The sequence below is a fragment of the Solanum pennellii genome, chromosome 2, assembly GCF_001406875.1.
Source record: "Solanum pennellii chromosome 2, SPENNV200".
Taxonomy (NCBI): domain Eukaryota; kingdom Viridiplantae; phylum Streptophyta; class Magnoliopsida; order Solanales; family Solanaceae; genus Solanum; species Solanum pennellii.
The window spans coordinates 41,302,411-41,371,993 of NC_028638.1; the positions used below are offsets into that span (position 1 = coordinate 41,302,411).

Consider the following 69,583-nt stretch of genomic DNA (forward strand, 5'->3'; position numbering starts at 1 on the left):
AAAATGTTTTATTAAATTTTAATTAATTTAAGTTTTTAACTTTACTATTTTCCCAAGCTCAACACTTTAGCCAAGTATAACAATCTTAAATTCAAGTCCATCAAAATCTATTTTAGTCTTTACCTACCGTACTTCACATAAAATAGTCACACTTTCTCTTAAATGAAACACTTTGTTCGTTTAGTGATAACTCTAATATTGTTTAATTACTTCACTAAACTGACATTAATTTTTCCGTAGGTTGTTCATGTACTTGGTGTTTGTGTTCATCGAGATATGTACATTCTCACAAGAATTATTACTTTCAAACTGAAAAAACCAGAAAAACTAAACCAAATCAACAATACACAAATCGATGGTCACTTTTTTCGTCTGATTTGATTTGATTTTAGAAATTTAAAAAACGACTAAATTAGTTTAATTTTGATTTTAATCCGCTCAAATCAAACTACAAACACCCATATATATAACGAAAGGGAGTTACACGAATAATATGCACTCCTCACTTCTAATTTGCTAGTTCGGGTAAGAAATCAAAAAGAGGTGGAGCTCCTGGAAGGGGTAATATATATATTTTACTACCATATAGATAACTTTAAAAATAAGTACTTCTTCTATTCTTTATTGACGTATCTTTCATAAGGTATTTTATGTATTAATAGTTTTTAATTTGAATTTATTTATCTTATTTTCTTTTGATTTTGTATATTTGAAAGTAAAAAAAACTATAAAAGTAAAATATAATATTATCTTTAATCAGATAAAAGTAAAAAAATAAATTTTAAAAAATCATCCATTCAAATAACAAATGACCATGCCGGAAGTTCGGAATAATAATGAGAAGTTGTAGGTGGGTGCGCGTGTGTGGTGGTGGCGCGGGGGTTTAACCAGGCGAATTCGATCTTATGCATGTGTTGAACGGAAATACATGAACTTTTCGGAGAGCTCCAAATCAAGATATTTTTTTTAAAAGATCTTATCATTAAAATAGAAAAAAATTCGCATCTTAAACATATTTAGTATAAGTACATATTCAGTTTATATTATATTTTGTATATTTTATTTTTAATCTAATGAATCGATCATTTAGCACTAAAAGTATCATAACTCAATAATACATTTAATTATGTTATCCCTGTAATTAGAATCTCGTCTAATCATAATATATCTCGTTTACCAACTAAACGATTCATAAAAGGTTTAATTTATATGCACTATATTGACAAATTTATATGTTCTATATCATCCAAAAAAAATATTTACAGATAATTTTTTTAAAAAAATATTTATAGTAAACTAACTATATAAAATATCTCTCAGTGAATATTTTGTCATAAGACAAAAGAAAAGGACAACACAAACGAAGGATCTAGAAATCCTAGTGTTCATTATTAGAGTATTTTCCACATTCAAATACCTAACCACGGCATTTAGCTGTCATCAATTAATTGGTTGAATAGACTTACAATCTAAACATCCTCAATTCTGACATGTTTCGTCTCCTTATTGCCTACTAATCATTATATTATATTGGATGTATCTAGTATAGTTTTTACGAATTTTATCACGTTTAATTTGTCCAAATAATTATTATCTTTCCAAAAAAAAAAAAAATCCTAAAATACGTACAGTAACCACATTCTCTCTCCGTCTAACAAAATAATTGTTCACTATATTATTTTGGAATATTCAATTAAATTTGTCTACTTTATAAAATCAATGGATAATTTTGCACTCAATTTATAATTTACCCTTATCACTACTTATAGTTCTTTATTATATTTTTCAAGACATTGTATTTATATAATAAAATTATATTTTTATATATATAATTTCTTAAAGACATATGTCAATAGTGAACAACTATTGTTGGACAGAAGGAGTAACACCCTACATTCACAGGTGAAATTTTAAAAGGGTGATATATACACCTACCACCTTGTTCCTATTTTGTGAAGATAATTTTGAGTACTTAATATTAATGATTAGGGATTACATCAGTATCAACTTCAAACCTACTCCACTTACTGCAAGTTTTAAATGGGATCTCATTTAAAGTTGCATGAGTATATCTTATTCCCTACCTCAAAATCCAGAGCAATAAACAGGCATTATCAGAGTATGCCGCTTGAAGTAGTGCAAGAGACAACAAGAAAATTCATTTGAATCCCAGCTGCAATGCACGATTCTTTATATTTTTTCACCCAAATTGGAGTTTATATATCCACAGCAAAGTCCATCCGTCTGCATTCTGTCACTGTTTTTGAAGATCATCAAAGCTAGTCCCCAGCTTTGAGTCCATCCATTCATGTAATTTCATCTCCAATAAGTATAGTGTCCAACATACAATATCGACTTATGAACATGTTCATAGTGCATAATAGCATATACTCGGACTAGAGAATCAGACTGAATACAGTACATCAAAACTGTTATTTACAAAGAATGATTAACATCACATAGATGGCCAACACAATGATGCACTTGGAATAACAATTTTCTCTTTATACACTTAAATGCACCAGGATCTATGTGAACAGAAAAGGGGGAAAGGGGGGCAAAAAAACAAAGACGCTAATACACAGTTGGGGGAATCAAGGAGAATGACAATGAAGAGAAGAACACATTGGTCTTTGATGGATCTTACAGAAACGCCACCATATTGTACAGAGCAAACGTACATATCCTTTCCATTTGGTTCACTTGATTTAAACTACCCTATCTATAAGCTCCATCTGAAAACACACACAAGCAAATCACACATTAAGCATAGTCCCAAACTGCCAATATTTTCACCACTTGCTAAATAATTAAAATTCAAGGCAAAATCATCAGTACAGTAACACCAAATAATTTCTAGTACCAACAGTCATTCTAGACACTATAGATAGATAATATCAACTCCACTGACCTTATTGAGCAGTCTAGTTGGCACTTGGCCCAGTATGATTACACTTGAGAAAGATGCTCAATCTACCCACAGCTTTTAAATGAAGATTCATCCAAAATCTCTGCAATTAAGTGTCTTTTCAGAAAATAATACTCCATAATAGAGGTAGAAATAGTGTAAGGGGAAAGTTCAGGTGGGGGCAGGGGGTGATAGAAGAGAGAGACCTATCATTTCAGTGTTGGAGCAAAAGGAGCCGGACACGGAGATACAGAGTGATCAGGTAATTGATTAATGAAGTTCACCGTAGTTTCCAGGCAAGCATTTAGAATTTTCTTTTCCAACCTGACAAGCTGTGTGGCAACTCGTTTTTTTGGATCCAGATCAGCGTCAGCCAACTATGAGAAGTAAACTGATATCAGATTCATGCTGACGAGCTTAGATCAAAGTTCAACTTCTAAAAGCTTTAGGAGATTACCAAACTTTCATCTTCACTTAGAGTGGTCGGATAACCAGCCAGTCTTGCCTTAAAATAGTCACTTAGCTGGTCAAGAACTGCTCTTTCCACACAAGGACTCATCTGCATTGAAAAAAAAAACAGATGTAAGAGTTACACCTAATGTTAAGATGTAACAGGATAACAGCCACATTAAAGTCGTTTGAGACTTAAAGTGAATAGTTGAGACGATTAGAATCTTTTTCCTTCTGCTTTTATACTTGCTTTACCCAGAGTATGGTCTTCTGCAATTACTTGCCAGACACCATCAAATAAATTTTTTGTACAACTGGAGAGAAGATAAGCATAAAATAGGACACCAAGCTTCTCTAAGTAGCCAAACTCCTGATTTGAAAAGAACCAAGTCCTCCATGCTACATGAAATGACACACTACTGAATTACATCAACCACTAGACGAAATGTAAAAGAAATCAACACTTGGCGGGAAATAATAAATGATTATCAATTGCCATGTGAAAGCAGACGGTAGCATGCATCCTTTTTATGATTTCAATCTGTTCAAATTGAAATTAAATTGCCTGGATTATTGCTAAATATATCACGCCATTATAAAGACGTGGGCGCCTATATTTCCAACAAGAGAAGAAAGTAGTCTACAAGAATCTCTCTTTTTCTTAAGTCCATGCAATTTCAACTTTATATAACCATGATCAAGAAGTTTACAGCAGCCAGAAGATTTTACCGGACATATTGGACCTTGAGATGATAAGACAGTTTCCATTTCCGAAGGATCTGAAACATATCCCAATCTCAAATAGGGAAGCATCTCCAACACAGCCTCTCTTTCTTTTCCCACACATACCTGTTGTAGTATAAGAGCTTTTGTAACTCTTCAAATTAAAAACAAAGCACTGACGAAATTCCTCAAAACTAATTCTACCTGGAAAGCTTGCACTGATAGTTTACCATTCCTTTGAGCAGCCAGTCTCTTGTCTTGGTATTGAGGATCCTCTGTATTTAATGCTGCCTGAATTTAATTGAAGGCAATTATTCCAAACTGAAGAACTAATGCAATTGTGTGAAGATTGGTTTAAATATTACCTCCACCATTAGACGGTCGTATGAATTTTCTTCATCAACAAACCCATAGTTAATGAGTAATTTTGAATTAGGTTGTGGTCCACACCTACAAAAATGCAGTAACATATTGCTAAAGATCTCTTGAAAAACAGAAGGCATAGGACAATAGATTTGGTTATGTCTAAATCAAAGTCCATCTACCCATCCAATTTTGTAATTCTTTTTCGATAAGGTAAGCAAACCACCCATCCAAAGTTGTAACTAGTTGCTAGTCTCTGATAGAGGTGAAAATTCCAAAAAAAAAAAAAGAGTATAGAATTAGTTTTTTATATTTCCACAAAACCGGAGTGCAATCCAACATTTGAAACACAACCATATAGTAAGTGAAGTGTTCTGAGTTGAAGAAAAATTTAAATACTAACAAAACATGTAGATGGCAGATTACATACCACACGACAATTGGATCTCCTGCGCTATAAGAGCGATCAACGACCAGTTGCACTGCACCATCAACTGCAGCTAGCATTGCTTTGCAGTTGCTACAATAGGATAATAATGGTGGCCCCAATGGGACTAGTGCAAACCTCCGTGCAAGACTAACTTTCTGGTGTTGGTAAGGGCATCAATTGGCTTAGTCATTCTTACACATAGAAATATAAACAAAATGCCATCATCAGGGTGACGAACCTGCAAATGTACAACACATGATTGTACCGCAACAAAAGCTTGCTTGAAGATCTCAAAAGGAAATGCTTCAGTGGGTATATCATATGGGTATTGCTGCACAAGAAAGAATGTTGCTAACATCAGAATCAATCAGATAATTGACCAAGATGAGTGCAATGAAGCACCAACGAAAAAATTCAGAACAGAACAAATTAGAAACCTGAAACAGCGATCCAGCCATAAACCAGACTGTATCAAGCTCATTGTACTCTCTCTTGATTCCTTCAGCCCTCTCCAGAACATCAGCCTAAATTTTCAACAAAATTAATAATGAAGATATTTCTGATATTTATCAACAGATGGAAACTTAAAATACCTTAGTAGGACTCCCTGTCAGATAATCAAGTTCAGCATCTGACCACAGAAGAGGGGATTCCACAGCTAGCTGACCCCTTGCCCGCTGGCGATCAAGTTCTCTTATATAAGGGTACCAAAACGATTTCTTTCCTTGTTTCTTCTCATACATGAGATAAAGCGCTAAGCAGGCTAGTTCAGACAATTTGTTTGTTGTCAAGAGTTCCGCTGTGAAACAAACTTTTCTAATCAACTTTTTATTTTGCCAGCACGAAGACAACTATACATCTTGTATTGAAACACCCATAATTTCCAACAAAGCATTATTGGCCACATTACTTGCATAAAGTGATTAAAAATTAGACTCTTCAATTGCTTCTATGAATTGCACAATCAGGGTGGAAGTATTCCTCTCTCTAACTAAAGGGAGTCAGCAATCCACACAGCTTTCAGTTTACTAACTCTGTCCCAAAAAGAATGATGTTGAGGAGTACGGGAGTCAATGCATCTAATTTTATGGGGATTTAGTCATTGATTACGTGATTTATTTTCTAACATAAAATTGACAAGCAACATAACAATTAATTCATAGTTATCAAATGGATAGTGTACTTGCAAAAACCAAGAAAGCACATTACCAATGGTCTCATTTCCCAGAACTCTCTCAAGCGTTACCACCAAAGAATTCGGAACAGCAAAAGCAATATCACCAGCCTGCAAAAGTACAAGTTGACCTCACCTTATCAACAAACAAAAAAAACACAAGTTGACCCAAAACCAAGAAAAAACCATTAACCGGATGCGAAATGGACCTGAAGATCCTCACTGGCAGCAACGTAGTGAATAGGCAGATGTTTAGCATCATGCGAAGGCCTATCCTTAATAACAACTTTACAAGGAGGCAATCCATTTTCGTGCATCCATGATTTCAAGTCCCCATACTCATCCTCTTTCTTACTAGCAACTTCAAGAGATTTACGCCCTTCCTTAACCGGACCATTATCAACAAGTGTATCTGAGCTGGAAGCAGAACACATCTTCCACAAACGACGAGCATTTGCATATTTGGGGGAAATAGAAACCCTAGAAAACAGTGCGAGTGGCCGATGAGTGAAAGAAGGAAACGGAGCTGAAATGCATTTAGCCATTGGTGAATAAACCAAGTCCATGAGTAGAAAGGAAGAGAAATTAGGGTTAGAAAAATTGAAAATCGAAATTGATGAAGAATTTTAGGGTTTTATTGTTTATGAAATGGTGAAGATGAGAGCTATCACTGTCGAGCTTCTTTAGCCTCTATTAGGTAGAGTTGCAGATATTTTTTTTATGGCGGATGGATAATTTTGTTGATTAACAAACTTTTTTGTTGGAGGGAAACGTGGATAATCTAGAATTCCGGATTAGTTATATAATATAATAAAATTTAAATAAGTATTTTATTTAGTGATTTGTTAGGTGAGATTCAGTTATTCATTTTATTATTTCGTATAAAATTATATACAAATAATCTCTGGGCAAATTATAGAAATCATATAATTTTAAGGTAAAATTATAATTCTTTTCTTAAAAGTTTATGAATATAAAAATCCTTCAAAACGGATACAATAACATAAGCGATCATATATTAATCTAATGCGCGAGATATATTAATCGTTAAGTAAGATACATTACATTTTGTATATTATACACTAATTTGATACGCGAGATACACTAATCTGATGCATAAGATACACTAATTTGATGCGCGAGATACACTTTATACACAATACAGTAATATGATGCGCGAGATACACTAATATAATGCGCGAAAATAAGGGATTTCAAAAATTTATAAAACTTATAGGGGGATAATGGTAATAAGTAAACTAAAAGGTTAAATTTCCGTAATTTATCCATTATCTTATACATAATACTAACTAAATATCAAATATAATATTATTTATACATAATCTAATATATATATATATATATATATATTAGATTAATCTACTATCAAAGATCCCTATTATTCTTGCCAATGATAAAATATAAAAAATGCGAAAGGCATTCAGTGTACTAAATTTTTGGTATGCACTAAATTTGAAAAAAAACAGGACAATGCATTAAATTTCTGCTACATGCGAATTTCAGAAGAATGATGGAAAATATTAAGTAATGAATTTTTGCATCTATTGCTTAAACATTTAAGTTTCCTCAAATTAAAGCACATAAAGAATTTGAGATATCGCAAGTATCTTTTTAATATATAGTTGTTTTGGATCTACAATTACTCTTACGATACTCATAATTGATATTATTCTTTTACTCCTATTAAATTGAAGATCTTCAGTAGATTTTTTTAGTTCAGTTAATTTTTAAAGTAATAATTTTGGAGGATAAACAAATCGAAGTAAATTATGTTTGACATGTATATGATCGACATTAAGTTTTAAGATATAAAGACTATATGTATCAATTCTTGACCTTCTTTCTAGTACCATCTATTACACCAACTCATTTTTCCTTATAAAGTGATTGTGTTCTAAGCTTGCTATTAGTAATTATAATGATTATTAGTCAAAAAGGGTTATAATGGTCCCATAAACTAGCACTAATTTTAAAAATCAGCCAGATCAAACTTTATCCTTACTTTAAGTACCCCTTTACTTGATAAAAAATACAATTAATAAACATAATTCGATTAAGTCTCCTAAACCATAAGCAGGAAAATGGCCAACTAGTTAATCGAAATCATCGAATACCTAATCTCATTTGCATTTTTTCATTGAATCTAAACAAAAAGAAATTAATAAATTATGTAAAAAATAGAGAAACTTGTACATTTATAATGTTTATTTGTAGGTATACTCTTTACGTCACAAATATAAAACTAGTAGTTCATGGATGAGTACTAACTTCTTACAAATTTTCAAGAAAAAGATGATTTATTTATCTTTCAATTGTCTTCCAACTTACTAAACATATTAATTTTTTTTTGTGTTTTACGAGACTTTTCAAGAAATATAGAGACCAAATCAAATAGTTAACAAATGTAATTTCAAATTTAATTTCGAAAGCGATATCCTAATTTTGGTTACCAAACCGCTTTATGTATTTTAATTTCTTTGTAAGTTAGCTTTGTCTTTTGGGAAACAAATGTATTTGAAACTTTTGTATTAGATTCCAATTGCAATTTGCAAATAGAAAGCTAAAATTACACATATTGCAATTTACAATACTATATATTATTATTATTATATGTAGAAATTGCAATAATTGAGTCAAACGACAAGCTTTAAACTATTGATGTGTTGTATCTTATATTATAAAAAATAATAGGAACAAGAAAAAAAAAGTACAAGCATGGGGTGGCATTTGTTGGATTTTTTTTTAAAAAATAACTGAGGTTTTAACCCAATTTTTTTTGGAAATGATAATAAAATAAGCGTTATCATAAAAAATCTTCAGTTTTCTGAAGGAAAAAGCTCTATAACTTTTAGAGTCATATCTTTCAAAATTATGTTGTGTATTGTTCAATATCTAAAAGTTAATTGTACAAGTTTAAATTTTTTTTCTCATAACATATGTTGATTAAAAAAATTATAAACATATTCTCTAAATAAGAAATTAAAGAATTAGAGAAAATATAAATTTCATAGGTGACATATCCTTCAACATATCATATCTTTATCTATACGACGTTATTCAATAACAGATTGGAGGATTATCCAACTATTTTCTCAATAATATTTTTCACTTGTGTATCAAAAAAAAGAAAAGAAATCAACTAAAAGTTTTAACTCACTTCCTTTTTTTCAAAAAAAAAAAATCCTTTTTAACAAACGTTAAATGCTTAGATTCGAAGAGATTATTTGAACTTGCCAATAAAATATAATCATATCTAAAAATAATCTCTAAAATTATGTGTAGTTTTATTCATTGGTTTTCCTCTCATGTTTGGAGATCATATTTGAGCCTGATTAAATTCAGATCGCGTACTGTAAGATCTATTAAAAATAATACTTTCAATAAAATTTAATATATCTAAATTTAAAATATCTAATTAAAAATAAAACAATTTCATCACCGCAAACAAATAATCATTAGAACAGATTTGTGAGGAATCCCCAGGCATGTGAAACTCGAAAAGAGAGACAAACAGAAATCTAGTAAATTACAAGACTAGAGTCCAAATAACCAACTTATAATTTAAGGAAAATTTTGAATAATAATGGAAACTAATAATATTCTTTTCATTTTACTCAAAAAAAGGGAACAATAATTAGTTGAGAATAAGTAGTGACTTTTTTAATTTAATTTTTAATTGACTAATAGTGACTTGTTTGGTCAAACTTTTTAAATTGGAAAAGTTTTTTTCTCCAAAAATGCCTATAAAAAAGAAAAAGCACAATGACAAATGACTTAACAAAATTAAAATCGTGGCGTATCTGATTAATTGAAATTTCTCTTCTTTTAATTAGAATTTTCAAATGTAAATTTTCAAAAATAAAATGGTTATATATTAAAAACATTATTCTCAAAAGTAATTTACACAATACATAATATAATTTTAACCAAATACTAATATAATCAAATAAATTAGTGTTTGAAACCATCGACATGAACAAGGCATCCATAAAAGTTAATCTCAAAAGAAGTGATGAAATTATGCATCACCCACTAATCATTATCCTTAAACTAAAAAAATATGATGCTGATGATAAAGGCACCAATTATTATGGGAGCTAGTTTAATTAATTTTTCTTTTTTGAAAAGCATTAACCTAATCAGCATGGAAAGTGAAAGTAGTTTACTTTTTTTTTTAAATAATTTTTATTTATTTACATTATATTAAAAATAGATATTTATTTTATTTTTATAATTTAAAAATAATTTATTATTTTATATCTATTTTACTTTTATTATTAAATATTACAATTATTTTTAGTTCATCCCCCAATATAAAATAATTAATAGGAATATTATAATAAAATTGTCATTCTTACAAATATATTAAATTAAATATAAACGAGTAAATATGAATCAAGTAAATATTTTAGCTTTGTTTCTAAATAAATATATATACTTAAAACTTAATTTAGTATTGGCAATTGACATTAGATTTTGAACTGCTGCTTTTTCTTATGAGATGTAGATTTGAAATACTAAAGTATATAATACACCTTTTTCTTTCAATTTGCCTGCATTATTTACTAGCATTTTCATATCAAAAGATTATCTCATATTTAAATTTTACTTTTAGCATAAAAATGATTTGTTCTACATTCCGAGCAAAAATACATTGTTTTATATATGGGTTTTTTGAGGTTTTATTAATATTATTTATTGATATGTTAAAGAAAAAAGGAAAAATGCACAAGTATTTTTGGACTATGATCGAAATTTCACTGACACATCTTAATTAAACTAAGGTTCTATTATCACTTAAACTTTTTTTTTTTTGTAATTTTGTGCACTTCTATGACTTATGTGGCATCGAAATATCTTTTCACGCGTCTGAATTGCATGCAGTTACGAAGTGTTTCACGTAAGACAAAAGGGGCATAAAATTACAAAAAAATAAATTCAGGGAATAATAAAATCTTGGTTTAATTAAAGTATGTCGCTGAAATTTTGATCATAATTAGAAAGATATTTGCGATTTTCCAAAAAGAAACTTAAAATTTTGCGTTCAACAAATCTATTTGGTTGAAAAGAAGGAAGAAGTACAATTTTATATGATATTTGAATTCATCAAATTCAGACATTTATCAAAACTATCGTCTCTATTTAATAATAGAAACTCTTAATAGTAGTAATAATACTTTAAATTCATGTACATCTCATTCTTCTAAACTTCATTTATGAAACTCACTAGGTACATTATTATTGTTTTTGTTTGGAATGAAATTTGAAATTTGATTTGTTATTTAAACCAATTAGATTTATTTGTAGCAGCAAATCCAGCAGAGTATACGACATTTAAACCAACTACCCTTCTGATAATATAATATAATACTAGTACTATAGTAACAGTTCTCCAACCTAATTTTTTTTATTTCAAGCATGAAGTTTGTGTCTGTTCAATTATATACATACCTAAAAGAATAATCAACATTATGAGAAAATCATGATGTTTCAAGATTAAAGTTAATAGAAATTATTTGTAGATAGAAAGAAAATTATAATAATTAATCGTTTCAATATTTAAAAAGATATATGCTTTTTTTTTAATTAATTGAACACATCATAAATTAGACTCGAAAGAATATATAATTGAAGCATAATACATAAAAATACATTTAAATCGAGGTTGCAAGTATATTTATATATCTCAATTTGCTTTCATATGTCTCATGAATATACAATCTGATGCTGATGTAACACGTAAAAATATATTTAAATATTCATATTTGAATCGAAGTGTTGATGTCAAATCTAAAATCTTAATTTATATATTATGTTCGAAATATGATCGATATGATATAAATTGAAATAAAGTGGGTAATATCAATATCTTAAGATTTCTCTTAGCCATCGTTCGACTTATTTCCAGTTTTGCACTAAATAAAAATCTTATATCATGTCTGAAGACAGATTGCTTCGCTGAATGAGACAGAGATTGATATTCGCTTCTATAAGACTTGATCAACTCTTTGTAGGAGTCTTCCTTTATGAAGGGGCACATAATAATATCTTGTAATCCTGTCTATAGCGAATCTCACGAAGAGTAAAGGTGGCCTGGATCGAAATTAGTGTTTTTTTATCCGCTATAACTTTTGACATAATAAATCGGCTTTGATGGGCAATGCCAAGGCCAAAAACAAAGCTTGTAATTAAAACTGTCACATGGGGGTAAACTATGTTTTGAGGACTGTGTAAGTGAAAAATATTGATAAGAGCCCATCTTTCTTCTGCAGACTGCAAGAACCGAACCCCCAACGGAAAGGTCACCATTAATGGCGGAAACCTCATGAAACCCGCGACAGACAACTTATCTTCTTCTCATTCAATGCATGTAGCATTAAATTCTTTCTTCTGTCGGGTACTTTTATAGCAACTCAACTTCTCCATTTTTCTCCATTATATATACTACTCTACTCCACTTTTTTGCTTCTTTTAATTCCACCTCTTTACCCGTACAAGACCCATTTATTAGTGCTTCATTATACACTTCTCTGTTCTTTTTGTTTCTTTCTCTTGACCCCCAGAGTGGGTTTTTGTTCTATTTGTTTTCTCTTCTTCCAAAATATTTCTGCCACGAAAAAAGCAAAACATTCCTCCGTCAATGTGCAGTTCAGTTTGTTTCTTTGTTTTTTCTTGATGGGTCTTTGTCAAGATTTGCGTTTGGTTCAGAAAATTTAGTTTAATTTTCATCCAAAAATATTCTATCCATTTGGAGTTTTCCGCAGATTTAGACAAAAAAAAATATGCTTGAGGTCTGCAAAAATTGAACTGATTGGAAGCTTAAATTGCTCCCTTCAGCTTATTCATAAATTTCTGTAGAGTTTTAAGAGGACTGTGTTAAATGGGGTGCCTAAAGATATTTGTCATAGTTCTATTCATGTGGGCTTTATTGATCCCAAATACTCATCAATTAGGGTCCTATGAAACTCAAATTCTTCTTCAGTTACGGAGGCACTTGGAATATCCAGTGCAGTTGGATGTTTTGGAGAATTACAATGGGGATTTTTGCAGTTTGGGTTCAACACTGAATATGAGCATTATTTGCGAGAATAACTCTGTTACTGAGCTCAAAATCAAGGGAGATAAGCTTGTAAAGGTCAATGAATTCCATGGAGTTGCAGTTCCAAACAATACCTTATCTGAACGTTTCTCCATTGATTCATTTGTTACCACTTTGACAAGGTTAAGTAGTTTAAAAGTTCTCACTTTGGTTTCTTTGGGCATCTGGGGACCTCTCCCTGTTAAAATTCATCGGCTGTCTTCGCTAGAAGTTCTGGATATGAGTTCGAATTTTCTTTTTGGTAAGATTCCATCTGAGATGTCTACAATGGTGAAGCTTCATACTTTGACATTTGATGGCAATTTTTTCAATGAGAGTGTCCCTGAGTGGTTGGATTTGTTACCTAATATCACTATTTTAAGCATGAAGAATAATAGGTTGAAGGGTAAATTTCCTCATTCAATTTCTAAAATCACAAGCCTTACTGATATTGTTCTGTCACATAATGCACTTTCTGGTGAATTACCTGATTTAAGTGCTTTGTCGAATTTGAATTTGTTGGATTTAAGAGAAAATCATTTGGATTCTGAACTGCCACTGTTGCCACAAGGATTGACCACTATTCTTCTTAGTAGTAATGCTTTCTCTGGTGAGGTCCCAGAAGAATTTGGCAAACTGAATCAACTACAACACCTTGATCTGTCAAATAATGCTCTTACCGGAACGCCGCCTGCTGATTTGTTCTCTTTGCCAAGTATTAGTTACTTGAATTTAGCGTTTAACGTTCTGAGTGGTTCACTTCCTGAACATCTCAACTGTGGGAGTGAACTTGGTTTTGTTGATATTTCTGATAATAGACTGCTTGGTATGCTTCCTTCTTGCTTGAATGCCAGTTCGGATAAGCGAATTGTAAAGGTTAGTGGAAACTGCTTGTTGGATATACAATATCAGCACTCTGAATCCTACTGCAAACAAGCTAGTTTGGCAAAGAAACAAACCACTGGAAAAGAGATAGCAATATTGGTAGGTGTTGTTGGGGGAACTGTTATACTTGTTGTGTTTTTGGCAGTTGTTATTCTCATCTTTTGTAGAAGACAACATGCACGTCACTGTATGGATCGGTACATGTTCCCCAAAGTTGTGCAAGATAATGCACAGCCCAATATTTCTGCTGAGCTCCTGGCAAATGCTAGTAAGTTGTAGTTTGACTTCATTTTCAGTGTCAACTCTAAATTTTTTCCAGGATTTGATTAGAGTATCTTTAACTTATTTTACCTCAGGAATCATTTCTCAAACAGCAGCACTAGGATCACAAGGTGCCCCATCATATCGGGTGTTCTCCATGGAAGAGTTGGGGGAAGCGACAGAAATTTTTGATAAATCAGCATTACTCGGTGAAGGCTCCATTGGAAAAGTACTGCTCTGAAACTATTTATGACTCCCAAATAATTGTAGGAATAGGTCTTAGTGTATTGTTTCCTCGCATATATCCATTCAAATTTATTTTATGTTTTGTCGGAAGAATTAAAGTTGTTGCTTAGTTAGTTTTGTCCATATGATGCCATATTATTCCAGAGGTCTTGATCTTCGTTATTGATTGAAGCAAATCATATTAGTTTTGTAGGTAGGTTTCATTGAATAACTCATATCAAACGATTAAACAGATGCACAAGTTGTCAACATAAGCAGTTGATTAAACAGTTTTTTGCCTTTATGATTGATTGTATAGGTTCATGAATGCTATATGCATCTTGACTGTGCAATTTAATACCATATAATGGTGGTCACAGTTAGAAGTAATCTGCATTTTGATTTGGTATCTGCGAACTTTGCAAATTAATATCAATAAAGCCAGTGCGCTTGATTCACTTATTTAAAATGCATATGCAGTGAGTTGATATCTCTTCAAGCCTTCTGTCCCAGGATTTTTTCTTTCTTGGGATCGAAGTTGAACAATTTAACTTAGCTTAACACCCTTCTATGTCATTCTTTCCATCTCAGATTTACAAGGGAAAATTAGAGAATGGAACCTATGTTGCTGTAAGGGAATTAACTATTCATAGACGATGCACTAGTTGGAATTTCAAACTTCGAATGGATTTGCTGTCAAAGTTTCGCCATCCCCATTTAGTTAGCCTTCTGGGTCACTGCATTGATGATGGGGTGCAAGATGACTCAACAGTCCACCGACTTTTTCTGGTTTATGAATTTATTCCTTGTGGAAACTTCCGTGCTCGTCTTTCAGGTCAGTGGTGTAAATATTTTAGTACCAACAATTCCACAGATATATACTTGATTGTGCTCGGCTGTTTGTGCTGGTCGCTAATTTATAGACAACGGTTTAGTATATCAGTTTTGGTGCATCTGTCTTTTTTTTAATATTGTGCGGGGAAGGGGGTTAAGACATGAATTTGTTGTGTCTTGTTTATTCGCTGGTAAGTACAAATACAAAGTATTGTTATCTTCTGAATAGTTTCTTTCCTTCTGTTTTTCTAAGCTTGCGATCTGAAATTTTACAACAAAGTGAAAGACAATTACTGTAGTTTGATGAAGCAATCTGTGTTAGCATTTCATTGATTTGTCGAGATATACTTGATCGCATGTTCTTTGCATGGTCTGTTGACTGACACTTGCACTGCGAAATGTTTTGACCATCTTTTCCTTGTTAAATCATCATTTTCACTTGCAGAAACTACTCCAGGAAAGGTCCTTAACTGGTCAGACAGGTTGGCGGTTCTGATTGGTGTTGCCAAGGCTGTGCACTTTCTCCACACGGGTGTAATCCCTCCTTCATTCGGCAATAGCTTGAAGACAGATAGTATATTGCTTGATGAGCATCAGATTGCAAAACTTAGTGATTATGGAATGTCAATCCTTACGGAAGAAAGTGAAAAAGTTGAGGTATGTTGAATGATATTCATATGATGAAGGATAGGGGTAAGGTTTGCGTACACCCCACCCTCCCCCGACCGTTATTACACTGGGTTGTTGATGTTTTAGGGTAATATCTGATACTGATGATATCCCTTTTCAGGCAAAAGGAGATGGCCACAGCACCTGGTATGTAAATCTTTCCCCAAATAGAGTCACGCAGCAGTTTGTTTGCAACTTCTATTCCTAGACCAACTCTGATAGTTTTTCTGACTATGGCATCCTTTAGAGATGGATAAAATGCAATGACAGTTCAAGACTGTTGAGCAGATACATATTCTCAATATTAGTATTTTGTACATTTCTTCTCATGCAGGAACACGAGGAAGAAAGAGGACGATGTGTATAACTTTGGTTTCATATTATTGGAGTCGCTGGTGGGTCCTTTTTTAAGTGGAAAAGGAGAAACATTTTTGCTCAACGAAATGGTATGGAACTAATTTTGATTTTTGATATGCAACTCCTTTCTCATTGGCAGTAGCAGAGAATGCTCTTCAGCATTGTTTCTACTGTGGATCACAAACTTTCGTCCCGTTTGTAGTTTTAAGGAGTTTTGAAATGAATGTCTGTGACACATTTACTATGACTTTGAAGGTAAGACGTAAAATCTATTTTTTTTTCCAATGACAGACATCCTTTGGTAGCCAAGATGGTAGGCGTAAAATTGTGGATCCAGCTGTGCTAACCACTAGCTCCCAAGAGTCTCTGTCAATTGTTATATCAATCACCAACAAATGCATATCTCCTGAGTCACAGAGTCGCCCCTCGTTTGAGGATGTCCTCTGGAACCTACAATATGCAGCTCAAGTCCAGGCTACAGCCGATACAGATCAAAGATCTGATGCAACTTCATTGTCATGAGGTATTCAAGTAATTCAACTGCACCTCATCAGCAATACTTTCTCATGCCGCTGTCTCAATTGGGTTCCGGTTGAATGCATGATGTTTGTGAAGCACAAGATGGTTGCGAACCTCAGCCTCATGTTCAATCTTCTAGTCCTCGTTATCATTTTCTTTTGTATAAAAATGTAAATTTGTCGATTCTTTGGACTTCAGAATTTAGAAGTAGGTGATGCTGCAAAACAGAGACCTAGTCTTCACATGAATTTGTATTACCCTCCTTCCAAAAGGATAGAAATGAAAGTGACAGAAAAGCTTAGTAGCTGTGCAACCTCAAAAATTGCCCTTCATGCTTATGCGTATTAGAAAATCAAAGAGACTAGAGTCCCTCAAAATCCTCATAAACCCTATAACATACTTTTCAACAATGAAATTTGAAGTATTTTTGTAATGAATATAGCAACTTATTTTATCTTGCATGTCATTTTCATGTAGGTAAAGTTTACTTTTTTAAAAAAATTGAACAATTAGTAATCGAATTACAACAAGTTCGACAAGACAAGACGAGTCGTTAGATAGTAATCGCTCTCCACCTCTAACTCTAATGTTGTGGGTTGGAGTCTGAAATAATTTATTCCGTCTATTTCAAAAAGAAATATCCTATTTTCTTTTTAGTCTGTTTAAAAAAGAATGACCCTTCACTTTTTTTGGCAATAATTTAACTTTAACTTTTCACATGACATGTTTAGGACCACAAAATTAAAGATCATTTTGATATTTTCAACATGACTTTAATTTAGAATAATAAGATTAAAAAGTTTTCTTTCTTTTTTTAAACTCCGTTTCAAATTAAGTTAGGCTTACTTTTTTTTGAAACAGAGGGAGTATTTGAGTCTCTTTTTGGAATTGAGGGCTTGTGTGCATTTTTTCCTTCTTTTCTCGGTCACAGCTCCCTCCCACTGTTTTCTCCACTTATAAATAGTTCTGGCTTTAATTTTACAGAGCATAACACTGTCTGCAATATATCTTCCTTCCTCACGCCGTGTTTCTAATAGAATGGCGGAACTAAGAAACTTTCCGAGTCTAAGCATTTTAAGTTTAATGGCATTACTCATCTTAGCAGTGGAGCCATACGAGTCATTAGGCTCTAGCAGGAAATCTGTTCATTCTGGCTTCAAAACCGATTATAATGGCGTGGGTAGTGGAATGTGCGCCTCTGCCGTCACTGTTCATGGTTATAAATGCCAGGAATTTGAGGTAAATTAACAATCGTTCAATTTTTCTCCCTCTATTTTACCGATCGAGCTGGTTGAATCAGAAAGCCATATCCTAATCTACTATCCGTATAATTTATGTGTTTCTGTTTTCTCAGGTAACAACTGATGATGGATACATACTTAGCGTACAAAGAATACCAGAAGGCCGTGTAGGAGGAGATGGTGGGCCGAAGATGAACAGGCAGCCAGTACTGTTGCAGCACGGCGTTCTTGTGGTAAGCATCTCTGGGCTTTAGCTCTAACTGTTTCACGCGTGACTATAAAATCCAGTCCTTTTCCCCTCTCTAATTGGGGAAATGGGGAAAAGATTATAATGTGTAGAATCAAACTCTCACTATGAGAAATCATGACTTATCAATTATAAAATTTAGTCATTTTCGACTGAATATAATATTTGATCAACTCAACATAAAGTTATACTCACTTTGTTTAAAAAAAAAATTTCCCTATTTCCTTTTTAATTTATTTAAAAAATAATGATTTTATTCTTTTTTTTTTGGCAACCTTTAACTTTTCACATGACATGTTTAAAACCACAAGATTAAAGGACAGTTTGATACATTTGACATAACTTTAATTTAGAATCATAAAATTAAAAAGTCCTTTTTTTTCTTAAATTCCGTTCCAAGTCAAACTAGGTCATCCTTTTCAAAACGAAGAAAATATTTTAGTATAAAAACAAAAATTTAAATAGCTAAATAAAATAATTGATAGTTGATATATGGAAACTTACAAATTTCAATAGTTTTAAATCATTAACTCTTAATAATTGCTTAGGTTGCCTCATGTCTAGAAGTTGAGAGAGAATTTTAAATTGAACGCATTATATTTTTAATCGTTAGTAGGTCTGGTTCGTATACACTATTCGTTGCATCCGCCCTCGCTTATGTCTGGAAATAGTCAAGGTAATTATACTTCCTTTATTCGGATTTACAAAAAATGTTATGAAAATTTTAATACCACAAATTTATTAAAAAAAATATATAGCCATAAATTTTATGTAATATTTTTAATCATAATTTATATTTTGTTTTTTGTCTACTCAAACTAATCCTCTTTTTTTAATTACTTATTCATTTTTGAATTAACATATTTATTAAGAAAATCATAATTGGCATTGATTTTGTCATTTTACCGTATTAAACATGAAGTAAATAAATTAAAAAATTATTTTTTCTAAAAACATTCTACCTTTTTATAATTAATTAAGAATATAATAATAAATAAAATTTATCATTTTTTAATTTATCAAAATAAATAAATAATTAAAAAAATAAATAAATAATTAGAAACAGAGCGTGTAATAAGCAAGAGAGTGTATACTTTCACTAGCTGATGGTGTTTGGGAAATGGAATCTTTCTCGTGAACACGAGTTTATCGTCTTTCGTAGTTATTGTCCCCACTTCTGATCCAAGAAACAGAAATTGTATTTTCGACCCTAATTGTCCTATGCGTGAATCTTTTCACAAAGTGGGATTTTTTTTATCGACTTGAGTGATTAACATTACACTATGTACCCAGTGTACACAGTACACATAAATAACACAAAAAGCAAGTGCCGCAGTGGATAAAATTATTTCTTTTATAATGAGAAATTTAGGTTTAAATTTTGAGTATAGAAAAATCATTGATAAGCAAAGCTTTCTTGTTCGAGGCCCTACATGGTGCAAATAATAGGATATCAATACGGGTATTAGATATTTAGTATAAAAATTAAAACAAAGTCATCCTAGTTATGAGCTAGAATAAAAGCATGTTCGAGAGTTCAATATGCTTTTACTTTGGAAATTACCTAATTACACAAACAGACAATAAGTATATTCCAGATACATGCAAATTTATTTGAATACAATGTGTAGATACATATATCTGGGGACTAAAATCTGGTACGGAAGGTAATTTTGAAGAACTCATTAGAAGGCATGTAATTAGGTCATAAACTAGTGGGATTTGTATGTTTGCCCTTTACTTTGACGCATGTACTTACCTTAAGAAATTGATTAAATATATATAAAACTCAATTATCATGGCTATAAAATCCAAAATTCAAAAATCCTCGTTTGAAGCCAGTATGCTAAAAGGCCTGTAATTTCCATATCCCATTCTCTTCAGATTGCATAAAATTTTGAAATGTAAGTAGCTTTTACACGTAGAGAAGTTCAAGATTCCAAATCTTGTCTCACATTACGTAAATGTGGCGTAATTTAATTAGTCAACCACAGACTCAGAGGTTGGCTGTTTCTGTAGGCTAGTGCGCTCACGAGAAGGTAAATTACAAAACACAGAATTGCCATTTGTATGTTTCTTCGAATAGGTATATGCAATGACCATTAATTTGCTCTGTGTACTACTAACCCTGAATGCTTGTGAATTTGCACCATTAGAGGCGAATTCAGAATTTTTAAGTTTATGTGTTCGTACTTTCTACTATGACTCAAGTTAGTACTACTGTAATAATTGAATTCACATTCAAATCATGTTAATTAATCGAATTCTTAATATATATATATATAAAGAATTTGACCACAAGCTAGTATCCATGAGGTTTATGAATACTCAACAACTGTTATTCTTCCGTTTAAATCTGTTTGGTACTATATTAACATTTTACCATGAACATCACTTATTTTGAGCCATCACTACAATCTATACAAATTGTTTGATGCAAGGATATATTCGATATTTAGTTAGATTATGTGTCAAAAATCTTTCTTTCTATGTCTCCAATCAAATTACTACCCACAATAAGTTGATGAACATTTCAATCTTAATTCACTGCAACTGTGGATGAAGGAAGTAAAATATGGTCACCGTTTTGCAGGATGGAGTAACATGGCTGCAGAATTCACCAGCACAATCACCGGCGATGATCTTGGCAGATAATGGCTTTGATGTTTGGATTTCCAATATCAGGGGAACCAGATATAGCCGTCGCCATGTCACTCTTGATCCTGATAGTGCGGTATCTCCTTCAGTTCCCCCTTAATGAACTATACATTTTTCATAATGCTAGCAAAACTGATAAAAAGAATTTGGGTAAAGGGAGGAATGATGTCAAGCTACTTAAATAGCTCTAAATCTTTAAAGGTTTTATTCATTCTGGTTTACAGGACTACTGGAATTGGACATGGGATGATCTTGTCGCACATGACTTACCTGCTCTTGTTGACCTTGTCTTTAAACAAACTGGGCGGAAAATTCACTATATAGGCCATTCAATGGTAAATTTGGAAAGAGAACAGAACATTAGTCTCTATTGTAGGTGGCAAAACATTTATTATCCTTCCAATACATGATATAATGACCTTTTGATCTGTCTATTTTCTGAACTAACAGGGCACCTTGATAGCATTGGCGTCCTTTTCAGAAGGGAAACAAATAGACAAGGTAAAATCAGCAGCCTTGCTCAGCCCAGTTGCTTATTTGAGCCATATGACCACTGCACTCGGTGATGTTGCTGCTAGAGCTTTTGTTAGCGAGGTCAGGGCAAAATCTAGCTTCACTTCTTTTCTTTACATTTTGCAAAGCTTAAGAGCAATGCATACATTGTGATTTTTTGATGTTTATGGTTTCCAATGTCAACAGATCACTACAATATTTGGTCTTGCAGAGTTTAATCCAAGGGGGTAAAAATTTGCTTCACCTTACTTACAAATAGTATTCTGAATTTGCCCTTCTTGTCCCCCCACCCCCTTTCCCTTTTTGTCACATTTACCTCAATTTTTGACGCTTTGTGGTAGTGAGCCTGTGTCCGATTTTCTCAAGGTCTTATGTGCTCAAGCTGGGGTGGACTGTTATGACTTGATAACTGCACTTACTGGTACTAATCTTCCCTAAGAGAACATTTTCATCATTTACAGATGGGAGTCATTTGTAATGATCACAAGTTCCAAGCTAAATTACTTTCCTCTATGAATATAGGAAAGAACTGCTGTCTAAATGCTTCCACGGTCGATCATTTCTTGAAGAACGAGCCCCAGTCTACATCAACTAAGAACCTCGTGCATTTGTCTCAGAGTAAGTTTGTTTTTTTTAAGTACTATTTACGAAATCAATCAACAATACCTCAGTCCTAAACAAGTTAGTATTGGCTCCAATAATCAACCAACCAACCAAAAATACCGAATCACCATGTAACTGTTTGAAACTCATGCAGCTGTTAGAGATGGTGTCTTGTCGAAATATGACTATGGGAGCAACGACTTCAATCAGGCGCACTACGGTGAAACCAAACCTCCAAGGTACAATTTGACAAATATCCCTCATGATTTTCCTCTGTTTCTCAGCTATGGAGGCCAAGATGCACTGTCTGATGTTCAAGATGTTGAGACATTACTTGATAATCTCAAGTACCACGATGTAGAGAAGCTACATGTTCAGTATATCAAAGATTACGCTCATGCAGACTTCATCATTGGGATCACTGCTAAGGATATCGTCTACAACCAGATTATCTCCTTTTTCAGAAACCAAGGATGAACACCTTTGGGATTGAAATAAGCTAGTAATATATCGGATTTTGTTTTACAAAAAACTTAGCAAAAACACATTGTATCCGCATTGAAAATCTAATCATAATTGAAATGGTATGTGTGACCACTGTATATGTTATATATTTTTTCAAAGAAACTTTGAAAGTTGGCATCAACTTTTGTTGTATATCGCAAGAAATTACGCTGCACATGGTTTCCTTTGTCTTCTAACCCTCTGTTTGGGTGGTTGAAAAAATTGTTAGTGTTGTTTCTTAATGTATTATGAAAAAAAAAAAAAGTTTCACAATGTATTATTTTATTTTATTTTGAAATAAAATTAACATATTTGTGAACAATATAAACATAATAGTAGGAGACAAGTAACCATCAAAATAAAGATTGTGATTCTATTGCTGACTGCCTCCTGCTGCCCGTTATGAATCTGCACAGATTTTGCCTCTGACAAAAGTAAGAGTATTTTTCCCTCCATGATTGCTGCAAATCTTTTAGTTTTTGTTGATTTCATTTTCAGTTACTCAGTTTTCATTCACGATTCATATATCAAGCTCTTGCTCCAGCTTATTGGACGCATGAAAATATGAAAAACTTTTATAGTACGATATCTCCGACTTTAAAGCTCTGCGATTCTTCAACATTTATGTTTACCATGAATAACCTAGTTAAGATATATGCACTTTCGCTTTGGTATTGTCATAAAATGAGGGAGATGAAAGGGGGAGTGGGTAAAGTTACATAGACCTGAGGATTGAGAATCAGAAATCATTTGAGAAGGTAGGTCTTACTCTGAGTTTAGACGGGGAAAATGAAGGAAATTGGGGTTATAATTGGATATGTGAACCTCTGTATAACTGCTATGGATGATAGAGAATAGGGATACTTGCTGCCTAAGATGATTTTGGTTTGGGGGTTTTGCAGAACAACTCCTGGTTTTAGAAGTAGCTGCTATAAGATGTGTAGTTAATGTGATGATATGGTTCATAATTTGAAGGCCATAGTAGCTCATATATGTGCCAAAGGGCTATGTTGTTCGGACTCTTCAAAAATGTCAAGGGTGCCTGGGATTCACCAAAAGTAGAGTATTTTGAAGAATCCAACACAGGTACGGCATAGAAAGTGAAGAGTCCGCATAACTTAGGCCGAGGGATCTGTTTTCCAGTTATCTTTCCATTCAGTACATTGATTATTTTATTTCTTAGTAACTTTCTATTATCTTGTAGGTATCTCCATACAAGGAATTTAAGCACAACTGAGCTTGAGGAAAATCAATAATTTACCTTTAAGTTCTTATTCATATTAGCTGTGACCGGGGAAGTTCTGCGGAAATCCAGAATAATTTTATTTCGCTGATTTGGTTGAAGCTTTCTTAAGGTAATTGAAAAGATCCATTAACCATAAAATATTCCATTTTTTTTATAATGTAATTAGTAAACTCAACTATGACAAGGTTTTATTACATTACATTGTTTTTTATAATTTTAACTCCAATTTATTTATCACATCAACATGAATTTTGAAGTTAGCCTTTCTACAAATTTGGATTATACTGTGGAATCATAGGAGAAAAACAATGTTATTGCCATGTGTGGAATCGATTTTGTGTTCCTGTAAAATCCTCAATTGCTACCATTCAGTTCTGTCTACTTTACTTTAGGTGCTAAAGATGCCTTTTCCCTCAAAATTGAAACTATATTATCCTTAAAAGTTTATTATTCATTTAGGATTTTCATCTGCTCTATTGAGGATTGACATTTAGACTAAGCCCGTCTTTAATTTCATCTGATATTGGATTTATATGTGGAGACCTTCTTTGCATCAAAATGAGGAAACTGAGCATTAGTAATGCAATTCGGAATGTGCATTCCTTCATAGAATTTTCCGGTGTTGGAAGAGGGGTGGGGATGGGGGAGGCGTCTAGCATGTAAAGATTGTTAGAGGAAAGTAAAAAAAAAAAAAAGAATTCCTCCAATTTTAAGGGTGTAGATAATCTGTCAAAATTTTAAAAGTTCCCTCTTATTATTTTGATATTTTCTTTTTAAATTTCAATGTCAAACTTCTTTCATATAGTTCTCAGTAGACACTAGACACTTGTCTGTTATTGGGGAGCCAATGTGTTGTCTGTTTTGGAACAGAATACATAGCTGCTCAGGCTGGGTGCTTCTTGTTATAGTCTGCTTCTATGATCCTTTTCTGTTTCGGAGCATAAGTTTCTAATTGATGGTCAAATCGAAGAAATTAATGTGCCTGGATGCAGTATTGAGATTCTGTACTTAAAAAGAGATATAGAGGATACAACACCAAGAAGAAGGAATCTTTCAAGAAGCAGTAAGGAGCTTTTGAATATTTCATCTTCAAAAAATTGTTTATGGTTGAAGTTCATAATCGACTCAGGTAACTTGCAAACTGAACAATACTTAGGAGTAAGGACAGATTTCTATTCTGGAAAGTTTTCATCGATGGCACAAGATTATATCACATCATTGTCATTCTTGCGTTATATTGTGGTCACTTTATATAAACTACGTTTCTCTGAATTTGTACCAATGATGTATATATAAATGATTTCTTATGTGTGTCAAATAATTCATAATAATATAGCTCTCACTCTCTTCGGGTGTCTCTTCCTATAAAATATGTGAAAGAATGGAAACTGCTAAAAGTGAAAGAAAAATAGAGAAGGATAGATCAAAGGAATCTGGAAAAGAATATTTCACAGAAACATACTGGTATCTGTTTTCTCATGAGAGATTCAGTGCTTTTTGCCACTTTTTGACTTCACCAGATGAGGGAAAACAGTCAAAATGTTGTGGGCTCTCAAGTCTTGCCTGGTTAAGATTCCCACCACCGGAGATACCTGAAAATGAGCATGGTATAATGTTAGTAATGCTTTTATCACTTCTACGATATGAATTTTTCTGTGTATCGTTAGACTATGATAGGAGGGAGATATCTGCATAAGATAAATAACTGAAATTTGCTTATAATCTCACCCCTGCTGCTTGATATTTCGGTACAATGAGCATGTGGCGAAGCCCTACTTGTCTGAAGAGCACCATTGCTTTAGCCACTGACATGCTTTCTACCACAGTATAGGGGGTTGTATTGGTCAAGGGATGCAAGTCAACATACATCTCCATTTCACTCTTTGTAACTGCCACATCTTCAATCTTACCCCATCTCTCAGCTAAATCAATCCAGGAGAATTTCTCTCTCACTTCCCACTCCTCTGTCCTCCGTCTTTCATGAAGGAACAACTTTTTCTTGAGAACCAAAAGTAGATGAGTTCTTAGGACAATACCGTGCAATTCAGTTGCCCCAATTGGCAGCCCCACTGGTGGTACCACCCCTTCATCTACTACAGGGAATCCGTTATGTGTGGTGTTCTTCAGGACCTCCACGATACGTCTCACCTTCTCAATTCCACGAAGTGTAACTACCGGTGGCTTAACATCAGCAAGTTCACCAACAGTGATATTTCTCATCCATGGCTCAGGGTTGGCATCCAAGAAAGGTAGACCTTTCAGCTCCAATATTATTTCATAAATACTTAGGTTGAAGCAGTCTCCTACACTTTTTGATATAAGAAGAACAAGCATTGTTATTGGCAGAAGGAGAAGATTGTTTGTCAGCTCAAGAAATATGACGCAAAGAGAAACAGTCATTCTCATTGAACCAGCCATAAGGGAAGCTGCTCCGAGAACGGCATACAACCCTGGATCAATTTTTGTATATGATCCCATGGCAATGGCAAGCAAACGACCATAAGCTGAACCCATGAGGATGATTGGAAGGAAGAGACCAGATGGCACAGCAATCCCAAAAGTGATGAGTCCCAAGATGCAATACAGTACAAAGTAGATAATAAGAGATGAAACTTGGAATTCACCGGGAGTATTTATGGAAAAAATATTTCGTACTGCATCATCATTGGTTGTAAGGAGAAGAGTAGCGAGATCATTGTAATAGCCGTTTGGACAGTTGAATTGCTTGAAGTTTCCTGTCCCTCCAGTGCCAGGACAGGACCGTTGAATTGATGGATCACAAGGCTTGCATTTGGCCAAAAAAGGAAGTCCATACATGCTAATGGAGGTGAAAAGGGAGACACTCAGAGCGAGAAGAAGCTTATGTAGTTTTCCCTTCCTGCAAGATATAAAATGATCAATGTTTGGAAGTCTGGAATTTGCATCTAGAGTGCAATTAAATGTGATAAGAAGACCGTGTTTGAATAGAATTCAAACTTAAAAAGATGCAGGGGCAGTTGGATCAAAGTCTCGAGATGATTCTAGTCCCAGTAAGTTCACTTTTTGTGGATATGCATTGCTTTTTGAATCCCGAGAACCGAGTGACTGTTTGATGATCTAGTTAGGAATGTGGAAGAGTTGATACTTACTCGTTGATGAGATTGTAGAGTCTGAGAACTTTGTGGAGGACATAATTGTAAAGGCTTCCTAAAATTCCACCTATGATTCCAATCAGTGCAATAGGGATGATGTCCACAGGATGGTACGTAACACTGACACCACTCACATCAAACATGATAAGCCCTCCTCTTCCAAAGAGTCCACATTTGCCAGATTTGCAGTATTCTATAAAGGCCCTCAGTATCACCACCACAACTGCTGTGCTAAAGAAAGTTCTCCAGAGAAGTGCACTTCTCCACCATGTTGCCACTTCCTCTAAAGCAAATAGGACACCACCAACTGGAGAACGGAAAGCAGCACACACACCTGATGATGATCCAGACGTGATGAGATCTCGCCTGTCCCGATCATTGTTGAAGTAACGGAGCCAACGCCATTTGAGTCGGTAATTATCTGGACCACCTTGACCTAGTAAGGAAGCAAAGCAAGCGCCAATGTGAACCAATGGCCCTTCTTTCCCAAGGTCTAAGCTTGCAGAAACTGCTGCTATGCTTCCAATGATCTGTGAGCCAAGAGATTAAAGATTGTTTAGATAAATAAAATTTAAAAAGAAATTGGTAAGTAGCATAATTGACTTTTAATGAACACTTTTACAAATCAATCAAAGGGAAAGAAAACATGTCAAATCTCTCAAAATTTTGAATCTTTTAGTATGGAGATTTTGCATATTTGTTTTTAAGTATATGTAATTTTCTCAGTTCCATTCATTTTTATGATAGGGAAATTGTGTTACTCAACAAATAGCAAATTCAATTGAGAGATATAAACTTGAGTCTCATGGAAGCTCTTGTATTATAATGCCACATGAGAAACAAGACAGTGACTCTAGTAAAGGATTGAACTACTGGATGTTGGAAGTAGATTAGATACCCTGACGGATGTTCCTTGTTGGATGAGCGCAGTCGATTCTAAAATTTTCTTTTCATTTTTATCTGATTACTTAAAGATAGAGATCAAGCTTTCTATATGTAGGCTAAAAAGATGTTATTTGCTGTAATCCTATTTATTTATACATCTAGTTCAATAAGATCTCAATAGTATATTGATGGCATGATAATCTGTCTGCAACCTGAATTGCCAACAATAACATCATACTCAGTTTGTACACAGACCTTACCCCTACCTTGTAAGGTAGAGAGGCTGTTTCTGAAAGACGCCCACAGCATCACTGATAAAATTGGTTTTGTGACGCACCTTGACAAAAAGTGTGGTTGCTCCAAACATGTTGGGAGTATCTACACCGTTGAGATAGGCTTTGATTTCAGGAATTCCAGGCCCTGCAGCAGTAGGCGCGAAGCACACACAGAGAAGGGCGGCTATCAGAGTGAACACAAAATTAGCACCCGCAAAATATGCAAATCCCATAAGGTACCTGTAAACATTATTTGTTACAATCTCAATTATGAATTTACCATATTCAATTCAATTGAGGTGATTCTTTGATCTTGTCAATAGTCACTAGCTAGTGGAATGGAATTGAAGCATTAGAACAATTAACATCACTAACCTTCTGTTATCGATATAGTCCACTACAGCACGAAGTTTGTAGCCAGCAATATTTTCAATTGCAAGATTGATAAGTGTTGCTGTAACTCCTGTAAGAAGCCCAACCAAAAATGCCAGTGACCATTTCAAGAATACATATTGTAATACTTGAACTCTGGATCTCCTTCTCCAGTCATGCTTGAAGAGATCATTCTCATTGATCCTAAAACAGACACACTCAATTAGGAGACATTCAATTCATGTTGGCCCAGGTAATGCATAAAGTAAAGAAAATCTAAATTTTGATTATGAATTGTTCTTACTCATAGTCTAAACTTTCGATATGTGAGACTTTAGCTCCAACCAAAGCAAATGGACTGGATGACAGTGTCCTGTTTCTTTTGAGTAGAGGCTGTCGCAATGAATTGCTCTCTGGATCTCTTTCTTCTTCATTGAGTTGTCCATTGATGTCATTTGTTGTTGCTTCCTCTACTAATCTTGGTTCTTCCATAATAGATAATAAATTGCAAAAAAAAAATCTAGAGCTCCTCCACTGGTTGGTTCAGAAGAAGAAGATACCAAGTTGTTTTATCCTGTTTTTTTGGGGATTCAAAGGCAGAGAAGAGCAAGAATCATATTGGTTGTTTTCACATGTACGTTTGTCTTCTTCTTGAACATGAGTTGATAGATTATAGGCACAACTTGGGTGTTTTTAAAAAATCAGATAATGGTTACTCCACTTGGAACATGATATAGGTATTAACTCTAAATTATTGAAAAGAATTTCACGTAAATTATTAGGTTTGTTTTCGAACTATTGACAGACTTATAAATACATCTATGTTTGACTAACACATATAGACGTAATCCCGATCTGCAAGTGATTTCTACCTCTGGTAAGAGCATGAGACTCTTAACAAAAGAAAAAAAAGATGAATATACCCTCGAACTATCGTAAATGGTATGTAAATACCCTTCGTCCTACTTTAGGGATATTGGTGCCCCTGCCATCCAAAAACTAGAGCGCATACGCCCTTTGCTCTAATGGAAGACTAAATAGGGACACGTTGCGCGATCTTATTCATTAATCAGATGTCGGGTCAGTGAATGAAATTATGACACGTGTATGTCCGTTAGTATAAAGGGTATATATTCTTTAATTTTTGAACAGCAGGGGCACCAATATCCCTTAAGTGTAACGGAAGATATCCATATATCATTTACGATAGTTTGGAGGTAAACACCTCTAAACTTGACAAAAATTTATAAACATAATCAAGTAAAAATATTTTTTTTTAAGATATTCAATAGTAAAAAGATAAAAGTAATAATACTAGATCATTATTTAATTTTTAGGAAGAAATAATTGAGGGTGAAAAGTGTAAAGAGGGAAACTTTTTTTAATTACTGTAGTTGGTCCATGGGACCAAAAAAAAAGGAGACGTGGAATATTGCTAATCCTTGATCACAAACATCCTTCATTTGGGGCCCTGAACTGAAAGTTAGGTAATGTAATGATGTCTGTTCTAAAAAGATTCCATCACATTGAAAACGATAAACTATTTTTTACACTTTTGAGTTATTATCATATATAAGAAAGTAAAATTATTTTATGTGAATGATGGAGTACGTATTATAGTTATATTTGTCATTTTATTAATCTTGGGTGGAAAATCCTTTATTAGGAGTATATTGATTATTATTTGTTTTTGATTTGTCATCTTTGCTTGAAAGGTTATCAATATCAACTCAGGCTGTCGGGCAGAAGCAGATCATCATCCACTTCAAGTTAATATATACTTAATTAAAGTATTAATCTTTGATTTATGTGGTACTTTCCCTTTTCGAGAATTAATTTAACTAAGAGTCTAAATATACTTTTTTTTATTTTTAATTACTTGTTTCATTTTCTTTTTTAATTTGGTTATTTTTACTTATTCATTTTGACAAATTAAAAAATAAATTTAAAAAATTATCTATTATATCCTCAATTAATTAATTTTTGAAAAGGTATATTTTTTTTAAATCTTAAATTTTTAATTCATCTGCTTTATAATTACTATAGATAAAATAATAACCTCACTATGTTAATTTTTTTTTTTTAATAGATATGTCAATTTAAAAATGGATAATAATTAGAAACAGAGCAACAAGTAGTAGAATAACAAGTTACAGATGAAATGGAGCCCTGAGAAATGATCGAGGACCTCAAATTGATTAGAAATTTAGAGTTCTTTTTTCCACATATCTTAATAATTTAAAATTATACAATAAGCAATTTTAATTGCAATTCTTCTTGTATTAGTATGACGAAAAATATATTTTATTAATATTAATTAAAATTCACATAGTTTAAATTTTTTTTTTAAAAAAAAGCAAAAAATATCGTATAAATTACCATCAATTCAGATTCTAAATAAATAGACTTGTTCAGAAGAAGTATTTTGATTTTGATGTTATCGAAAATTTATTTCATGTTTTGGTAGTGCCAAAAAAGCTGCAAATCTGGATCTGATCTGCATGCTTACGTGAACAGTGGTGATTTGTCAAGTTTGTATCTCTAATTTCAATATACAAATGACTTGTTAGGTACAGTAGTGACTGGATTCGATAGGTTTCTCTATTGAAATTTGACTAAATTTATTTTAGGGTAAAATATTCTTTGATAAAGATTATTTTCATATTTAGGAGTGGCTCAATCAAACCTAATCAGTCCAACCCGATTTTGTCCATGTAAGTCTGAGTTGGTTATTGGATTCATTTATTAGCTCAATCTATTAAAAATTGGGTTAATATGTAATGTAGATTGATTTTTGAGAAATTTTATCAAAATATTTTAATATTCTTTTTTATGTTATATGTTATGTATAGTTATAATAAAGAAAAAAAAAATTATTACTCTTTAATTGAATTGTTGAAGTGTTTCACACTCTTTAAGAAAAGAAGATTAAGACATGAATTAGTGTTTAAGAAACGAAGATTAAGACATGAATTAGGTATAATTTTTCATTTTTATTCTTATTAATTATTGTCAAATTTATTGTTAAAATAACTAAATAATATAATTAATAACTAATCCCAATACTAATTAATTAAGTGTAAAATTAGAAGAACATATTAAAAGTAATCTAGAAAATTAAACAATTAAGTTAATTTGAGAAATAAAAAATGTCTCAACAATTCAATAAATTTGAAACGGGAAGAGTAGGTTAAAAGCTTATAAATTTGTGACCAATAAAGCTATTAAAATTTAGTAAAAATTGAACGAAACCGTTGCTAATTCATTACCTAATCTGTTTTGACACAAATCATTTTTACCGAAATAAATTTGAATTAAATTGTATCTTTAACTCATTTAACCCATCTAAATTTAACCCGCTCAATTTTATTATTACCCCTATTCATATGAGGAAATTTTGAACTTAAAAACTTTTCATTGATCCCTTTGATTATAATTGCAGCAGTAATAACATTTATTTTGTTGTAGCGCTGATCAAGTTCAATGACTAATTAAATAAATTAGTGAGAATTTAGGACCTTTTGACTACTCTTAACTGCACATACATGAGTAATAAAATAAAGGCATAATACATAAATATGCCCTTTAACTTGGCTTCGAATTATATTTGTGCCCTTCAATTTTGTTTATGCATAAGTATACACTTAAACTTGTATAAAGTTGAACAAATAGACACACATGTCCTACATGTCATTTTTTGTCCTACGTGTATTGTGTCATATAGGACTCATGTGTTTATTTATTTAAAAGTTGAACAGTTAAAATGTCTATTCGTGCATTATAAAAGTTGAAGATCAAAGTTAAAATTTAAAACTAAGTTTAGAATAATATATGTATTATGCTTAAAATAAAATAATCATAAAAAAGAAGTGGCTGATTGTGTTCAGCCATGTGGCCTGGACCTTAAGCTGTCAAATTTGACAGAAAGGCATCATATTCGGTCCTTCTCTTATACGCACAGCGCACATTTCATACTATTCTCTCCGTTTCAAAAAAAAAAATTAATTTGAAATTAATTTTTTTTTTATAAATAATTTTTAATTTTAAACTAAAATTATGTCAATTATGTTAAAATATTATTTAATTTTATAATCTTAAATATATTACATAAAAAATTAAAATTAAAATATTGTTAATTAAGGAAGTTCACTTTAAAGGAAATTAAAAAAAAAAAAATAGGTCATATGTAATACAAGATTCATCCAATCCAACGATGGATACTAAATATGACCTTTCAATTAACCGAAGAGTCATATTTTATATTTTGGTATAAACAAAAAATGGCCTTTCAGATAGTCAATGAGTCATTATTCGAATATTCTCCCAGCAAATTGTGTTTAAAAATAAATAAAAAAAAGAGAAGAAAAAAGACAAATTGGTATTGGATAGTGTCATAGTATGGAAGGACAAGTAGTGTGAATTGTGATTCAATTGAACAAATGATTGGAGTTCAAGAAACATCTTTTTAATTTTGTTATACTTATACATCCAAGTGGATCAATTTTGGCTATCACTAATCTATAATACATGCACAAATTAAAAAATAAAATAAATCCATAATTATTTTAATGTCCTTATCTTTAAACTCCCTTCGATCATTATATACATTGTTATAGCAAAAATAACCTCCATCATATGGACACATGAATTCAAATGGACTTTCTTCAACATAGATTTGAATTAAATCAATTATTAATATAAATATCGAAAACTAAGAAAAAACTCAAAAAAAATGATCTATGAATTTTTTGAAAATCTCTCGATGATTTTTATCCATTTTAATAAGAATATTTAATCAAATAATTGATATTATTAATATAAATAATGATATTCGTAACAAATTTATCATAATTTAAGATTAAACTAAAGCAGCATCAAAATCATATAACATGGAGATACCATTAAAGATTATGGTGGGAGCGACAATTATATCGTTAAGGATTGTGATAGAAGTGATAGATATTTCTTTATTTTTAATCGGAAATTTCGAGTTTAAACTTTAAATTATTAAAGATTATTTAATTAAATATCTCAAGTATATCGTTGAATATAAAACCGTGATTAATAACAATAGTTTTACCTTCCAACTAGAATATTTTTTTAACATAATTTAAATTAATAAATTTTAATTTAAATATCGAACGCGAAATCGAAACGAAAAAAAGCTATCACAAGATGCATGTAGAGACTCGACATTGCCAGATAGTTTTATCAGATCAGACGGCACGGGAAATGACCGTCTGGATATCTTTTTAAGCAAATAAGGCACTTTTTTTCTCATGATTTGTCCAGCTGGCTATGTTTTTTCTAATTTTTTTTGCCCTTATTTGGTCTGTTCAATGCTACTAAAAATAAAAATAATAAAATTTGTATATAAATGTCCACCTAAAAAGTGAGAACTTATTAGAAATTAGTCTTGTCATGTCTTTTCTAAATGTAGAGATTATCTTTTATTACATCCACATTATAACAAATCAAAGAAGACGAATATTTTTTTATCCAAGTAGTCATTTCTAAATTAATTTAGGTATTAATAATTTTTATAATATCATTCATAAGTTATAAGGATATAATTTAGTAAAACCAAAAAAAAAATTATTAAAAATTTAAAATTTAAATTCATGTTATAAGGAAAAATATTAATTGGTACTCTCTCAAGTCTATAAGTATTAAGTAAGAAATATTCAAGAAGGTAAATTAAAAATTTTTATTATTAATTATTTTAAATAATAAAAAAAACATAATAATTCACTTAATATGAATCTGAATAATTTTTCGCGATATTCAAATTTTGTTCGATATACTCCATTATTTTTAGGAGTATGTCTTAATCAATCAGAAAATATATAATATGGAATCAAATGAAATAACTTTATCTTACTCAATTTGTACATTAATTTTATCTTGCTGAGTTGTTCAGCTTAGTTATTATTTATATTAACTTCAAATTATAAATCTTAAATATTGAATCACTTGTAATCTTTTAAAAAAAATATATACTTTTAGTGAAAACAAAAAAAATTGTCAATCCAAAATGTCCAAGCATAAAGCATTAGCTAAGGCCAAGACCCTCATTGCCACGTGGCGTGCCTAGACAGAAAGAGTATGGGCCCCACTGTGACTTGCAATAATAGAGGGGAAATTGAACAATCTCGAGTCGCCAATTATTGAATTGATTTATTTCCTTTTTATTACTATTTCAATTTTTAACAGTTATAAATATTTATCATATATTATTATAAGTATGAAGCTCTAAAGTGTAAAGTTGAACTACTATTTTGTCCCTATACTAAATTAAAAAGTAATAAAATAGTTTACCCAAATATAAATTAAATAGTAATATTTGAATTACATAATAGAGGAGCAAATTGAGAAGTTCAGCAGTCTACTCAATTACTGTGTGAAACAACGAAATAGGATGAATACTAATAAAGTTTCAATTAATATAGATGTTGAAACGTATTTTGCTAATTAAGAGAAGTTGAAAGGAATCAAATTGAGTAATTGAGGAATATGAAAGAGTTTTTATCAACAAATCTTCAAGACTTCACTATATAAACATACTCAATATTAGTCATTCAGCATAAACTTCCATTGTTAAGTGGGTACAAAAGTGTCTTCTAATTTTCAGATACAATCTTATTAAGTCTAGATTTTTCTGTTTGATTTGCTAAACTTCATTTGAATGATAACTTTTTAATTTTTGTAATAGTTAAAATAAATAGCTTGAAAGGTATAATCACACATCAAAAATTGAGTGTTGTACACATATGGTTTGATGTTGAATGATGATCAACTCTCTTTTAAACTCTCTAAGCATAGTTTTCCGCAGAAAAGAAACCATGTTATAAACTTTTAAACTATTAATAATTGATATTGCAGCTGTTTGCTAGCAAAATATATCACATTTTCTTCAACAAATGTAGCAACTCCAAGTCTTCTCTAGCAGTGATGGATAGTAGTTGTAAGCCTATAAATGTAAGTCTGGGTATATCTAAAAGTTTTTAAGGAAGTAGTTACATTTGTAACGACACACATTAAGGATGCAAGAAGACTTTAAGTAACGTCGCATTTTCCCTTTATAATTCTTTAACTTGATGTGTCTTTCTTGGAATATTTTACAAATATTGATATCTAATCACCTTTTGATTGATCAATTTCATGAATTTTTTAGTTGTTGATGACTACTGTCTGTACATTTAATTGCTTATAAATGGGCAAGCTTTGAAATCTTATCTAATGTGCAGTAGATCGAAAATATCGAGAGAACACTCGAAAAAAATATCATGTTCTCCTAATAGTTTATTATATACTTTTTAATTTATTTTTTTATTGATTTTTATTTGAAATACACGTGCAACGCACGTGTCCGGAGACTAGTATTAATAAAAAGTATAAGTATTTTACTAATAATAGTAAATTATTATCAAATTGAATGTTGCTATATGTTTTTTAAAAAAATTACAAAAAGAGCATTATGTATCTGAAAATGATAATTAAATTATTATCGTTAATTAATTATTAAAAAAAATTAAATTTTTATATATTATCCGGACATTGATAATATGTCGGTTTCCATAATTATTGTCTCCAATAAATAAATGATATATTTATAAGGTTTTATTGACTACCACAAAAATGTAATATTTATTTTATTTCTGTTGGTTGTGAGAAAACAATTAGATGCTATTGAAGTGTTACAATCTCAGTTTAATGCCACAAGATAGGAGAAGATACACTTATATATATATTATTATATTATTTATATTTATATATAGTATAATATAATATAAATAAAATGCCTATCCAAATAATAATGGTGATTTTTAATTGCTAAGCCTGCCACATAAAGTCATTTAACATTTTTCTATAATTCAAATGACGACCCCCACCATATGGCTTCATGCATAGTTATATGGCAGAATATATATATATATATATTAAATCTTAAATAATCATAAATATTTTTAATGATGAAATTTTTAATTTCACTATTATTAATTTAAGATGCTTTTGAGAGCAAATCACTAATACGAAAGATGACATCTAATAACTTTGAGGAAACACGCTAAGAATTTGAATACCCACAATTTAATTTAGGCAACTCATTTATCTTGCTTCTTATTTCTTAATTAATTAATTTGTGTTCAAACAATTTAATACATTCCTTTTGATAATTAAATAGCCAACGTGATTGTAGAAGATCTTGTAGGGTTGACTTTGATTTGAATTTTGAACCTCCACACATTTAAAAAAAAAAAAAGTTTAATAAAATAGGTTTGAAAAAAAACTTGGTTGATTTTTTGATTTATATATTTGACTAACCTAAGTTTCTAGACGCCCCAAATGAATATAATTAACACGAAGAAACACGTCTAGTTCTTTTACGTGTCTTTATAACACAACTCTCGTTAATGTCTTTTTTAGAATTGAGTAGTATTTAAAATAAACTATAGCCTTAATGTTAAGGTTATAATAATTAGAAAATAATTATCAATTTTAAATTATATTAAAACGACAACTAAAACTAGAGAAATAACTCAAAAAATAAGTTCTTCCTAGAACCTTTTAATTCAGTCACCACTCACCCGCAAACCAAAAAAAAACAAGAGACAAAAGAGTAATAATACTCCGCTATCCGCCTCGTCCTGGGCCATCGCACGGAAAACTATAACCGAAATTCTTTTTATCTGGCATTAACTTGGAACCACGTGCATCTAAAGCACCTATTACTAAGATCAATGTAGTTGTATGTAAACCAAGGGCAATAGCATGATGAACCAAAAAGTCTCCAGGACCTATTGTTAAGAATAATGAATTACTATTTTCATTAACAGCATTTAACCAACCCGGCAACCAGATGCTTCGACCCGCATTGAATGCTGGGCCAATCGTTGAAGATAAAAGTACATCGAACCCATATGAAGTTTTACCATGAGCGGATTGAATATATACTACCAAACTACTCTCTGAGTCTAATTTTACTTAATTTACTTGTAGTATATTAAAAATTGATATTTAATTTTAAAAATTTAAAGATAATTTATTATTTTAATTTGTTTATTCCTATTATTTTAGTATTATGCAATTTTAAATCATTGAGCAAAGTAAATTAAGAATAATATAAAAGAATTACCATTATATTTATTGTGCAACACGAGAGTATACACTTGCTTTCTCTTTCCTTTGATATATTTTATCCGTATCATATTAATATTAATTAGTTTGATGTAAATATCGAACGATACGTTATTTCATACAGAGGTGCTACACCCCAATCCTTGTCAGAAGTGTGACCATAACAGATTTAATGCAATAACGATATCACATGCCAAGCATGACAACACCTCATTTATCTCACTTCTCATTTCTTAATTGTTCAAATCGATACTTATTTTTTTTTTTACATATAAAAAAATCGACAACGTGATTGTACAATGTATTTCTTTTTCTTTTATTTCGTATCCCTTCAATCCTTATGGTCATTGTAATAATATAAGATATAATAAACCGTCCAAATTCATAATTATGCTATTGACTTGGAAGTTGGAACCACCACACATAAATGATAAGTACTAAAAGAAAAAGTTGATTGATTATTTAGATTTATTTGAGTGGCCTACTTATTTTTCTGGACCCAAGATGATATTAACAGGAAAATCACGTTGTGTAGGTCACATCATATTTAATTAGCCTCATATTATTTGGGTATAGTTCTTCTACACTCCCTAACAAGACAACTCATGTTCGTACGAGCTTGTATGAGAATGGCCCCTACTAATAGCACTTTCTAGTTTTTAGACTATGAAACCATAGATATACAATCATTTTGGTATAATAAAAAGTTCATAATTCGTATTAACGTTGATTTTGTTACTGTTCCTTTTTCTAAATGATATCTACTCCCACGTGGTTATCCTCGACAAAAAGATACACGATATATATAAGGTAAATTTTTTTTATTTTTGTAGATATAAATATTTTGGACCCCCTTAATAACAAATAGAAATAGATGACTCAGTGGCAAGTCACCTAAATATTAAGTTGCATGCCCCCAGTTTGAATCCTTTCGACAACATTTATTTATTTTCCTTTTTTTAGTTCAGTTTATTTTTTAAAAGAAAAAATCAGTTCTATTTTTCAAGGTTTTTTTTAGCCTTATTTTTCATTTTGAAACGTGCTAAAAGTGTGGTTTTAAACCCTCAAAAAATTCAAGGGTCCAATTTTTAAAGACTTATTTACACGTTTATACTTTTATTTTTGAACCCTCTGAACAAAAATTCTAAATCTGCCACTGCACTCTACCCTCTCCTTTTCATGTCCCAGCTAGTGGGACTATACTTGGTATGTTATTGTAAACAGTACATGATTTATATATGATAAGCTCAAAGATAAGTATGTTTGCAACAAATTTTAAACATATGGAAAATAAATAAATCATACAAATAAAATATGAAGAAACGTGATTTTATTCATCAAGATTGTGAGTACAAATCTGTTCGTCCCTTGATTTTACTCTCTAAGATGATTTATCCATGATTCGAGGGCCGTTAGTGGCGTATTTCTCAAACTATTATGATTTAGATTTAACCTCTCTATATGAATAATTCATCAATTTGTGGAGTATTCGAGATCTTGATCTCTTTGTGAATTTTTCGAGATGCCTTTTAAGGGAATTTAGTACCCTTTATATAAGCATAAACTAGGGTTTAGGGTTGAGTAGCCTCCAAGAATCCTTATCTGAATTGAACACAATTTCTAGAGTCCCAACTTGAATTGAACGCATCTTGTAGAGTCCCACAAAATTTCAATGTCTACAAATGCCCCCTGCTTCAAGGCTTGACGGAGGGTATACTTGTGAAACTCAAAGACGAGGCTTGAAGTACTCATTCTTCCACCTTTGCAGCTTCAGATTTTCAGATTTGATTTAAGAGAAAAGAGATGAAGGGCAGATTTGGTCCCACTGGGCGTGCCAGAATTTGTAGACAATAAAATTCGCGTCGAGAAAACGATAATCAAGAACAGAAGATTATAGCAACAATTGTTTTATTATTTCAAGTGCGAGTGTTACAATCTCTATAATTCCTCTGAATTCGCCTTTTCAAATATAAATTCAAGGACTTTAAAGTTTGTTCTTGATTCTATGATGAACTTGAACTTGAACTTTATCTTGATATGACTTTTATTTGAATATTCAAGGGCTTCGAGCTTGTTCTTGAATTCGGTGGTCTTGATCTTGATCGTTCTTGAACTTGAATGCTTGAATTCTTAAACTTGTAGCTTTGTAGAGAATTAAATGGCGTTTGTACCACGGAGTTTCTCTAGCTTCTTGTTTAGAATTTTCTGCCTCTTTTCTGAATTTTGAGGACCCCTATTTATAGTTTTAGAATAGAGGAGTTGCGATTGAAATAGGATTTCGTTCAGCCAATCAGATTTAAGTGACATGACATTTGGGCCTTTATGGAGCGGGCTTGTCATCTTTGACACATGTCATGATTCTATTGGTTTTCTTATTTGACTTGGCATGCCACATCATCTGCACACGAGGCGCCAAGATGGGCTCTAGAATGAGATGGGATTGGGTTTAACAAATAGGGTTCATCCAATGTAGCCCTAATCAATTAATTTAAACTTTAATTAAATCCGTATTTATTGGACTTAAATATTTAAGTCAATTATATCAATCCACAATATTTATTTGGATTAATATATTTATGAATTCAATATAATTCGAATTATTTTATAAATTTATATTTAATAAATTTTAAATAATTACAAAGTCCTATATATGAAGTTTTCACCATATAATTAATTATACTGAACAAAAGATGGATTGTTGAATCCTCCTTTTAACACAAGGATACTTTTAATGTAGTGTAAAAGGTTGTAGAGAGATTGTTTTAGGTGACAAGTTCAAATCCTAAAGGTTCATGAATGAGAGTGCTAAGCTAGCGTTTGGCCATAGATATTCAAATATTTTTGTCAAATATTATTTGGATGAAAATTTGGGTGAAATTTTACCATGTGTTTGGCCATAGAATTTGAGAAACATATTTCATTTTTTTAAGAAATATGATTTATACCTATAAGTTTTTAAAACTATCAAACTAACCATAAATTTGTATTACATAGCACAAGAGAAATTTCACGTAACAAGATTTATGACTTCCACAACAAATCAACAAGAATCATTACAGTAAATATTCGTATAGTGAAAAGGTCTTGGTACAAATCATGATAATGAAAATACAACTAATATAAATTCGAGAAAAAAAAAGAGAAGAAAACAAAAGGAAATAAATATTGCAATCACTGAAGAACCTATGCTTTCTCATCTAAAAGAGTTCAACCTATTCTTTAATATAATCTTCCCACATTTTATGAACAATCTCTTCTCGATGAGCTTGCATTTCCGAATCAGATGATCGAGAAGATGAAGCGATGTTGTTACCCTGAGCCAATAGTTCGTCACTTTCATCAACAACCATATCATCATTTTCATATTCATTGAATATTCCATCACTACTTTGGTTTTCACGTAAAAAATTATGCAATACAGCGCAAACAATTACTATTTTCACTTGCATGTCACATTCATAGTTGTTCATGCCTTGTCTTAGTATTCTGAATCTACTTTTCCACGCACCAAAAGTTCTTTCAATTACATTGCGCAGAGAAGCACGTCTATAGTTAAATAGCTCTTTCCATTCTTAGGCTCTCTTTCACTTCCTCGGTAGTCCTTAAATGATAGTGCATTCCTTTGAATGGAGTTAAAAATCCTCTTGTGTTCCGTAGACCAGCATCAACAACGTAATATTTATCTACCAAAATAAAATAAATGCAATTCATGTTTTATTTAGTAGCTAGTTCAGTAAGACTAACTGTAACAAAGGAATGTATGAAATCAAAAGAATGCATGTAGAAGGGAGCTAATTGAATTGGTTGGTGTCAATAAATATATTATTTTTGTAAAATAAAAAGTTAAGGGTAAAAATTGAATTTCTAAAACTTTCCAAATAATGAAATTTGGCCCAAATACTAGTTTTTTCTAGTATTTGGGAATTTGAAAAATTTGCCAAAAAAATTTACCAAATAATAAAAAAGTGTATGAACAAACAAAATTTGCCAAGTTTTTTCCCAAATTTTACTTGCAAAATTTATGGCCAAACGGGCCCTAAGACACAATGTGATAATCCTTTTACTGGTTTCTAAGCCAAAGGGGCCACATTTTTTTGAAGCTAAAATGCCAAAAAGGGACAGCGAATCTCTGGATTGACCAAAAGGGACAAAGCGTGGGACTCCTAGCGACAAACAAATTCCACTGATAGCTAACCCAAACGAGTAATTTTCCTAGATAGTCATTCACGTTTGAAAAATTATTTATGAATATCACTTATATTTGTTTTACGATTACAATATCACCCATCTTTATCTATTTTCCTCAAATTATACATGACACAAAAAATACATTATCTCTCTCTTATTAGGATGCCATGTCACATTATTTATTTATTTTTTATTAAAAAAATATGCTTTAAACCTAATTTAATATTAGGTTGCAATATGTTTTTTTTAAAATATATTCTTTTCTATTTATGCTTTTTAAAAATATTTTATTTTTTTAGATACACTAAGATAAATTTTAAAAATGAATGAAAAAAAAGTACCCTCTTTCTACAACTAACTACTAATGGACTGTTTTAACTAGTTTTTAAAATAAGTTTTTTTGATTTTTTAATGATAATTATTATTTTTTACTATAAATTTTTTAATTAATTTTTTAAATAATAATTATAGTTTTTTTATGGTGCACTTTTTGTTCTCCGATTTAGATAGATATTTCTACATTTCATTTTGTTGGAGCTCCCTAAAATCACTGAAAGTATGATAAATAGAAATAGACATTACAGTTTTTTTTAATAAAATAATTCAATTTTCAATTTTCATTTTTTAACCTTAAAAATTGAAATTTGAAGCTTTTAAAGATCTTTTATTTTTTTTCCCGTAATAGCCATTACTGTTTTTATAAAAAAAAAATAGTTCAACTTCATTTTTTGCCGTTACAGTTTTTCTTTAACAAAAAAAAATTTATTTTCTATTTAAAATAGCTATATTAAAATTTCTATTTTTTTAAATTGTATTTTTAGAGCATATTTAAAATGTTGTTTGAAAAATTAAAATTCTTGAATATTTGTGATGCTGACATGTGACACTTTTTACTTCTTCTATATATCGATAGATTTTTAAAAAAAAATAGACAAACCCACATATTAAAATTTATACCCATTAAAAAATATTACATTAAGAACTGTACTATGAGCTCCTCCAATTCTTCCAGAAAATATGTGGGTTCCTCCAGTTCTTTAAAAGAATTAGAAAAATATTAGTAATAAATTAAAAAATGTGACATGGCACCCTATTAGGAAAGAAATAATGTTTTTTTTTGTGTCAAGTATATTTTGAGAAAATAGGTAGAGTTAGATGATATTGTTAATTCTAAAACAAACCTAAGCGATATTTCTACGTAATTTCCAAAGAAAATTACTCCCCAAATAGCTGTTTGGCCATCTACTTTATAGTTAGTTATGCGAATTCCCACGCCTGTCCCTTTTGGCATTGAGCTTTTAAAATGTAGCCCTTTTGGCTATTGACTATATCAGCTAGTAGAAGCATAAGTACCTTCTTTTAACAACTCTCACACAAGACAATTGCTCATTCACACACAGTTTCTGCAGTGTACAAAGAGAAAATGTATGACCAAAAAGTAGCACTGAATGAGAACTCACTCTACTTGGTCAAAAAGATTAGAGCAGCTAACAACTTCCAAATTAGTTTGAAAACTCTCAAATTGCCAATGAATGGAAGGGCTCAGATTTAAATTTTCAATACAACAAGCTGCTGATAAATTTTGTGTATCCTGTAAACTGACCTTTGAAATGATAAACGGATTTTGAGATAATGACGAAATTTACACGAGCTCCAGTGGCCGCAAGAATTAGCAATCATCTTCTGCCTGTACAAGGAGGACCAAAGAAAATCAGTGCAAAATGACAAAGCTCAACTAGAACAAGCTAGCACAATTCCTTTCTTTTTTTTAAGTTGAAATTAGTTCCAGGTTTATTGCAGGAGAGCAAGTAATGATAAATAAAGTAGCCCAAACTGAAAGATACAATATAAATTTTAAAAGAGTTAGAAGCGTTTGTGCCACCATACTTGTGGTGGAGAATTCAAAGGTATAAATGAGTCAATTTGGGTTGTAAATGATAAAAGCCTTAATAGCTTCTTGAGCTGCCCGTCGAAAATAGCTCAGGCTTATGAGGAACATCACTAACGCCAAGTGTATCCATTATATTATTTAGAGCACCACCAATGTAGTCAAACTTCAACCCAGTTTCACCATGTTGAAAAACAACAAGAAACAAGCATTCTTCTCTCAAATTCTTAGTCAGTTTCAACTCTCCATTTTGTACGTATCAGTATGAGTATGATCATTACAGAAACATGTTCATAAAACCAATTGAATAATGCATTGGGAAAATGGCTCAGCAGGAAGCAAGAGAATAGACATACCTTTCAAGCTCATCAAGTTCATGATTGTTCTACCATTTTTAAAACACCACAATAGACAGGAATATGGATCTACTCACCTCATGAATTTCCCTTCTGTTACTCTCTTAAGCTACCTGGTGCCAGGTTTCTTCTTGATATAGATAACATTCAGTGAAAAATCATACTTTAATAATGGTCAGAATCTTCCATTACAAGAAAAAGATAGACAGCCCTGTTGTGAACCCAAACTTCACCACTGAAATGTGCCAAAAAAAAAATAGAACTCCTATGCAAGATCCTTGTGTTATTCAGATCAACATGGTGAGGATGAAATAAAAATAAATTTTCCATCTTAGACGGATTCTGCAGATTCATCTTCTCACTCTGTCCAGACAAGAGACTGCTAATAACACAATAGATATTGCCAACTTTGTTGATTCTCAATGTATACTGTAATTCTTTTGTGTTCTCTCCTGTCTACTAGGAGTTAACTAATAGTTTTGATAGATCACACATATGAAACAGCAAGAAGCTCGTACTTTGAAACAGGCTTAACAATTACTACATTTTTTACGAATGCATAGATATAGTACAAGATATCAGGTTAATGCAATTGGAAAAATCAGTGAAAATGATTCCCAAAGGAAATTACATGAATAGAATTCTCTCCAAAGTGGGAAATAAACCACTTTCTACAGAAGGACCAAAAAAAGGAAAAAGAAACTACAATAAATCAAAAGGCAACACCTCCGTCAGGAAGTTCCCAGTTATCTTCCCCATCGTCATCCCTCTTGCTCTTAGTCGTTTCTTGCTTATCATCTGAGAAATTTCTTGGTGGGCCACGTCTGTTCCAATAGAAGGGCCATAAGAATGATGGAAAAATATAAAAATCAGTAATTCAAACTGGATGATATTATATATTACGCAGGCAAGTTATTATCAAAAAAATTTATATATTATTGGAATCATGATCACAATTTATAAATATCTTCTAATCCATAAAACCAAAAATGGTTAATATGAAGGGTTGATAAATCAGGGTCTCATTTTAAATCCCTAGCTTGACAAAGCTCACCAATTCGACATTTTTGTGGATGACAAAATTAACACCCAAGAATGCAAGAGCCAATGCATAAAGGATGTATATTCTGTATATCTTTTCTCTTTGAAGCTTGAAAGTTATTGTCAAGAACCAGTCCTTTGAAGCTAACACATGTTGTCGCACTTTAGGTATAACCAAAGTTTAGTAGACTTCACTTCTACTGCTACATACATGGTATTAAGGTTTTCTAATTTGATGGTAGTACCAAAGTGAAGCTTTATAACTGCAGAGACTTTTAGGTCCCTTTATCGTTATGACATAATAGACTTTGTGTGAAGCCCAATGACGAAGTGTGAGCTTATGAGGGTAGATCAAAGAGTAGCTGGCAGGTTTTTAGGCTTGCAAGTTTCTGAATAATGGGTGAGCAGGACACCTAAACTAAACCATAGAAAAGTGATACCTATATAAGACAGAGCACAAGTTCACATGGTATGCACACACATGGATTCAATGATGGCATATCCAAGAAACAAATTCGTGATATTTGTGGGACCAAAGCAGACAATACGTGTCAACGGGGCTTGGGTTGTGACACTTTGAGTCTTTCACTGACCACAGGAAAACTTAATGAATCAGAATTGTGGCTCAAATAGAGAGAATAAGTGTTGGGGATGGGTGCTCGGTTCATTTCTTTCAAATTTCGGTTCAGTTCTTCATTAGTGTGTACTGTATACCGAAACAATTCGATCGGTTCAGTTGGGTTTTCTCAAGTTCAGTTCAGTATTTCTAATTAGATTCTTCGGTCTGGACCAGACTGTTTTTCTGCTTGTAAGCTGGCTATTTTTAAATTTAAAATAGCCTATTTTATGTTTTCTTTATAAAAGAAAAAGGCCACAGAGTTACAAATGCAGCTCCCTAAATGCAACCAATATTACTATTTGCCAAAAACGCAGCTGCCTTGCTACTGTACGTGCAGCCACACAGCAGCAAGACAAGATAACCAGTAGCGACGGAGTTAACGATAGGCTGGTAATTTGGAGGCCAACCTAGGGATATAAAGGGTTCAGGATGAGCAAGACTAGGACAGGGTACTTGAAGGCAAGTTCAATTACGTAACTGATGAGGCAGATATGGAAGTGAGGATTTATCATTGATGTACAAGTCATCTCCAAGAGAGGAAGTTTCAACTATCTTAGCTCTATTATCCAAAAAAAATGGGTAGATCGACAACAATGTTACACATCGTATTGGAGTGGGCTGGATTGGAGACTCGCATCCAGTGTCTTGTGTGATAAGAGTATGCCACCAAGACTTAGAGGTAAGCTTTTAAAAAATGGTTGTCAGACCAACTATGCTGTATGGAGTGGAGTCTTGGACGGTCAAGAACTTGCACATTCAGAAAAAAAGAAGTAGCAAAAATGAGGATGCTGAAATAGATGTGGACATATTAGTAGTGATACGATTAAGAATGAAGATATTCTGGACAAGTTGAGATGATACGAACATGTCAAAAGGAGATGCATAGATGTCCGGTGAGGAGGTGCGAGAGGTTGGCTATGAAAGGTATGAAAGAGGTATAGGTAGGCCCAACAAGTATTGAGAAGAGGTGAATAGAACGACATGGCACACCTACAACATATCGAGGACCTTATCTTAGATTGATATCATATGGAGGTCGAGTATTAGAATAGAAGATTAGTAGGTCGTCGAACGCTGTCTAGTTTCTCTTATGAGTTTTGTTATTATTACTCATATTATCTTATCCTACAATTTTATTATTACTTGTTGTTTCCTATGCTTCAATTATCGCACTACGTTGTTGATTTAGTTTTCTTCTCCATTATGGCCTAGCATAACTAGTACTACACTTCACCTTCACCCTTTAACTTCCCTTGCATACAACCTCTCTACCCTTACAAACTAGGGGTAAGACTACATACATACTACCCTCCCAAGACCCAGGATATGTAATTGTTGATTGATTTGAATTCGTACCAACTTGGTATGCTAATAGCCAAAAAGACTAACTTACAATACTAGCAAATACCCAACATAGACATAAAAAACAAAAGCACAGCGGGGCTAAAGACAGAGTAAAACCCAAAATGGGTATGAGGGTATTAAGAGAACCACCTTCTACGATTGCGCCTAGCAGCGTCACGCGTCCTGCGCTTCTTCTCATCTTGCGAGTTCTCAAAATATCTCCTACGCTTGCATTCCTGGATTACCCCAGCTCTCATAACCTCCCTCCTAAATCGGCCGAGAAGCTTTTCTTCCGGTTCATTATCACCCACAATAACCTGAACATTATAAGCCGATCTGAAGTAAAGGGTGTTCGCATAAGCAAGTGAGGGACATGTTACGGCCATAATATCGGAATCAGAAGACGATACTGGTAATATTGAGTATTTGTGATTGTCATTGGATGAAACGACCATTGACGAAGAATCATTGTTAGGTCTTGAAGAAGTGAGAGAATCAACGGCGGAGGGAGAGAATTGAAGGGTTGGAGCTTTGGGTGTTGGGGGTTTGGAAGGGTTGAAGAAGGAGAAGAGATTGGCTATGGATGAGACAGCCATTTGAGGATTGGAATGAAGTTGTGGAGAGAGCTAACTGTATCCTTTTGGATAAAATGATTACTCTTGTTGAAGTAGAGGCTTGTTTGGATAATATGAGTCTTTTTTACAAATGTAACGATATATGTGAGTTACTTTTGTAACGAGAGTATATTAACTCTAAATAGTAAAGTTAAAAGATATATTAAATTATTTTCTCTAGTATCTAGCTCGAGCACTAGTTTAAGGGGTTGTTTGGTATCTAATTAGAAATTGAGTTATACATTTATTAAATTTTGTATACGTTAATATCATATTTGGTAATTTATTATGAGGTAAATAATTTATGTGAAATTAATATGGTGTTCGATTTGAAACTTAAACTTCTGCTTAATTAATGCATGTATAAGTTAAGAGGAAATTTATACATTATTTCATGCGAAATCAAAAATGAAATAATCGATATATATGTAGCTAACATATAAATAACTAATCTTTATAAATATTTTATATAAATTTATTCATAAATAATTTCTATACCACTATCATTTGCATAATTTTAATTAATTACTAAACAAACCCTTAACTACAGTGTATAATATATTATTAAAATTATTTCCAAATCAATATCAAATTTTATATTAAATGTTATATTTAGTATACTATTTACGAGTATATAATATATTACTCAATCTATGTTATATTTGTGGCCCTTTTTTTTTTCTACTGAAAAAGCACGAACGTGTCTCTTTATTTAGCAATTTGAAGAGAAATTATATTGTTATTTAATGTGAGATTAATGATTCTAAATTAAAATTTTGATTGAGAATCATTTTCTAAGTTGATATTATTATTATTATTTTAAAATGTCTTGACGAGATGATATACAAAATTTGAGAATATTTGGGGCGATTCAAAAGTGGCAAACATCATTGCCTTTGTATTGTGTATCACATGTATGATGCATGTATGTCATGTATAGGATACTGATGCAAATGATCAGGTCTGACTCAATAAAATTGTGGTTTAAAGTCAAATTTTAAAGAGCAATTTTAATAATTTTTTTAATTTTTTTTAAAAAAATAATAATCATATATATATTTATTTAAAATCTTTTTCCAGTATTTTAGATGTGAAGTCATTAATTACTATTTTCTAATCGATTTGTTTTAGTAATTATTTTTGAATTGATAATATAGCTAATGCATTCATTATCACATTGTTGATGTTAGATGAATTTTTATCAATTTTAATTTTGAAAAAATTCTTTCGGCCGAGGCGATAGTTACATGAATTGTTAACATTATTCTATAAGCAAAATATGCATTAGGATTAGAATCGAGTCTTTTTATTTGATTGAGTATTTTTATTAATGTGACATCTTCTTCTTGTATTATTTCCCTTAATAATAACTAAAACGAGAATATATATACTTACTAACTAAGAATATCAATAATAACAAAAGTTCATGAAAAATTATAAAATAAATTTAGTATAATAAAACTTGGCTCACGAATTTAAATAGTTTGTGTTTCTTTAATATAATAATTGTTTGTTGCATTTCTTAAGATTTTGAAGAAAACACTCAAAAGCGAATTTTATTCTTTTTAACTTGTAAGCAATAGAATGATAAAATTTTGCACGTCTTAACAATGTGGACTACTGATTAAGACGGCTCCTACAATATATATATATATATATATATATATATATATATATATATGAGAGCTCTTAATTTTCCATATCTCTCCTTTAGTTGTTCCATTTCATTTGGGATACCTATCTTTTACTATTTCGAAGTAACAAAGGAAACAAAACACATTTCATAACAATTTGATATAGATAGATAATTGAATAACCTTATCAAATTGTCATGATTCTAATGATACAAACATAGAAGTTTATAGCATGCAGTTTATGAAAACACATACGTGACTTTATGTTATATTCTACAAAATTATTTTGTTAAATTGCTCTCAATTCATACAGAATCCTCATAAGTTTATGAAAATGGTAACTTATTTCAAAATTTGCAATATGTTAATTGCTATTTCAAGGAAAATGTCATATTACTTCTCCAGTAAAGTTAAACATACCTCTTTTATAACTGATACTATTACGGAGACAAAAGATAAATATTTATTAATACCGTCTAGAAATATTTGAATGATTTGTTTATAGAAATTGCAGATTAAATCTTGTATTTAGAATAACATATAGTACTATTTCTCTTTCAAACACATGACAAGATATATAATCTCTAATAAATTTACAAATTAAAGATTTCGAAGATATTAGGGCTACTAAATTAGGTGTTATATTTCTCCTCACGCATCTCTTCTCTTCATATTATCTCTCTTAATTTTTTCCAGCACACTTTGGTGACTTCTTCTAGTGTGTATGATGTAAAACTTCAATACCTAATGAAAAATAATCTTAGAAAGTCAAATTCAATGCTCTAATGTTTATTAATGAGCTTATGTGGTTTCTTCTGAGTTTAACTCTGTACGAGATACATATTTCAATTTCAATCCATAACCACCAAACAGAGTTTCAACAACAGTTGTTTTCAAAATTCATAAAATTTCATCACAACGTCGAACAGAAAGAAATCAATAACTCAGGTGATTCGGATGTCAGATAACTAAGTAAAGCTTAACAATCTCTCTCAACTTGAACCATAGCCACCAAATAGAATTTCAACAACAATTATTTCTCAAATTTCATAATTTTTATTCAGAACGCCGAATAGAAAGAAATTTGATAACTCAGGTGATTCAAGTACATAACCACCAAACAGAGTTTCAACAATAGCTGTTTTCAAAATTCATAAAATTTAATCATAACGTCTAACAGAAAGAAATCTAATAACTCAAGTGATTCAGATGTCAGGTAACCAAGTAAAGCTTAACAACTTCTCTCAACTTCGAACCATAGCCACCAAATAGAATTTCCACAACAGTTATTTTCCAAATTTTATAATTTTTATTCCAGACGCCGAACAGAAAGAAATCTGATAACTCAGGTGATTCAAGTACATAACCACCAAATAGAGTTTCAACAATAGCTGTTTTCAAAATTTATAAAAATTTAATCACAATGTCGAATAGAAAGAAATCTAATAACCAGGTGATTCAGATATCAGATAACCAAGTTAAGCTTAACAGTTTTCTAAACTTCGAACCATAGCCACCAAATAGAATTTCAACAACAGTTATTTCTAAAATTTTATAATTTTTATTCAGAACGCCGAACAGAAAGAAATCTGATAAATCATGTGATTCAAGTACATAGCCATCAAACAGGGTTTCAACAGTAGCTGTTTCCAAAATTCATACAAATTTAATCACAATGTCGAACAGAACGAAATCTAATAACTCAGGTGATTCAGATGTCAGGTAACCAAGTAAACCTTAACAGTGCTCTCAACTTCGAACCATAACCACCAAATAGAATTTCAACAACAGTTATTTCCTAAATTTCATAATTTTTATTCAGAACGCCGAACAGAAAGAAATTTGATAATTCAGATGATTCAGGTAACAGATAACCATGTAAAGCTTAACAGTGTTCAGTTTTAAGTTTTCAAAACTTGATTCGTATGACACTATTTGGAAAAAGTGATGTATTGATTTGATCCTATAATCAAGATTTTCAGTAAAATTACTATCAAATTAGCAAATCATTTTTAAATGTACTTATAACAAATGATATTAGGGCTCCCAAATGGTGAAGGAACAGTAAAGTTTCCTGTTTGATCATGAAACCCAAATCAGAAGCCCAAATCCCTTTTTAGGTTTATTTGGAAATTTCAAGCCCAAATAGCAACACAAAATACAATTCCAAAATGATCACGTCCCGCCGATCACCAGGGTTGGTCGATTTACTTTCTCTCTAAAGAAGACGATCGACCGCTTTGCGGCGATTGTTAACGCTCCTCTTCCCTTTTTTAAGGCTGCGAACTCTCTCTCTCCGGCGAAATCAAGCTTGTAAGTTTCTCCTTGCTGTTCTTTTTTCTAGATTTGTTGCTTTCCTTTTTTCGGTAGATTATAAAAAAAGCCCTAATTTTTTTCAGTGATTTGTACTGGTGTGGTTGTGTTTTGAGTGAATTGGTGAAGAAACTGTTTGTGTTTTGATGCAGATGCTAGATTCTTTTTGACTGTTGCATAGCTATGTCGGTTAACAATAATAATAACCCTAACAAGAATATAGGAGGACCATCCTCCTTTGGCAATTCACCGCCGGGGAATCCGATGGCACATCTCCAGGCACAATCACAAGGCCAGCAACAGATGCCTTCAGGGTTTCCTGGGGCATTTCAGTTGTCGCAGCTATCTGCTGCACATGCCCAAGCAATTGCTCAAGCTCAGTCGAAAGTTCAGGCTCATGCGCAAGCTCAAGCACAAGCTCAAGCGCAAGCTGCTCATGCCCAGTTTCAGGCCCAGTTACAGGCTCAGGGTTTGTCTCTTAGCCAGGCTCATGCTCTTGGCAATTTTGGTTCTTCCTCACCCTCGATGCCTGGAAGTGCTTTGGCAAAACGCTTACCTCAGAAACCTCCTGTGCGGCCACCTGCATTCACAACTACTAACACAATTTCTCCAATGAGAACAATGGAGCTTTCAGCGGCTGCTCGTAGGAAAAAGCAGAAGCTTCCTGAGAAGCACATGAACGAGAAGGTGGCAGCCATTTTGCCTGAATCTTCCCTTTATACTCAGCTCCTTGAGTTTGAATCTCGGGTTGATTCCGCTTTAACAAGAAAGAAAGTTGACATCCAGGAGTCATTGAAGAATCCACCTACTATTCAGAAGACGCTTCGAATTTATGTATTCAATAGTTTTGCTAATCAGGTTCGTACCATTCCTAAGAAGCCAACAGCTGAACCTCCTACATGGACTCTTAAGATTGTAGGAAGGATTTTGGAGGAGGGAATGGATCCTGATCAAGCTGCCATGTTTCAGAAAACTAGCTCCATGTACCCAAAGTTTTCTACTTTCTTCAAAAGAGTCACCATTTCCTTGGACCAGAAACTATATCCTGATAACCATATTATAATTTGGGACTCTGCGCGATCTCCTGCACCTCAGGATGGTTTCGAGGTCAAAAGAAAAGGAGAGCAAGAGTTCACTGCTAATTTAAGACTAGAATTGAATTACATGCCTGAGAAATACAAACTTTCACCAGCTTTAACTGAAGTTCTGGGTATTGAGGTTGAGACTCGTGCTAGAATTGTCTCTTCTATCTGGCACTATGTTAAGGCTCGAAAGTTGCAGAACCCTGATGATCCTTCTTACTTCAACTGTGATCCTCCACTTCAGAAAGTTTTTGGGGAAGGAAAGGTTAAGTTCAATACAGTCACACAAAAGATCACACCTCATTTGTCTCCTCCACAACCCATACACTTGGAACACAGGATTAAACTTTCTGGAAATAACCCTGTTGGAACTGCTTGTTACGATGTATTGGTTGATGTGCCATTCCCTATCCAGAGGGAGCTGAATGCTTTGCTTGCCAATACCGAAAAGACCAAAGAGATTGAAACTTGCGATGAAGCAATTTGTTCTGCTATAAGGAAGATCCATGAGCATAGAAGGAGAAGGGCTTTTTTTCTGGGTTTTAGTCAATCCCCTGTTGAGTTTATTAATGCACTTCTAGAATCCCAGAGCAAGGATCTGAAAGTTGTTAGTGGGGAGCCAAGTCGCAATGTTGAGAAGGAGCGCCGGTCTCAGTTTTACAGCCAACCATGGTATTTACTAATTCTTTGCCTCCTGCTGCTAATTTTTACTTGCCTTTGCTATATAGTAATTTTGTTAGTGGAAGTTAAATTGCTTATTACCATTTGGAGTAGCTTCATATTTGAAGTTTCAGAAATTTGGTACGAAATACAACAATTTTCACCTAGGACAAAAGTTATACAACATTTAAATTATTCCCCGCGGATGTTTTATCTCAGCTAATGATCAAATTAGAAAATCATTTCAATTCTGATTCTATGGAAACTCAAGTTTCATTTTTGCGGGTCTAAATTGAGAGCGGGTGGCGTTCAGTAGGCAGTACTTTGCTTATTGTTTCATGTGATTTTGTTGCAGGTCATGCCATTTTTTGTTTTACATCATCGCGTCAACTTCCTTTATTGTTACTTACTTTTAATTCTAAGATAATGTTGTAACTAAAGGTGTTAAAGAATTTTTTCTAGTACTTCCCGCCTTTTAAGTTACCAGCACAGATGTCATATGGAAGGTTATCATTTATCGAAGAAGTTAAAGATGCATTAAAAGGTTCTTAATATTACTCAAAATCAAACTTATACTGGCTAAAGAAAGGAGGGCTTTCAAGAAAAAATTAACCAAAAGGGACAATATTTTTGTTGGTGTAATCAACCCTTTTATTCAAGACATTGTGGACCTCATCACGATATCTTTCCCCTTGTTGGTGGTGCAAAATTATGCAGTGTTGAACTGATGTTTGGAGATGCTGCTAATGGAGATTGTTTTTTATTGCCAGGGTTGAGGATGCTGTTATCCGCTACCTGAATCGCAAGCCAGCTGCTTCTGATGCCCCTGGAAGTGGATGAGCTGAACTGGATCCTTGCCTGGTGTCAGAATGTTTCTGTAGTATGTATCTGACATCATTGTTATCTCAAATAGTCAGGAATGTAGGTTTTGGGTGGGGGTACAGGGAAGAATTCTTGTGAAAGAAGCCATAAACTATGTTTGGTTGTTCTTAGCATCTCCCTGTGTTATGAATAGGTGTTCAGTATTTCTATTTTCATAATTGCCAAAAAAAAAAAAACTTTGTTGCTATGTGCTACAAAACATGTAAAAGTGTAGGGTATCTGGATGCGTTAATGTCTGATGATAGGACTTAAATTATCGATCATCATTAGCATTCCATCTTTGCGTGATTCAGTGTTTTTTACTGTTCGTTTTATTCCATCGTTCCCTTGTCCTGGCCAGCCCCAGTAGCATCTTCTTTTTCACTCGGTGTCCAGTATCCATTTGGCAAATTCATGTCAAGGTAAAGCGCTCCCCACCAATCTTGTCTCCCCCAGTTCAACTGCTTGTTCTCATTTGGTTTGGTGTTTGAAAAATGTTTTTGATTTGCTTCTGGTAAAAGTACTTTCGACTGACGATTGCTGAGAATCTTGTGTTGTGTGGAATGTTCCTTTGAAAAAGTTTCTCCAAAATGGACTCCAGTTTGACAAACCATGCTCTTTTCTTATTGTTGTCCTAGTCTCTAACCAATTTTAGCGGATTTGAAGATCATGATAATAAAAAAACCAATATTATTCTTAAAATTTTTACTTGATTTATATATTATAAATTTAATACGAATTTATCTGATAGAAGTATAGAATCTACTATATTTCGATTAAAGTTTACTTAGCGACTATTTACTTTTTTAACAGAATAAAAATAATTTAAGTTAAATGTTTCATCTTTTTCATTATCGTGGAACAAAAAGAAATTATATTTGCCTCAAATAGTATAAAATACTTTTTATTTTAATATTGGGATCCAATAAAAGTTGGTGAATTCAGTGGTCATAAATATTGGAAAATTGAAAAATCAAATCAAAAAATTTGATTCTTCGGTAATTCTATTTGGTGTCGATTTTTTTTTTGAATCTCAATTCTTCAGTTCGGAGTTTGGTATAGTGGTCCCAAAATTATGGTGCATCAAATAATTGAAGTATTATTAAATAATTTTTAAATGTATTATATTACTTAATTTTTAATTTTACTTGGCTCATTTCAATTTTTATATTTAGAGCCTAATCTTAAATTTCAAAAGTCTAAATAACAAAATAGTAAATCCTGAATACCTAAAGTCTAAATTAACCTAAACTTAATTTAATTCAAGTTTGAGCCGCGACTTGGTGTTTCTACTTTCTACTTTATGATTTTGTCTGAACAATAAATTGATGTTCTTACCTTTTATTGTTAGACCGTTAGTTGTTACTTTGAAATTTAAACAACAAATGTTACTTTATCATAATCTCTCGTTATTTCTATTCACACCGAAAAATCAATTCTAAAAATATCAAACTAAACCAAACCTAATCTAATTTAATTTAAAATTAACACTTTTTTAGAACCGAATATCAAAAAACCAAATCAAAATTTAATTAAACCAAAAGCCAAAGGTGAAAGAAAAGAAAAGGTCTTTATCAAAAGGGGAGAGGAACAGTGTCGTACATCTTTTCTGTCTACTCGCTATTTATTTTTTATTTAAAAAGGGGAAATTAGAAGTTTCTAGACGCAGCTTAATTGGGGGTAGGGCTGGAAGATATAGGCGCGAAGCTTCAATCAGATTGTCCGGTTTTCTTAGCTGAACAAAAATATGTAATTTCTCCTTCTCTAAACTTACGGTTTTAGTATTATTTATCTGTTAAAAATCATGATTTCTGTTTAGTACTTATGGTGTTGTGAATTGTAATGAGTAGGAGGCATTCGGTGAATCGTCCACCAACACCTGATACACGGGATGAACAAGAAAAGGAGCCTACACTTAAAGAAATTATCAACATTAAGGTCAATTTTTAGTCCTTTTTAGATTAGTTGTGTGGTTTTTTTTTTGTTTTAAATGTTTGATGATTTGCTTTTTTAGTTGATTGAAAGTGGGGAAAAGGAAAGATTAATGGAGCTTTTGAGGGAAAGGCTTGTTGAGTCTGGGTGGAAGGATGAAATGAAAGCACTTTGTAGGTAATGTATCTCTCTGTGACCTTGTTTCAAACACTTGGAAGGATGAATTGTTGTTTAGTGTTCTCCAAATGAGTTAGCTATGTGTTTTGATCTGTTTTTCAGCAATTAGTGCCTTGCCCTTTTGCTACAATGAACCCCAGATAGGAAGTTTATTACTTTTCTTGTTTTGTTGGCAAGTGAAAACTTAATGCTTATTTGACAACCTTGTTATGTTGATTTTTATGGCTAGTGAAATGTAATAGTGTGTACTACATCCGTGCTTTGCATTCTAGAGGTGCATGTGGTTCAGTTCTCATCAGGACTTTTCATCCCTCTTCCCTCATCCCAGACCTTCCACGCCCCTTAGATCCCAAATGGTGCTAGGCAAGAAAGGCAGGTTATTTAAGTTTTTCATACTACTTGAACAATATAACCACCAACAAGTAAGGTGTTCTAAGTTCCTACCGCTGCTCTACTCTAATAATTGATTGCTTTCGACACACTGATATTAGTGTCTTTTCTGTCTTAAACACACCAACCCACCGCACAGCATCCCCCTCCTTCCCAAACCTGAAAAAAAAAAAGAAGGAAAGAGAACCTTTTATCTTATAATCATGGTCTGTTCTAGCTTGCATGTAGCTTAGCTATTTCCATGGGATACCTGCCACCTCTCACCAGCATAGGTGTTCTCCATGGCTAGACAGTTGGGAAGAAATCACTTAGTGTTTTCATTCTCAAAAGAAAAGATCACCTTGTGTTTTTGTCTCCGTTGGAAATTGGACCATGAGAAAATTGAACATGAGATCTCATGGTTCTCAACCCAGTCCATGCTCTTGGGTGCACCAGAACCTTTTCCCCTGCTTTTGACCCTAATTCTACTTAAATCAGTGTTGACACCCCAACTAGTTCTAATTCAACTAGTGAAAAGGAATAAATCAGTGTTGACACCCCAACTAGTTCTAATTCAACTATTGAAAAGGAAAAGGAAGAAACTCTATTATCCAAATTCTAAAATCCAATTATCGAACCTCTCTAATTAGATGGTTACACTGAATTATTTTAGAAGTAATAAACTTTTGTTTTGTAGTTCTGTAACCCCGACAAAAGATGTCACAAGATGTTTTTTCATTCAACCAGACACGCATATTAAAAGATAGTTAAATTGGAAATGTTCAATTTTTCAAAAAAAGTTTAAATTGGAAATACAAGTTCAAGAAGTGACAATCCTCCAGCTTTTTTTTTTTTTTGACAAGAGGAGGTTGCTCGGATGGTAAGCACCCTCCACCCCCAACCCTGAGGCTGTGGGTTCAAGTCACCTTAGGGAGCAAAATGGATGGGAGCTCCTAGGGAGGAGTTGAAAAGAAGAAGGGGTTTTGAAGGTAAGAGTTCGAGAGGGAAACTAGATGATGAGTAGAAAGAAGAGAGATGGACTTCCTTGAAAAATAAAACTAAAAGAACTTTCTCAGAAAAAGAAGGGATAGAGATGGAAGGGGTATGAGGGTCCTAAGCAAGGAAGGGAAGTGAGGATATGAAGCATCACAAAAGAGGATGTATGGAGGAGGAGAAGAATGGATGAAGGGAGTCTGAAGGGAATGACTAGGTCTAGAAGGTAGTTAAAGGTACAATTGAGGGTTGCTGGTCTGCTGAAAAAAAAGAATCACAGAATTAGTAAGGCAATTTGTCAAAGTAGGATGGGGAGGGTTGGAGGAATAGTTGTGGGATATGGTTGGGGAGGGGCAGAATTGTGGGATAGGAAGGGGAAATAAAGAGGAGGAAGAAAACATACAAAATAAGGGTAGTGGAAATGCTTGACTTGTTTGATTAGTAGCAGAGATTTTATTTTATTTGAAGAAAGGGAAAAGTATCACTTCTTCGCCAAATTAACTACTTTAAGCTGGCGTCGATGGTAAAGTTTTGCATTTTAACAATATGCTTTTGTTAAATAATGTGGTATTTTGTGGCCAAAACCTAATTGTTTAGTGATACTCTATTTTTTCTTTTAAATTTGAAAATTATGTTAGCTATCAATTTTGATTTGGTGATTACAGCCAACTTGGGGGTACTTTGCTGTGGCTGAACCTGAGTTGTATATGAGGGAGAAGGTACATCAGTTCAGTAGTGAAAGGTTATTTAGTTAGATAATGTAAGAGAAAGGGGAGGGGGGTGGGTATTTAATAATACAGGGGAAGCAAAATGTCATAAGAACCAAGAACTCTCGTTCTAGCTATCCTTGTGTTGCAAGTACTCTTTTTTTTTTTATTGTCCTGTTTTTTAATTATGGTCCTAATTATAATAAGGTTTGGTGGAGCTATCTTGGAGAAAAAGTTTTGTTTATGTGTCGAGGGTGACAACTATTTGTCTCAATCTTTCAGTTCTTGATATGCACTTGTTTGTGTCTGAGGGTACTTAAAAATAAATTTTCCAAGTTATGACCATATTTATTCATCTTCTATGATCTTTGTTTTCTGTTTGTTATTCTGTACATATAGCCACCAAATTTTCATTTTGACATGTAACCTTTGTCACATTTGTTCTCTATAAACACTAGGGAGTATATAAAGAAGAAAGGACGGAACAATATAACCATTGACGACCTTGTACATGTGATTACCCCAAAAGGCAGAGGTAAGGGCTTTGTATTTACTTTTGCTTTCTTTCAATACACACATACACACACCTGAAAAAGGAATGGCTATATATATGCTTAAAAGCTATTCCTTCTGCTTAATCTTCTAACTTTTCTTAAGCAACAAAAGAGCATTGATGTTGACATATACCCTTGAGTAAACGTCATTCCAAATTCTTATTCAGTTTCTGATTTTTGGATGTATTAGATGTTGCTCTTGCATTGCCTGCATTTAATTATATGTAATTGGTGTTACCCTTGCTAAACTTCTCTGCTTCTTATTTGGAATGTTGCAGCTTCAATTCCTGATCCAATCAAAGCTGAGCTGCTTCAGAGAATTCGTACATTTCTTGTTTCTCCCACTCTCTGATTCAACAGCTTCATGCATGAAGAGGGTAGCAATATAGGTGAAGATGTGGCATTATGTTTGACTCATTTCATCTTGGAACATCGTTTGTCTAGATTATGAGCACGATGAGGAAACCAGGAGCCATATGAGAAGATGTGCTATTGGCAGTTTGCTTGTACCAAGTTTCGTAGAACTGTATAAATTGCTACTTGGTGGTTACAACTTTATGTTGATGGCCCAGTTTCAGAGTTTGATCACTGCATCACCCTCACCTTTTAGTGGCTAAACTATCTGTTATCTGGTTGTCCCTATTTTTAAGAAAGTGTAGTATTGAGATGCCTGCTGCTCAGCAGAATCCCCGCTCTTCTTTTGTGTGTATTTTACTCGTGTGTTCTTCGGATTAGTGAAAGCCAGTTGGATGTGTGTTCTCTCTAGCTTGGTTCTCCGTCGTACTTGCCTCTGTGTTTTGTGTGTCTTCCCAAATCTTTGCAACCCAAGCGCCAAAGTGTCGAGGGATTTTAACATCTTGTTAGGCCATATATTGGTAACAGGCATTTGATTACATATTGTTTTTAAGCATAATATGATGGTAAGATCAATGAGCAGCTTTGTCACGTCAAAGCAAATTTTCTTCAGGCGCTTCGCTATTTTTCTGATCTGCGGTGCTTAGTGCAGTAGTTTCTCCGTTGGTCACAGATATATATATGCATGTATGTATGTATATGTACAGATAAGAATGTACCCTTCTTGAAACAACAAAAAGATAAAATATAAAATGTATCTACTGAAATGAGGCAGAGGAATAATACTGCAGTTGAGTTTAGGCTTTCATCTCTACTCAATCTGTGTTTTATTATGAGGAATCAAAGGATAGTGTCTTTCTGGCAATTTCAGTACACAGGGAAATGAAATCATTTTGTCTGTATTAAATTAAATGGATCATTCAAATTTTCTTTCCTTTTCTTGAATGTGTTAGTAACTTGATATGATTTTCAACCTATTTAAGCTTATACAAATGAGAAACTTTCATATAGCCACTTAAAAATAGCCTAATTTTTTTTCTATAGCTATAGTTTGATAATTACAACTCATAGCTACATGTTATTTGAAAGAGAGAGGCGAGAGAGACTTGGAGAGTGAGGAGAGGCGAGATAGAGAGGAAAAGACTGGTAGAAAGGTGAATTGTATATGTATATCGATATGATAATTGCATATTATACATATATATTTGTATATATGGCAAGCGAGATTGGGAGAGGAAGGAGAAAGGTGAGCGAGACTGGGAGAGGGAGGAGAGAGGCAAGCGAGACTGGGAGAGGGAGGAGAGAGGTGAATTGGATATGTATATAATTGTATATTATGCATACGCATTTGTATATATGGCAAGCGAGATTGGGAGAGGGAGGAGAGAGGCGAGCGAGAGATGGAGATATGAATTGTACATGTGTATCTGTTAGATAATTGCATATATTTGTATATTCTGGCGAATTATACATACACCAACGTGACTAATTATACAAACTCAAAGTCAACTCATGCAATTAATGTATAATGTTTGTCGCGAGTGGTAAGTACAACAAAGTATAACTATGATAAGTAATTAATTAGTATAAATTTGTTTAACCGCAAAATTTTCCTATACAAATATGGACAAAAAGCCCATATAAGTAAAATGAAATAGATGATTTTTTTTTTTAAAACAAAAAAAGTTGGGGTTGATTGGTAGACCGGGGGAGTGGTTAAATTTTTTTTTTGAGAAACAATTTTCTTTTTTTGGAAAATAAAAAACATAGGGATAGGTTGGTAGAAGGTGGCCGGGGTTGTGGTTGTGCTCGGGGTGGGTTTAAATTTTTCTTTTTGAAAAAAACACTTTATTTTGTTTTTGAAAAAAAAATTAGGAATCGGTTGGTGGAAGGTGTGGGGACCTAGGGGGAGGGTAATTTTTTTTTTAAAAAAAAACATTTTTTGTCTTTTGAAAAACCAAAAAAAATTAGGGGTAGATTGGTGGAAGGTGATGGGGTTGGGAGAGATTGTAATCCAAAATATTTTTTGTCGATCCATATTCAACCCATCTAAATTCAGTCGAATCCAACCATTTGCCATCTTATACCATCTGTGTTCTGGAATGAGCACGGTAAGTTGTAAAATAGGGAACTGGTGCAGTTTCACCTGAAAATTTAATACCCAAGAAAAGAGAAGAAATGACAGTTTAATATTGCACAAATTGGATAATACAGAGTTGCAAATTGTAAATGTAGATATGAAAGAAGACGTTCAATCTTTCACCCAATCATTACTTCTCTAATTCATTATAAGACCACAACACTAAATTTGGGAGGCTCATATTGAAGCATCTCCAAACAAAATCACACTTCATTGGCTAAATTAGCCAACCCTGCTATTCAGAACCTCTCTCAGCCAGACTTTACTCCAAAATTGTGCTTTGGAAATCTGTGGAGAACACGTTTCTACTACTAAACTACAATATTCATGAGTTCATAATGTATGCTAATAGATTATAAATCCATGACTTCAGACTGGCGCGAACACGCTGGTATTTTCAAAGAGATCCATCAAGTCCAAAGTCTGCAAAACCAACAAGGTGGTCACTTGTTAGGTATGTTTAACACTCTACTCTAGACATCATACTTTCTCATAAGGACTCAAAACTACGAAATAAGATGTCATCTTACCTCGGGCACAGAGAGCTCAAGACGAAATTTGGGTCCATCATAGTGATGCAGCACTGGTCTAAAAGCATCTTCCTCCAAAGCCCTACCAAGTTTCCTGATACGGATCTTCACCTAGATGTTAAGCACACAAAACTCATAAGTATGATAAAATACTGGAAAAAACTATAGAGAAATAAGTTGCAACTCATGATTACCTGAGCAGGGAACCTCGACTCTCCTTTACACTTCTTATCTTCCCAAGCAGTTGGATCAATGTTAGAACCTCCAAAACTTGTTGCCTGCACATAAAATAGTTAAAAGATATCCTAGTGGAGATTCATCATGCTTCTGATGATGCATTGATATTTGGCAGGAATAGTACATTTTTTAGCTATACTTCGGCACATATCTTAATACTTCACAAGCCGTTAAGAGTATTAGTTTTAGTGCATTGTGCTTAATGCGGTGCAGGAACAAAATTGTGTGGAAGCATGACGAAGATGAAGAAAATTGGACAAAAAAGTGTCAAGTTTTTAAAGGAAAGAATAAAGAAATTAACAAGGCTATGTGATCTTCTTAGCTTGGACGAAACTGATGTTGTAATGGTCATGTAAGCAAGCAAAGGAGTAATTAAATGCCCATGAAACATAAATCTATCAAGGCTGCTGAACAAGAACTCAATGTGATGAAACCAAGCAAGGTGAGACTTTTAGTAGTACATTTGGACGAAAAAAAACAGGTTTGAGTAAATCACTCTTGGCACGACATGCCAGGATAATCTTCAGCCCAGTTTTGTACTCCGAATTACATCAATGGTATTTTCATCTAGGGTTATTTCTACACGCTGTATAAGCACGGTAAACACAATGTAAGAGAAGTTCTTGGAGGTGCACAAGGGCTAGAAACGGTGAAAGCAAGATTCTTTTGTAGGGTTTTTCTTTCTCTCTTTATTTCTTGCATTTCATAATTTCTTCAAAAGATTTTGTGCTTGCTGCCTTAAATATGTGTAGCTAAGCTTTATTTCTAGGGGTTTGACGGAATCTTTTATTGTTTGAATTATTCATGTTGTCTTTCTTTAATGAAATCAAGTTTATTCTGTTTATTCAACTGTTGTTTTGTGATTCTAATCAGTTGAAAAGGCTATCAACTAGTTGTGCATGTGGGATTAGAATGCTTGAAAAAGATTTGACTTGGGTTGTGTTGAATAACTGTTCTTTAAGAAGGATAGGGGTTGAATGATTTAACTTAACGGTGCCATCAAGAGGAAACTGGGGTCCTTATTAAGATCATTAGCCTAAGAAGGTAATTTTTAAGATGTTAATCACTAAAGATATGAAAGAATTAGTGGTAAATTTAGTCTCACAATCTACAGACATTAACTAGACCTAATTTGAAGAAGACATGTTAGTAGTTCACTGCAATAAATAGGGAAATCTTAGCTCTAGATCTTTTTCTCTCTTTGAATTTATTCCATTACTCTTGCTTTATAGTTAATATTTATTCTTATTTTCTTAGTTTATAATTAGCTCTAAATTTATTACTATTACCTTAAATAATTATTTGATAAATAAACTGCAGATTATCCTTTTTATGACTAGAGTTCTAACAACTCATTTTGTTGCATACAATAACTATAGCAGAAAAACTGAGCCCTTTAAATAAGCCACCTTAAAATGGAAGCTAGTAATGCTCATCCTTCAGCAATTTATAGTACTTGGACTAATTTAGATAAATATGACGGTAGTGAGTTAATACTCAAGGCAAAAGAAGTAGAATTGTGAGTCCATCACCAATATAACTGCATGGCAATGCTTCAAACTACTCGCCATTTTTATATAACAAAGTCTTAACACAAAAGAATAGTTTCTCTGCTCTATGAAGAAAAATCTTATGATATTCAAAGCAACCAAATGCTTGTCTAAATATGCTTTTGTTTGTGCAATATCTTATGGTCTTTGACCAAACTTTCATTATAAGTATGTGAACAAGTAAAACAAATTTGTTGGACATACCTCAAAGATACCATGCAACTGGTGAGTAGTGTAATTGTAGAGGAACAACGGTAACCCTGGTGTTATTGCCCTCACAGAATCTTTGTACCTTGGAGGTAGACCTGCGAAATAACGATTGTAGTTGAGACTTATGATAACAACAAATATATATAATGCCATCACCTCCTATTTATCAATGACTTCACCTTTCTCTATAGTTTGCTCTATCTACAAAATATAACTATATAAGGTTCCAGGTATTATCAAGTTAGGAAGGTATTATCGAGTTAGGATCTCACGTCTTCTCTCTCTCACTAACAACTAAAACTCTCTGATCTGCTGCAAATTGTAAAAATATCAACGCATGTAAAATGCATACAGACTGTTAAAACAACATTCCAGGTATGATAAGGTTAGGATCTAAGCTGCTTCTTTTTTCTCTCACGAGTGATTCAAACTCTGATCAGCCATCAGTGATAAAATGTCAAAGCATGCAAAATGCATACAGACCGACAAGTAAAGGACATGAATGTGGTGTTACATTATTATTTCAGTCACACTGTTGATCAAGCACGTTCAACATGCACTTAAGGTGTTTATAACCAAACGTATACAAGGCATAAATTCCACACTCTCATTATGCCAAACAAAAAAGTCCACAAAATAATTAAAGATGATAGAAATTACCAAACAGCTGGCGCTTCAAGTCTTCCTGCATTGTGTCATTGTTGCAAACAAAGATATACCCACCAAGAACCTCATTCCTGGGCAGTGTCTCAGCAGCAGGCAAAGTCTTAAACCTTTTGTCAACAGCATTGTTCCCATTGATACTCTCAGTGTTTTTGTTATTGCCATAGCTGCTAGCGTCATTTGTGTGGTTGCTACTGAACTTGCTAAATGACATACTTCCCAAGCTGTTGACATTGGATTTCAGACAAACAGAATTAACGTTGTGAATGTCATTACTGAAGGAGCTCTTGGTCGTATTGTCAGTTATCTTGGTATCAAAATTCAACATGTTGAGGTATTGGTTTTCCCACTTGTTATCTTCCTGTAAACCAAGATAAACCCTGAACCTACTTTCAGCTGAGCTTTTCGAAAGGTCAAGGTTATTCACCCGCTCACCCTTGGACCTTAACTGCTCAGCCAATTTTACAGTACTCGTTGTCCATGTATGATCCTCCGATACTTTTGATTGTCCTCGAAGCTCATCCCCGAATTGCCAATAGCTGTTCATACCATCCATGTTGCGGAGTCAGACAATTTAACTTACACCTCCAAAACCTACCTGACATATGTTTTAACAGAACAAAAATCAGACGAAAAACACTAATAAGTGAGTCCATCACAAAATATCAGGGCTATATTCTAAAAATCACAGCAAAAGGAGTTAAATCAAGCACAGCATAGTATAAGAAATACAAGTATACATCTTTTGAGTCTATCAAAGAAAAATGTCATACTTCCTCATTTAGAAATAATTCAACTTGAAACTATGTGAGATATAGCCACACAAATGTCTACACTCTACAACTTGTTTTGAGATCAGAAGTTCCAAATTTAGTCTTTTAATAAATTCTGTGCCAGTCAAACAACGTCATATAAATAGTGACGGAAGGAGACTGAAATACCACTTGAATTACATTATAGATCAGCTAACAGTGACAACAACATCAGCATCAAAATGGCAATAGTGGTGATAAAGAAGTTGGGAACAGTTTAAAAAGCTTGCTGAATATCACAAAATTAAGGCAAATAAAGTCAACGTACACCGTGCAAGCATCAAGCAGGGATTAAAGACTGAATCATAACAGAGAACACATAAACTTTATGGTAATTGTGTCAATAGCAGCTTTCAGAAGAAAACCGGAAACGAAAAAAAATAAAATTAATCAAGCCATACATGGTTAGGTAAAAAGTTCAAGCAGTACGGATCAAATGAATCACAGATAAGATCACCAAATTGGAAATGCAGCTTAGTTTAAACTTAACACAAAAACAAACAGAGGCATAGCTAGAAAGTTACCTATGGATTAAGCCAAATCAATCCACTAAACAAATACAAAAATTCCCAGTAATGTCGTTAATCTAAAATTCAGAACTCGTAAATTTCAAATTCTAACTCCGCGTTTTCGAGCAGATATATAAGCAGGAGATCAACAACAAAAATTATTCAGTTATAATAAACCTAGATTTTGAAATCCATAGCTAAAGCTTAAAACTGCAGAACAAGAAAAGAGAGAAATTCACCTTTTTCTTCTCCAGGAAGACACAGAGAAGAGAAGCTTAACACCAGTTCAAGTATTTTGAAAAAACTTACACCTATTATCTCAGCTGTCACAGAGTACGCACTCATTTTTTAGTAATATAATATTAAATGTTATTTTCCTCTATTAAAAATAATACTTCTCTACTATTTGATTTTAGTAATATAATACTTAATGTTATTTTCCTCTATTTTATAATAATTATTTATTAATTTGACTTGACATATTTTTCAGAAATTATAAATAGAAATGAATAATTTTACAGTATTATTTTTTATATATAGTAAATATAATATCTTAAATATTTTAATAGGAAAATAACTATAAATAATGATAAAGATAAATTAAATGGTGAATAATTATATATTTTTTAATATAATGAATAACTATTATTAACGAGATGCTAGTAACTTTTTTTTATTATAAAATATTTACATTCTCCGACATTAGATTTTCAAAATTTTGAGATGAAAATCCACGCGCTGTGCATGGCGTGGTTGAGCAGTTTGAGTCGTTCGACGGCTGCTGAGTGATGAGAGTAGAATACACGCGTCATTGGTGAGAGTGGATATGGTTGTGTAAATATGGTCAGACATCCGTGTCGTGCTGGCCATTTTGAACAAGAGATGTGCTAATTTAAAGGGGCTGTCGGTCGAATAAGAAACAAGGCCCACTAATTCCGTACTTGGTTTGGGCCTGTTAAGGTTTTTCTGACCCGACTTGATTTGAGCTCAAAATATCACTTCTCTCATTCTGTATAAATTTTTTTAAAAAAACTATGACATACTTTTTAATTACAGAGTTTGTTTTTAAAATAAAAGATAGTTGGTGAGCAATGGATGTTCTATATTTATTTATTTTTGATAACTTTTACGTTATAAGTTAAATATTTTGAAATTTAATTAAATTAATATTCATTTCTTTCACAGTATTGAGTCAGAATTAATCTAATTTTGATTTTTGATATTGAGTTTTCGTATGATATTGTTCGAGCTCCATTTTGCATATTTGGCAGTGTAGGGGAGGTGGATGTTGAATTGTTTCATATGTGGTATGTGAAATTTTGACTTTCTTATACGTTCTTGTGTAGTTAATAAGAATTTCTTAATCTTTGTTTGTGTAACTAATTATTCAAAATATTTCTTACTTTTAGAACGTAATCGAGTCGAATGAAATTAATTTTAAACATTTCTTTTTTCTCTATTTAGGAAATTTAAGGACTAAAACGTATAGTTAAATAAAGTATAAGATTTTCAACCTTAATTGATACTCAATTTAAAGTTAGTAAATAATACTTTATATTCAATCTCATAAATATATATAGAATTTACAAAAAATGTATTCGATGAAAGCCATAAATAAGAAAGAGGAGAAAAATTTATATGATCTTGGGCAATTCTAGTTTGATAAGTTTATATTTTTTTAGGGTAAATTGAACTCAAAATCCATTCAATCTTATATTAAAACTAAATAATATTAATTAGAACACTCTTATGTTGCAATAATATTTAAAAATTGAGGTTGAATTTTGATTCATGTGGCCTGCATTTTCTGACCAATTCTATTGGCTGTCATGTGGGGAGTGTTATAGCAGTCTGATTAAACATAAGTTGTTTATGACAACAAAATATTAGAGTTTGGATTCGATGTTTCCTAAGATAGGGAAGACATTTGTTTAAGAATTAATTAAATAAAAGAAATATTATAAGAGATCACTTTAGTGTGAGTTGGATCTCATAATTTTTAAGTGTTTTCAAATGCATGTTCAATTGTGACAATTAATTGATCATGATTTTGCTAACTGCTTAATGCAAGATAATTTTGTTTGTACCCACTGAAACAACTATTTAGTAAAAGAATTTATGAGATTCTTACATTATGATTTAAAAAATTTTCTGAACAAACTATAAATTTAACGAAAGATGTTAGATCACAACCTAAAAGTTTGTAATATATCATCAATGTTAGAAGATTATTTGATATTTTGTTTGTATGATTAGGTAGTTAAGAAAAATCATCAGATTCGACCCTGACAGTGTTGGAAAAGTATTATAAAAAAATTATATAGACAATAACACGACAAAGACGATTTCTCAATCGATTCCGTCATTTTACTCCAGATTAGTTCGTTTAATAAAAGTTTTGATATAAAATAACAATCATTATCGAGAAATGCACTAATCTAGTTAGAGGACATACAATTTTGATTAACAACCATACCACTCTTCACCAAGGATGAAATAAATTGAACTTCATAAATACCGACTAGGATCAAAATGACAGTTAACCAAGTTCAAATTAATTCCTTGAGTTTGTGTCTCTTCTTGAGATTCACTCACTAATAGACAAACTAAATTTTGATTGTTGTCTAACAAGAAAAAGGGGAAATTATGCGGATAAAATTTTCATTAATTACCACACAGGCCTTAATTTAAGCTATAATCATGTCCATCTCTCTCCTCTTTTCCTCTCTCTCACCTCTCTTTTCTCTCCTCTCTTATACATATACAAATAGAAATTGATATGATTGTATACAATTTGTTCAGTACATATACAAATACAAATTGATATTATTGTATACAATTTGTTCATTAATACAAATTGTATTTCGTTAATACTATATATAGTATTCACTGATGCATATACATACTAATTATATACACAATTATTCGGATATACAAATACAACCATTGATACATATGTATATCAATTATGTATATATACAATTATTTGACATATATACAAATAGAATTCGTCTCTCTACACTCCACGACCTCTCTCTTCTCTCTCAATCTCGCTCGCGTCTCTCCTCCCTCTAACATATAGCTACGACTCGTAATTAGCAAAATATAGCTATGAAGCCTAATTAAATTTATTTTAATGACTATTTCTGAAGTTTCTTCAACACAAAAAAGGAAGACAAAAACAATACGACCTCAAAATTTAGATAAAATTTAAATAGTGGACTAAAAGTGTTATTTCCTTAAATCAGCTCTTATTAATTAATAGTCCAAAAATGGGCTATATATGGCATTTTCGCCAAAATTTCTTTGTAGCCCAAATAGAATAGATTCCGATTTACTAAAAGCCCACAATATTTTCTCAAACTAATGACGTGTCGTTATATCAGTATTATAACTTAACCTGCGTAGCGTTGTAATAGACCGACTGATAAAAACTAAGCAAGGGCAAAAGGATTTAGCTAGAACCCTAAACTGATCGAATCGAAGCAACTCAGCAATGGAGATGCAAAGCGAATTCGATCGTCTCCTTTTCTTCG

At 32.5% G+C, this 69,583-nt stretch overlaps 9 protein-coding genes and 2 long non-coding RNA genes across 14 annotated transcripts in view; 7 read left to right on the forward strand and 4 right to left on the reverse strand.

The window, feature by feature from the left end:
- Window positions 1-2,351: 2,351 nt before the first annotated feature.
- Window positions 2,352-6,798, reverse strand: LOC107011494. Its single transcript, XM_015211020.2, has 13 exons — window positions 6,258-6,798; window positions 6,084-6,159; window positions 5,468-5,673; window positions 5,312-5,398; window positions 5,113-5,205; window positions 4,875-5,029; window positions 4,447-4,531; window positions 4,286-4,372; window positions 4,088-4,207; window positions 3,366-3,467; window positions 3,115-3,285; window positions 2,912-3,011; window positions 2,352-2,735 (listed from the first exon to the last, which is right to left on the reverse strand). Exons 1-11 carry the CDS (start codon window positions 6,612-6,614, stop codon window positions 3,118-3,120), a joined length of 1,536 nt encoding a protein of 511 aa, XP_015066506.1. The 5' UTR covers window positions 6,615-6,798; the 3' UTR covers window positions 2,352-2,735; window positions 2,912-3,011; window positions 3,115-3,117.
- A 5,391-nt stretch (window positions 6,799-12,189) lies between these two features.
- On the forward strand, window positions 12,190-17,219 carry LOC107011604 (probable inactive leucine-rich repeat receptor-like protein kinase At3g03770). Its single transcript, XM_015211175.2, has 7 exons — window positions 12,190-14,300; window positions 14,389-14,522; window positions 15,110-15,353; window positions 15,798-16,009; window positions 16,143-16,168; window positions 16,356-16,467; window positions 16,670-17,219. The coding sequence occupies exons 1-7, from the start codon at window positions 12,950-12,952 to the stop codon at window positions 16,898-16,900; spliced, it is 2,310 nt and encodes a 769-aa protein (XP_015066661.1). The 5' UTR covers window positions 12,190-12,949; the 3' UTR covers window positions 16,901-17,219.
- Window positions 17,220-17,785: 566 nt separating this feature from the next.
- Window positions 17,786-22,838, forward strand: LOC107009280 (triacylglycerol lipase 2). Of its 3 annotated transcripts, XM_015208590.2 has the most exons (9): window positions 17,786-18,136; window positions 18,252-18,371; window positions 20,979-21,119; window positions 21,268-21,378; window positions 21,494-21,637; window positions 21,743-21,783; window positions 21,898-21,977; window positions 22,079-22,174; window positions 22,314-22,838. In XM_015208590.2, exons 1-9 carry the CDS (start codon window positions 17,936-17,938, stop codon window positions 22,634-22,636), a joined length of 1,257 nt encoding a protein of 418 aa, XP_015064076.1. In that variant the 5' UTR covers window positions 17,786-17,935; the 3' UTR covers window positions 22,637-22,838. The 3 variants fall into 3 exon arrangements, with proteins under 3 accessions (XP_015064076.1, XP_027770132.1, XP_027770131.1); XM_027914331.1 differs by lacking the exons at window positions 17,786-18,136; window positions 18,252-18,371 and adding an exon at window positions 19,021-19,061; XM_027914330.1 differs by lacking the exons at window positions 17,786-18,136; window positions 18,252-18,371 and adding an exon at window positions 20,253-20,424.
- Window positions 22,839-23,616: 778 nt separating this feature from the next.
- Window positions 23,617-25,240, forward strand: LOC107011235. The gene is made up of 3 exons (XR_001455854.2): window positions 23,617-23,749; window positions 23,868-24,018; window positions 24,780-25,240. It is a non-coding gene; the product is annotated as an uncharacterized LOC107011235 (long non-coding RNA).
- LOC107011234 (chloride channel protein CLC-b) lies at window positions 25,172-29,320 on the reverse strand. Its single transcript, XM_015210647.2, has 6 exons — window positions 28,877-29,320; window positions 28,576-28,776; window positions 28,263-28,440; window positions 27,038-27,570; window positions 25,638-26,787; window positions 25,172-25,501 (listed from the first exon to the last, which is right to left on the reverse strand). Exons 1-6 carry the CDS (start codon window positions 29,062-29,064, stop codon window positions 25,397-25,399), a joined length of 2,355 nt encoding a protein of 784 aa, XP_015066133.1. The 5' UTR covers window positions 29,065-29,320; the 3' UTR covers window positions 25,172-25,396.
- A 15,337-nt stretch (window positions 29,321-44,657) lies between these two features.
- Window positions 44,658-47,817, reverse strand: LOC107011528 (30S ribosomal protein S21, chloroplastic). Its single transcript, XM_015211062.2, has 2 exons — window positions 47,297-47,817; window positions 44,658-44,966 (listed from the first exon to the last, which is right to left on the reverse strand). The coding sequence occupies exons 1-2, from the start codon at window positions 47,740-47,742 to the stop codon at window positions 44,855-44,857; spliced, it is 558 nt and encodes a 185-aa protein (XP_015066548.1). The 5' UTR covers window positions 47,743-47,817; the 3' UTR covers window positions 44,658-44,854.
- Window positions 47,818-51,546: 3,729 nt separating this feature from the next.
- LOC107011334 (SWI/SNF complex component SNF12 homolog) lies at window positions 51,547-54,619 on the forward strand. Its single transcript, XM_015210792.2, has 3 exons — window positions 51,547-51,707; window positions 51,860-53,461; window positions 54,220-54,619. The coding sequence occupies exons 2-3, from the start codon at window positions 51,891-51,893 to the stop codon at window positions 54,287-54,289; spliced, it is 1,641 nt and encodes a 546-aa protein (XP_015066278.1). The 5' UTR covers window positions 51,547-51,707; window positions 51,860-51,890; the 3' UTR covers window positions 54,290-54,619.
- Window positions 54,620-55,908: 1,289 nt separating this feature from the next.
- Window positions 55,909-59,825, forward strand: LOC107009027 (transcription and mRNA export factor ENY2). The gene is made up of 5 exons (XM_015208280.2): window positions 55,909-56,059; window positions 56,161-56,248; window positions 56,325-56,419; window positions 58,947-59,023; window positions 59,321-59,825. Coding segments are annotated over exons 1-5 (336 nt in total). The 5' UTR covers window positions 55,909-56,057; the 3' UTR covers window positions 59,395-59,825.
- A 1,737-nt stretch (window positions 59,826-61,562) lies between these two features.
- LOC107009239 (B2 protein-like) lies at window positions 61,563-66,395 on the reverse strand. Of its 2 annotated transcripts, none has more exons than XM_015208541.2 (6): window positions 66,287-66,395; window positions 64,724-65,320; window positions 64,058-64,158; window positions 62,261-62,344; window positions 62,067-62,177; window positions 61,563-61,959 (listed from the first exon to the last, which is right to left on the reverse strand). In XM_015208541.2, the coding sequence occupies exons 2-6, from the start codon at window positions 65,280-65,282 to the stop codon at window positions 61,906-61,908; spliced, it is 909 nt and encodes a 302-aa protein (XP_015064027.1). In that variant the 5' UTR covers window positions 65,283-65,320; window positions 66,287-66,395; the 3' UTR covers window positions 61,563-61,905. The 2 variants fall into 2 exon arrangements, with proteins under 2 accessions (XP_015064027.1, XP_015064026.1); XM_015208540.2 differs by having other exon boundaries at window positions 64,724-65,324; window positions 66,287-66,389.
- On the forward strand, window positions 61,883-63,147 carry LOC114076030. The gene is made up of 2 exons (XR_003576280.1): window positions 61,883-61,990; window positions 62,517-63,147. It is a non-coding gene; the product is annotated as an uncharacterized LOC114076030 (long non-coding RNA).
- A 3,058-nt stretch (window positions 66,396-69,453) lies between the features above and the next one.
- The window catches only part of LOC107011658 (mitochondrial import receptor subunit TOM20), a 6,693-nt gene continuing 6,563 nt past the window's right edge, over window positions 69,454-69,583 (forward strand). Inside the window, exon 1 of the mRNA XM_015211240.2 lies at window positions 69,454-69,583. This exon is cut by the window's right edge and continues 56 nt beyond it. Within this exon, the coding sequence (XP_015066726.1) occupies window positions 69,544-69,583 (40 nt within the window). The 5' untranslated portion in view covers window positions 69,454-69,543.

What these genes read in the sequence shown, in the direction of transcription:
- LOC107009280 (XM_015208590.2), top strand. Translation starts at nt 17,936, where the DNA reads ATGGCGGAACTAAGAAACTTTCCGAGTCTAAGCATTTTAAGTTTAATG. An exon ending in ATAAATGCCAGGAATTTGAG is followed by an intron (nt 18,137 to 18,251) that starts GTAAATTAACAA and finishes CTGTTTTCTCAG; the next exon opens with GTAACAACTGATGATGGATA. An exon ending in CTCTTGATCCTGATAGTGCG is followed by an intron (nt 21,120 to 21,267) that starts GTATCTCCTTCA and finishes TCTGGTTTACAG; the next exon opens with GACTACTGGAATTGGACATG.
- LOC107009027 (XM_015208280.2), top strand. An exon ending in AAGAAATTATCAACATTAAG is followed by an intron (nt 56,249 to 56,324) that starts GTCAATTTTTAG and finishes TTGCTTTTTTAG; the next exon opens with TTGATTGAAAGTGGGGAAAA. An exon ending in GATTACCCCAAAAGGCAGAG is followed by an intron (nt 59,024 to 59,320) that starts GTAAGGGCTTTG and finishes GGAATGTTGCAG; the next exon opens with CTTCAATTCCTGATCCAATC.
- LOC107011334 (XM_015210792.2), top strand. Translation starts at nt 51,891, where the DNA reads ATGTCGGTTAACAATAATAATAACCCTAACAAGAATATAGGAGGACCA. An exon ending in CAGTTTTACAGCCAACCATG is followed by an intron (nt 53,462 to 54,219) that starts GTATTTACTAAT and finishes TTTTATTGCCAG; the next exon opens with GGTTGAGGATGCTGTTATCC.
- LOC107011494 (XM_015211020.2), bottom strand. Translation starts at nt 6,614, where the DNA reads ATGGACTTGGTTTATTCACCAATGGCTAAATGCATTTCAGCTCCGTTT. An exon ending in CTGCCAGTGAGGATCTTCAG is followed by an intron (nt 6,160 to 6,257) that starts GTCCATTTCGCA and finishes GTACTTTTGCAG; the next exon opens with GCTGGTGATATTGCTTTTGC. An exon ending in TCTGGGAAATGAGACCATTG is followed by an intron (nt 5,674 to 6,083) that starts GTAATGTGCTTT and finishes TTTGTTTCACAG; the next exon opens with CGGAACTCTTGACAACAAAC.
- LOC107011604 (XM_015211175.2), top strand. Translation starts at nt 12,950, where the DNA reads ATGGGGTGCCTAAAGATATTTGTCATAGTTCTATTCATGTGGGCTTTA. An exon ending in AAGAAAGTGAAAAAGTTGAG is followed by an intron (nt 16,010 to 16,142) that starts GTATGTTGAATG and finishes ATCCCTTTTCAG; the next exon opens with GCAAAAGGAGATGGCCACAG. An exon ending in GGAGATGGCCACAGCACCTG is followed by an intron (nt 16,169 to 16,355) that starts GTATGTAAATCT and finishes CTTCTCATGCAG; the next exon opens with GAACACGAGGAAGAAAGAGG.
- LOC107011528 (XM_015211062.2), bottom strand. Translation starts at nt 47,742, where the DNA reads ATGGCTGTCTCATCCATAGCCAATCTCTTCTCCTTCTTCAACCCTTCC. An exon ending in GCTAGGCGCAATCGTAGAAG is followed by an intron (nt 44,967 to 47,296) that starts GTGGTTCTCTTA and finishes CTATTGGAACAG; the next exon opens with ACGTGGCCCACCAAGAAATT.
- LOC107009239 (XM_015208541.2), bottom strand. Translation starts at nt 65,282, where the DNA reads ATGGATGGTATGAACAGCTATTGGCAATTCGGGGATGAGCTTCGAGGA. An exon ending in AGTCGAGGTTCCCTGCTCAG is followed by an intron (nt 62,178 to 62,260) that starts GTAATCATGAGT and finishes CTTAACATCTAG; the next exon opens with GTGAAGATCCGTATCAGGAA. An exon ending in TTGAGCTCTCTGTGCCCGAG is followed by an intron (nt 61,960 to 62,066) that starts GTAAGATGACAT and finishes TTGGTTTTGCAG; the next exon opens with ACTTTGGACTTGATGGATCT.
- LOC107011234 (XM_015210647.2), bottom strand. Translation starts at nt 29,064, where the DNA reads ATGGAAGAACCAAGATTAGTAGAGGAAGCAACAACAAATGACATCAAT. An exon ending in GACTATATCGATAACAGAAG is followed by an intron (nt 28,441 to 28,575) that starts GTTAGTGATGTT and finishes TAATGTTTACAG; the next exon opens with GTACCTTATGGGATTTGCAT. An exon ending in CGAAATATCAAGCAGCAGGG is followed by an intron (nt 25,502 to 25,637) that starts GTGAGATTATAA and finishes GCTCATTTTCAG; the next exon opens with GTATCTCCGGTGGTGGGAAT.